Source organism: Peromyscus californicus, unplaced genomic scaffold (genome assembly GCF_007827085.1).
Source record: "Peromyscus californicus insignis strain IS unplaced genomic scaffold, ASM782708v3 Scaffold_6__1_contigs__length_162567912, whole genome shotgun sequence".
NCBI lineage: Eukaryota > Metazoa > Chordata > Mammalia > Rodentia > Cricetidae > Peromyscus > Peromyscus californicus.
The window spans coordinates 127,097,503-127,168,624 of record NW_026294584.1 but is presented as its reverse complement, the minus strand read 5'-3'; the positions used below and the strand labels follow the sequence as shown (position 1 = coordinate 127,168,624).

The window sequence follows — 71,122 nt, the reverse complement described above, 5'->3', positions numbered from 1 at the left end:
AGAGAGATGGGACACAGGGAAGACAGGGGCTCAAGTAGTCTGTGCTCAAGGCTGCTGACCGGAAGCACGCCTTGTTAACAGTTTTCGCAGGAGTGGAGCACTGGGGAAGTTTCTTGGCCCCCAATGAATTCATTTCTAGGCCTCCTGAGGCCTCTATCACATGGAACACTAGAGTCTTGTTTGAGATAGTTTCATACCCTGTATTCTATTGAAAGGCCAGATGACAGGGAAAGTGAGTGAGGACACCTTTTGCTTTCACAAGCAGCCCATACCACAACTCTTGGGGAATAGGTTTAGGCTTGGGATCTCAAGTTCCAGGTTAGAATCAGGGTCCCGTTGCTTTGGGGCTGTGTGAAATGCAGAGCCGTGTACTTTCATTGCTTGTTTGGGAGATGCTGACACCACATCCAAGCCACCAGGGCCAGCGGTTTGAGGCCCTGCCTCTAGACTTGACACTGGGCTTGAAATCAGCTTCCGTCTTTTAGCAAGGACTGTTGTGTTAGCCGAGCACCGGAGGAGAACCACTTCAAGGAGGAAGGGTTTATTCCGGGTCACGGATTCAGAGGTGTCAGTTCATCCATCATGCCTGGGAGGGTGTGGTGGAGCAGAGTGGCTCCCATCAGAGTGGGCAGGAAGCAGAGAGGGAGGAAGGGGCCGGGGACCAAGTACAACCTTCAAAGTACAACCCTAGGGATGTACTTCTTCCAACTAGGACCACCCCTAAAGTTTCCAGATCCTCCTAACATGGTATCACCAGCTAGAGACTAAGAAAGTATCTGATACATGAGCCCATGAGAGGCGTTTCATGTTCAAATCATAACAGCTATGTAAGCGTTCCTTTATTAAAAGAAGATCAAACTGGATATTTAACTGTCAAACCCATTATGTATTGTCACTTATTTGAAGGAAGGCAGAGCTCTTCAGAGGGAACATGTTGTAGGGGTGGATGCTATAGGAGAGAGGAGAGGGGCCATCATTTAGTCTTCTTAGATGGACCTAGGAGGAGCATCCGGGCAGCTGGGAGAGCCTTCAGAGTGAGGACCTAGCTGTCCCTCTCTGGCTGGGTTTCTGTTGAGCCCTAGCCTAGCCTCTCTAAAGTCACCTAATGATGAATGAGGTCAAGGGAGTCCTTGATGTGCCTAGGGCAGCCTGAGGCTTCCCCATACCAGAGCCAGTTGGCTGGAACAGCTCATGGTGTTGGATGAGGGGGCAGCCTGCTCACACAGTAGGCCCAGTTCTGCGGCTGGCCAGTGTTCCATGTATCCACATGCTAAAGCTTTCTCAGTGGTAATTAAGGTTCAATGAGGCATGAGGGCGGAGCCTGGTCCACTAGGATCAGTGTCCTCCTGAGAAGAGGTATACAATGTTCCTATTACTCTCTTTGTTACTGAACTTGGGGTCACACTCTGTACCCTAAGAAGCCAGATTCAATTATTCTCTATAATGCAGTTAAAATAGACATATTGAGAATAAAAAGCAGTGAAAAGAGATTTATTCAATGTGGCCACACTGGGAAGAGGGACAAACAGAGCCAGCGACTCTCTCAAGTCCATCTTTGGGGGTCCTGAAGTGAGACTGAAGTTTAGGTAGTGGGCTGGGGCTATGTACATCTAAGCAGTCCTGGTCAAAGTGTGGTCCCGCCCACTACTGACCCATCCTTGTCTGGGCTTCAATGTCCTCCTACAAGGTATTAGAACTGTGTGAAATCTCTTTCTGGGTGACAAGTTCCCCTTTGGCTGATGCAAGGACTCTGCCCTTTGCTTCTCCGAGCAGGAGACTCCCGGGGAAAGTACAGTTTCTTGGGGTCCATTGTTTCAATAGTCTGATAGTCAGGTGAGAGACACATGGATATCTTTAGAATATCTTCATTCCCAAACTGGGGTGGTACATGCTTTCAGTTCCAGAAGCTGGGAAGCAGAAGCAGATGGATCTCTGAGTTTGAGACCAGCCTGGTCTACATAGTAGGTTTCAAGCCAGCCTGGACTACATAGTGAGACCCATCTCCAGAAAAAAGTTAGTAATCATTTCTGCCGGGCTAGTTACACTTTCTCCCAGAAGTTTTGGTCCAGATGAGTCCAGGGCATGGTATACTGGTATGTGGAAGGCTGGGCAGTGGGGGCTTACTAGGTGACCTACAGTCTTCCCCTAGCAGGGCTCCTGTGGTCCTTCTCCAGTCTTCTGTACAAATCACAGGCACCTGTTAACCAGAACAGGTGTGAGGTGCTGGGTCTGCTGGGAAATTGTTTGAAGACAGAGCATGCAGTGTGAACAACACCTTTCTGTGTTACCTGGGATGAGGTAGCTGCCCAGAACCCCCTGGTCACAGTCTCGTCGAGCCCAGAGGTGAAAGGAGAGAAGGGAGGGGTGAAGAGGAGACATGGTTCAGCTCACTCCATGTAGGAGTTTCCCTTTGTATGTTATTTCATTTCTAGCCTCAAATTGGGGAGGGAGAGAGATATAGATAGATAGATAGATAGATAGATAGATAGATAGATAGATAGATGGATGATAGATAGATAGATAGATGGTAGCAGATAGATAGAAAGACAGATGATAGATGGATGATAGATAGATAGATGGTAGTAGGTAGATAGATAGAAAGACAGATGATAGATAGATGGATGATAGATAGATAGATCAATAGATCGACAGACAGACAGGGAGACAGTGGAAGAGAGACAGGCAGACAGAGAGAAAGAATGGTTCTACAGCCTCAGATTACTTGAGGAGGCTGAGGCAGAAAACCACTGCCTTACAGCTCTGCATCACCACGAGCATTGTTATCCTGTACCTGCATCTGTGGAATCTCCATCACTCTGAACTTTTCCTTTTGTGTTAGTCATATTACAATATTTTCTAGTGCAGACCTGTACTCCCTGTACCTCTCCAGCCTGGGGATATGTTACTTTTTGTTAATTTAATCGCATTCATGTACCACTTCCTCGCTTTCATTTCTTGGTAGCTGGGTAATGACACACATTTATTTTCTACAATATTTTACTGTTTTCATTTTTTCCCCTGGGGATCTTTTCTCCTCCTATCTCTTGCACACTGCCTGGAGGTTTGCGTTGCTTGTCTAAGCTCTTTATGTAGAGATGAGCTCTGACAGGTGTTCTTATTTGCTGATTTATGGATGCGTTTCTTCCTCCCTCCCTGCCTCCCCCAAGCCAGTGCAGTTTTAAAACTGAGAGCTATACTCGCATCACCCTGTGTACCTCTAACTTATGAAACTTGGTAAGTTCATGGTGTTGCTAGCGGCTGAGCACTTGGGATATTGGAAGTTTAATTTGCAATGAAATGAATTGGCTTCGGCTTCAGTCGGCTGTCTAGGCAGGAACGAGTTTTTGTGTACTTCCTGTCTCGAGCCCACTGCCAAGTGTGCAGTCTGGCATTCTTTCCTCCTGCGCTCTGACTTCCCCTTTTCCTTTCCATCCCTCTGACTGAATTAGCTGAAGAGGAACCCTAAGAATCACGCTTCAGGTCAATGGGGAGACTGGCAGTGCCATCAGTCACTGCAAAAGAAATGGCTCTTGCGACTGGATTCCCTTCATCTGTTGGGGCACACTAGGCTTGCCAAGGTATACTCTTGGTTTCCCTGAGGACCAGCTAAGACAAGCTGTTTACAGCTTCCATTTGGACTAAGGAACCAACAGAGTCCCACTAATAGCTTGCAAAACATTTGCTCACTGATTTCTACCTCTTGTCATTTTGTCGATTTCCCTTTCCTCTCACATGGAAATGCTGCCTGGGTACCTCTTTCCTTCTATACGGCTGTACTAGAACAGAAAGAGCCCCAGAGTTTGAATGCATGGACACTGGTACAAACTCTGCTGTTCTTTCCAGCTGTGTGAGCTCAGAGGCCCCGGCTTCTCTGGATCACAGAGGATTGAAGAGATGGTTTAATGGGGAAGCCCCTATTGCACCAGCATGAAGACCTGAGTTTGAGCGCAAGAACCATCTAAGAAGCTGAGTGCTGAGGGATGTCTTTCTGCACTCTGTGAATATATATTGTTCCCATTGGTTAATAAATAAGCTGTTTTGGCTTATGGCAAGGCAACTTAGAGGCAGGTGGAAATCTAAGAAGAGAGAGAGAGGAAAGAGAAAGGCGGAGTCTGGAGAGACACCAACGCCACTGAATGAGAAGCAAGATGCCAGTAGACCGGTAAAGCCACGAACCACATGGCAAAACATAGATTAATAGAAATAGGTTAATTTAAGATAAAAGAGCTAGGTAGCAAGAAGCCTGCCATAGGCTATACAGTTTGTAAATAATATAAGCCTCTGTGTGTTTACTTGGGGCCAAGCGGCTGTAGGACTCAGGTTGGACATAATGATGAGTACTTGTAATCCTAATATTGGGGAGGCAGAGACTGATGGAACCCTGAGGCTTGCTGGTACACAGACTGGCATAATTGTCAAGTAAGCCCCAGATTCCAGGGGGAGATTCTGTTTCAAAGAAACAAAGCAAACACCTGGGGTTGACTTCTGGGCTCCACGTGTACCTACCCACACGTGCACATGCACCTCAGCATCTATACCTCCCAAACATGTGCACATAAAGAGTTGGGATTCTATTTAGCAGTCATGGTGTGTGCAGCTGGAGGGACTCGCCATGCATCATCCCCAAGGAGCTACAGAGAAGCCTGTGTTCTCTCTACATCCATGTTTCATAGTAGGTGACTCTGGTGAGTGAGGCTAGGGAGGTCCATCTGAATGGTAGAGTTTTGCACACTGGCTGGGTGCTAGCCACCCCTGCAAGTGACATGGTTACATTTACACGAGAATTCCTAGAGCAACTTGCACAGTAGGGCCATTCCAGTCATTGGTTGCTGGACACCCTGTAGCTCTCATAGCTTCAGCCTGCATGCTAGCTAACGGCTTTGTGGGAGGGAGGCAAGGTGCCCTTGTGGGCTTTCCTGGCCATGGAGGGATGAGAGCAGCTCACAGGAGGGTGGGACAGGCAGTGGAAGCCAGCAGGACAGATGCTTTCCCATCCTCTCCGTGTCTTCTTTCTCCATCCTCAGGTCTCTAACAGTTTCCAAAGGACTCTTCCTTCTTGCTATCAACAGACCTTCTCGTTGGCAGGGAAGTGTTTCCTCTCCTTCTAGCGTCCTTTATTTTCTTAGGGTACCAAGGCAGGGCTTTAAATTGGATACTCCCAAGGGAGGACCTGCCTAGCCTGGGTTGGATCAGAGTGTGAGCTGGGGCAATGGAAGCCCGTGGTTGGCCAAACTGGGGTCACATGCTTATTCTTTAGCAGATGGGCTATGAGGGGGCTGGAGGAAGATTAGGAAGGGTTTTTGGTGAGTCCTTGAAACGCCCACAGTTCATCCCTTGTTGTTCATGTCAGTATCTTCAGGAAGTTGGAATTAGAGATTCCAGGAAGAATTGTAAGGTGCAATTTATTTCTTGGGAAGTAATTTTCTTTGTTTTTGAATAACCTCATCTATCTCAATGGGATGGGATATGACAGTGAGTTTTGGGCTCTTACTAAACTTGTTTTATTTTAATCACAGAAGTGGTGGAGATCATCCATAAATGTTCTTTCTCAGCCTCTAGCCTTTGGAAAGACTGATAGACCACTGGAAAGAATCATGGCCTTGTGGCATTAAAAAAACCTGGTGCTGCAGAATTCTACAATCTGGTATCTGCAAGAAAGCTTGTGAGTTCACTTATCCTGTTTCCCTGGCTTTGGAAAGGTCTCTCTCTCTCTTTTTCTTTCTTTTTTCTTTGGAGTCATTAGGATCTTTGACTTCTTTTGGAGACTGTGACATACTGTCATGGCCACCTAAAATCTGAACTGCCTTCATTGATTTTTGATGTATCATTCCCTACCTCAAGAGCCTGTGTGCCCATCCCATACTTATCAGATAGTTGTCATAGTGTGCATGGAACTGGGGATGGGGCAGAGATTCCAGGATCTGAAACAATCAGGATGAGTTGTCATTCTATGTTAATAATGTCAGCCACTCACTTCTCAGCCTCCCTTGCAGCTAAGTGTGGTCATATGACCCATGATCCTTCAATAAAGTGCAGCTATGCCTTGATTCAGAGGCTTGTGGTTGGAGGAGATGGGAGGGCAGCAGTAGTGTTTGTGGGAAGCTTCTCTGGGAAGTGATGCTGTGCAGAGCCCACTATCACCTTGTGTGTAGAAGATTCAGGATGCAGGAACATCCCCCATCACTTGAGATGAAATCCAGTGTATGTTAGGCAAGAACTCTACCAGGAACTACATCCCCAACCCAAACCTGTTCTTTCTTTTCACTCATCACTTGAACATTGCAAACTTCATCTCTGCCATTTCATCTCTACTAGGAGGTAGAAGAATTTGGAGATTCTACAGCTTGGTGCTTTTGGTCACAGCAAAAATATCATGTTGCAAGTTGGCTATGGTGGCCCAAACCTGTCATCTCAGTACTTGAGAGGATTAGACAGAAAAAAAGAAAAGAAATAAGCTAAAAAAATAGTGGTTTGATTTCCACTCTTCATGACATGTCCCAACTAAAATGCTGCCCTGAGCTGTTTGCAAGTTTAATAAGTAACTAACTAAAATCTTTTGTGAACTTGCTACACACACCTTCTGAAGTGCGTTGTTGAGAAGAGGCCATATTTTGCCCCTCAGACTTAGTGATTCACAGAGCCTCAGTTTTCCCATCCATGAGATGGAGAGAAACCACCTTTCTCAATGGGCTGAGGGAAGAACCAAATGTAGCGAGTGGATAATAATATTAATGACATATTCTAGTTTCATTTCTCATGCTGTGCTCAAATATCCTAACAAAAAGCAACTTGAGGGAGAAAGTTTCTTTTTTTCTCCTTCTTTTGCTTACAATTTCAGATTATTATTCATTATTGTGGGGATTGCATAATCAGAGTGTGATCATGACCATAATATTATTCTTTGTTGTAATATAATTATATAATACTGTAATTTAGGATGATGGCTGAATCTGGAGTTTGGACTTCTGGATTCAGATTTTTGTTGTGAAACCCATTAACAACATGACTTGAGCACTTTCCTCAGTTTTCTGATCTGCAAAATGGGGTAATAATCATGGTACTGCCATCTTTGACCTGTTGGGAAGTTCAAGAGGGAATGTATAAGATATGTTTTGATTGATTGATTGATTGATTGATTGGGGTTGTGTGTGTGTGTGTGTGTGTGTGTGTGTGTGTGTGTGTGTGTGTGTGTGTGTTTGTGTGTGCATGTATGTGGAGGTCAAAGGGCAACCTGTCAGAGTCAGATGCATGTGGGTCCTAGGGATCAAACTGAGATGGTCAGATAGCAGAGGATACTTTTACCTGTTGAGTCATTTTGTCAGTCCTATGAGATGTTTTTAGCAGTGAATGTCACACATATACATTAAAGTACCCTTATTGCCATCTTCCTCCATCATATTCTTTATAAGTCCTGCTTGTGTGTATCATTCAACATCATCTTTATGTCTACCCTTGGAACCATGAGAGACACCGAGAACAAAAGCCCAGTATTCTTTCTAATTCTTCCTTCCATTCTAGCTACCAAGTTAGAGGTAAGCAGGCTGGGCAGGCTTTTCAAGTCTACAACCCAGCTTCACTTTTAAATTTAACACAGGGAGAGTAGATGTCATTGTGTGTAGTTCACAGAAGAGAAAGCAGAAATGGGATAAGAGCCCAGCTGTCATTAGCTAACCAATATTGATCTGGACTACATACTGATTATCCTAAAGTCTCTTTACCTTTCTGCTTTCAGAAACCCTGCTTCCATCTATCCTCTTTATGGCGACCATCCAGTCACTCCCCCAGGGATCTGGATGGTAAGATTCAATTTTCATAGTTACCACTCTTAAATTTCTGTTTTTTATTGATGGTGTAATATTCATTTAGAATTGGCTTTCATTTATGTTTTTCAAACCATATGTGTCTGCTCAAGTAACAGGCTAGATGCCAGGGTGGAGAGCTTCTTAGAAGACAGTGTTTGCTGAACTGAAGAGGAGCCATGTTGGTTGGATGCCTGGGAAGTGAAGGATGGCTGGGGAGATCATTGGACTTGGTCCTTTATGTGTTGGTTCATCTATTATGTCTTAGAATCATCTAAAGATGTTGTCATATTCTTTGCAACTGGCCTCATGCCCAGATGTAGGATGATGTCCCTGGCTTTTGTCATGGAGACAATATTGACTTGGCATGCATTGTCTTTCCCTGAGGAAGTTTAAGCCCACCTCCATGTCCTAGTCCCTATGCATTCCCAAGAGAGACTCTTCCCTGTGCTGATTTGTGACTTGGAGTGTGTACTTTAACTCAGACCAAAGTTTTCTCCATCTTTCTCCTGCATTCTAGATGCCAAGTTGGAGACAAGCCGGCTGGGCATACTTCCTAAGTTTGCCTTGAAATGCCACCATTTCACACTCCAGCCTCCCTCCCTCTCTAGTTTGCTTTTGCTGGCTGTGTGGTTAGTGTTACTCAAATTGACAGAATCTAGAATCGTCTGTGAGACAGGCCTCTGGGCATACCTGTGAGAGACTGTGTTGATTGAGGTGGGAAAACCCACCCACCATGGGTGGCATCATTCCCTGGCTGGTATCCTGAACTGTGTAAGTGGGAAAAGGGAGCAAGCAGCAATGTGATTTGTTCATTCCCTGCTTCTTGACTACAGATACAATGTGCCCAGCCCCCTCAGGGTCCTTCCATTGTGATTTCCCCACCACGATGGACTGTAACCCAAACTGTGAGCCAGAATAAACCCTTTTTCTCTTAAGTTGCTTTTTTCAAGAGTATTTTGTCTTGGCAATAAGAAAGGGAACTGAGACAGTGCAGAAACGAAGCTTTAGTTCCTTCCTGGATCAAAATCCCACTCACACGTGGTAGTTTGTAAACATAGTTGACGTTCCCTTGCGAAGGTATAAAAGGAGAAGGAGAGTAGTTGGGTCCCTGCTTTGCACCTGTGATTAGGCAGTGGGAATCCCCCTGTGTGAGCCCTTGTCACCCTCTCCAGGGCCCTTAGGATGCAGCATGAGCTGTCATTTGAGATTCCCTGATTTCAGGCTGTCTCTTCTCTATTTCTTCCCTCCATCCTCCTCAGTGTCCTAGGGCAATTCCCATTAACAGCGGCAGTTCAGTTTCTCTTACTTTTATGCTCATGGCCTCTCTGAACTCTTTCCCCAAATCTCCTAAGACAGCAGTTCTTAATGGTTCTAACACTGTGACCCTTTAATACAGTTCCTCATGCTGTGGTGACCTCCAACCATAAAATTATTTCATTGCTACTTCGTAACTGTAATTTTGCTACTGTTATGAATCATAATGTAAATATCTGACATGCAGGATATCTGACATGCAATCCCCAAAGGGGTTGCAACCCACAGTTGAGAACCACTGTCCTAGGAAAATTTCCCCAAATAAAGATGATCCATTATCAAGAAGAGGAACTTTCCACCTGCCTCAAGATGGACATTGTCAACTGACATGCCCAAGTCTTCAGTTCTGGCCTTCCACAGTCTGCTGTGGTTTGACTTAGTATCCCTCAAGGGCCCATGTGTGGCAGTTGTGGTCACCAGCCTGTGATACTACTGGGGTGATGACTTCAGAGGTAGGGTTATTAGTAGTTGTTAGGTTATTGGGGGGCAGGTCATGAAGGGGATTGAGAGGGCCCTCACCCTTTCTTCTCCTTTTCTTCCCAGCTTCCATGAAGTAAACAGGCCCCTTTCCCCATGTGCTCCCACCATGTATACTGTGGCACCACACGCCCCAACAAGCATGGACCTCTGTGATCACGAACCAAAACTAACTGATCCCCTTTGGTTACACGGTGATTTCCCCTCACCTGAAACGCTCCCTCCTAGAGGGAAGAGGCAGACTCATGAGACTCAGCAACCAACTAAAGCTTATGGAGGAGCTCCAGAACTCACAAAAGCTGCAAGAGCCACAAGGCCCCTCTCCAAGGTTGTAAACACATAAATGGTTTCTGGGGAGAGGAGACTCTTTGGGGGAGCTGCCTACAAGTTGGGCTGGGAGTTCCAGGGATGAAGCTTTTGTGAGTCATCACCCGTGCGGGGTGGGATTTCCGGTGCCACTGTTAGCTCTTGAGTCACCCATGCCTTTGTAAGTAGCTGGTAACCCACGTTCTTCTAAGTAACCCCGCACCCCTTAACCCACTGGTTCACCGAGTTCTAGTTGGGTAGAACTGTATCTTTGATCTGCCTTTTGTGAAGTGACTAGACATTTCTTTATGTCTCTCCAGGAAAAGCCACAGAACGCCTTTGAAGCTGATTCTCTCAGGTGTTCTGTCACTCACTGTGCCACAAGATGGCTAACCCAGGAACAACCTCAGACAGAAAGCCTTAGAAGGAAAGAGGTTTGGGTTTGAACTTCATTTCTGTCCCTTGTTTGCCCGCTTGGTGTCTCCTCTGTGGCATTTGGACTCCAGTGTTCCTATCTAGTGAAGTTTCAGTTGACCAATATACGTGGAAGGATTCATGGCTGACCTCAGTTAAGATCCAGACAAAAGCTGCCTCAACAGGACACACCAGATTCATATAAGAATCTGGAAGAAAAAAATCAACCAACTCCCAATAGGTGTCTCAAGTGTAAAATAATAGATGGTATTATAAAAGTTGCTTGACAAAAACCCCTTAACTCCAGGCCTTCCTAATTTGAGGAAGGAATCTGTTAGTGTCTGTGTTCTAGCCAAGTTTTGCTTTTGTTCCATTTTAGAACAAAGTTTCTGACATAAATTGTCATCCAGAAAATGTTCCAGTTGATTTCATGAGCAGGCAAGGTGATTCGATGCAAGGCAGAGCATTGCCCTGTTTTTTTTTTTTTTTTTCTGCAGGCTTTCAGGTCCCCTCCCTTTCTCAGACATTCTCTCTTCCCACACAACAATAACAGTTTCTGTGCTTGCTCGAGTTGAAAACGTTTAATCACAAAGGTTGCCAGCGAGGCGGGTGGGAGGATTGTGAGCCCAGAGTATGTGGCTGGGTTGGCTGAGTGTCCCTGGATCATCAAGCTGAGTGGACCCAGAACTGGCTGAGGAGCAGGAGTCCCTGGCTGCCTCACAGCCTTGGCCAAGTTCTGACCCTGTGGACGCTCTTTGACCCCGGGCCACAGAGTCACCTGACCTGAATGTCAACTGCAGACCCCATGTGTTTCTTCTTCTGGAGCTATCCCAGCCCCTTTGCACCTCAGAACTCGATGTGCTGATGAGGTGGAGGAGGGATTAAGTCCTACAGATGGTGGCTAAGAACTTAGGTCATTTTTCTCAGTCCTGGGTGGTTGAGGTCCAGGATTCTTGAGCTTAATGAAGAAGAGCTGTGGGTCCACTCCTGGCCTTCACCTCTTTTGACATTTGTTCCATCCTGCCCCTTCCAGATTCTTCCCGAGTTACCTCTGCCCCAGCGTGCTGTACCACTTGGATCTTACAGATGCTTTAGACATCCCTGCCTGTATTTTTCCCCTGTCTGTCAACTGCTACTTTGCATCTCTATCAGCTGCCTCCTGACTCTCTGCCCTTTCCACATTTGGTATTACTCATTATCTGCAGTGATTTAGGATATCCGATAACCAACCTCGTTAAAATTCTGTCTGGAATGTGAGTCACCACCATTAGTGAGGACCTGGGCTCATGCACTCGGTGATGACAATATATCTGACTTTGGCAAAGCCCCTTTGGCTTTACCCTGTATTCTGAGTCATCCTCTGAAAGGTGAAATTCCCACATGAAGTGACATCTGACCACAGTGGGTAGAATGTGAAAAGATGGGTCACTGTGAGTGCCCTGTGCTGGGGTGAGTATGACAAGTGGGTGATCCCAGCCTTGAGGGACAACTGTGGCCTCCTTGTGAATAGCTCTAGGCCCAGTGATTCCTCCTTCCATCTCTGGGGGAAAAGGGACACCTCGATCCTGGATACTGCACTGGGAATGGATTCGGAGGATCAGCCTGAGGGCTTATAAAGAAGCAAATGTTGTGGGGCAAGATCACAGTTCAGTTCATGCATGAACCTGGAAGGGGCCAGTGAATGAGCCCCAGGACTGGGGACTCTAAAAGGGTAATCTTCCAATCATCTGAGGCTCACATATGTAAATAAAAGATCTAATAATCTAAAAGAGGCCACCACAATTTTACATAGTAGTTAAAAGCCAGAAATAAGGAAAAAATGCCATGGTTAAGGCCATCTCCTGCTCTGGCTCTCAGAGACCACACTGAGGGGCTCACAACAGCCTGTAACTCTGGCTCCAGGGGATCGGACACCCTCTTCTGGCCTCTGCAGGCACTGCATTCATGTGCACCACTCCCCATTCATGCACATAATAAAAAAAATACATCTTTAAAACAATCAAAAGTAAAAAGGAGTAAGTCAAAGTACACATCTGTTTGAACTAGAATGTCATACAAAATGTACAATATTCACAAAAATTTAATGAGATATGCAAATGGAAAGTTATTAACATCAGGCGGTATGAAGTATATGCAAATGATTTGCACAGATAAATGGCCAATAATTCTAATGTGAATAACTACAGGTTCTGATTCAGTGGTTAATACAAACAGCTTAGACTAGGTTGACACACTGGGGAGAGGTGAGGATTGTAGCAGATGTGGAGAGCATGCCTCATGTGGAGGGGGTGAGTATCCAGTGAGGACTGCAGCAGATGTGGAGAATGTGCCCCACGTAGAGGGGGCCCATCCAGTGACAGTTAGGATGCCCTGCTGCCTCATCAGAAAGTTTTAAGGGAAATGATAAATCATAATACTTATGTATAATGTCACAATTATAAAATCTTGGTAAAAATAAGTCATGTGTTAGCCAAATAAAGATGTTGATGACTCAGCTTTCGCTGCCTGCTAGCTTTAAAACAGACTAAAATGTTGACCCTGGCTGTCTCTAGGACTGTTCTTACAGGAAAAAAAATGTCATAGCTTTGTTAATTTTTAGTTTTATCATTTCCTTTCTTCCTTCCTTCTTCCCTCCATCCCTTCATCCCTCCCTCCCTCCCTTGCTCTCTCTCTTCCTCCCTCCCTTTCTTCCTGGACGTGGCTTGAATGTGCAGGTGTTTTTGAGCAGAGGCCAGAGGATGACGTCAGGTGTCCTGCTCTGTCATTTTCTACATTATTCCCTTTAGACAGTGTCTGTCACTGAACCTATACATGTATTGGGGCTGGAGAGATGAATCAGCGGTTAAGAGAGCTTTCTATGTATGCGTGAGGACCTGAGTCCAGATCCTCCGCTTCCACATATAAATCTGGCTGTGGCTGGGTGCACCTGTAAACCCAGTGCTATGGGGAGTGGAGACAGGAGGATTGCTGGGACTTGATGACCATCAGTCTACCTCCAGGAATACAGATAATGAAGTACCACTGGAGATAAAGATGGAGTTGGTGCTTAAACAGTAATTGTCATGTGAATAAAGAGACAAGGGGATGAGTGCAGCAGGCTTTGTTTGGGCTGCCAGCTCACAAAAATGACATGGAGACTTATTATTAACTATGACAGCTCGGCCTAAATCTTAGGCTTGTCTCACTAGCTCTTATAACTTAAATTAACCCATTTATATTAATCTATGTTTTGCTCCGTGACATTTTACCTCTCTTCCATCTTGCACCTCCTGTTTCCTCTCTGTGTCCTCTGGCATCTCTCTTGCATCTAGGTTCATCTGCAGTGTTGGTGCATACAGGCCTAAAATATCTGATAGACACTTCTGTGAAGCAGAAATTTCCCCCACATTGTCTTGGCAAAGTTTGGCAGTTGTCTTCTTTTGTGTCCTGCTTGTCCAATGGACAGCATACTGTCAGCAATGAGCCAAGGGCAGTTTCTTGCTCAAATGGCTAGCTTTTGCCACAAAGAAAGCAAACTCCATATGGAGGTTCTTCGATGTCCATCATTCTTTTTTGAAGTAAATTGGTGCTGCAAGGAGCAGATGTGTCTCACTATCGTGAAAATCCTTAGGTTATTAAAACATTAAAATGCCCTATTCTGTAGGCCTTTGAAGTGTTTGAAGACCACCTACTTAAATATGTATCTGACTGACTTTGAAAACATAGCTAACATGACTATAGGTTTGATTGTTATAGATGACTAACTACTAACCTGTGTTTATTAATATCCTGAATAGATTTTAAGGACTAGAATTTTACATTATATTTTTTTTTTGGAACTGAGGACAGAACCCAGGGCCTTGTGCTTGCTAGGCAAGCGCTCTACCACTGAGCTAAATCCCCAACCCCATAATATTTTTGAATGAGCTGCATAGGTACAATACCTTAAACAAGAAATAGAAACATATGATACAGTATAGCAAAATAACCTTAAATTCGTATCAATATTTATAATACCAATGTAAAATATTTGAGATTAGTAATTGCATTTTTAGTTTGAAAGTAGATACAACAATCTACCCTTTTATCTTATCATTTCTATACTTTTCTTTTCTGAAATAACAATTTGTAACCAACCCTCCTAAGTGATGACAAACATCCATAACTCACCAAACAATCAAAAACCACCCACCCCACCTCTTGGGAATGTGGGCATTGTGTTCTCTAGATGGCTTCCTGTTGTCTGTGGGTGATAGCATCTTTGGGGAACCCTGATAATGGTCAGTCCTGGGAAAACCAGCCATAATGTTTGTTGTTTGATCTCTTGTGCAATGGGAAAGCACAAGGCATATCTGCTATCCTGGCTGGAATAGTCTGCGAGGCTGGATCATCTCAGCTAGCAACTTTGAAATTGTTCTGGATGCAGAATTTTGAGGAAACTGCAGCAGAGGCACTCTGAGAGGCTACTGGTCTTTATTGATATCTGGTCTTTTTGTTCTGAAAACACACAAACTTTTAAAAGTAACATCCATATATGTATTAATACAAGTATGAGATGAGCAGTGTGCACAAGTCAGTTAAAGATGATTTTTTTTTGTTTTATGTTAGAGCAGATAAAATATATGTCACATGTCTTGTAGTTTTTCTAGGTTTATTTCTTCATGTCTGTAGCCAGGATTTTCATGGGGTCTCTCCCAGTCAAACCTGATCTCTATCAACCTTGAATTTATCTACAGCCTTTCATGTTCTATGGAAATAAAAGCATAACCTCTTCCCCAAAGCAATACATTTTCTGACTTCCATTTTAAAGTTAAATCATTCCTAAAGTATCTAGGCTAGTTTAATTCAGCAGTCCCTCTCACAATACCATGTCTCTCAGCAGCTGTCGATCTCTCATCAGCAATCAAAAAATTCAAAGTCAACAAGGCACCATACAGGATCTAGACTCCCTGTGTATTTTCTGTCTTTACATGGCTTATCCTTTTTATATTATTTTATTCTCTCTTTAAAGACTTTATTTTATTATTTATAAACTATTTTTTTCCGATGACTGTCTATACCCATTTCTTTCCTTTTTTTAAGCCTAGGCACATTTTTTTAAAATCACACTGTAGCCTGTTTAGAAGGGTTTTTTCCCCTGTCTGGTTCTGTCTTTACTGAGCACCTGCAGCATTCTCTGACTGTGTGGGACAACCTTAAACTGTCATGTGAGCTACCACAGGCTCAACTTAGTACATAGTGCTGGTGGCTGGCTCCAGCCTCCAGGCAGCAGCTGGTAGCTGTGCCTCTGTATTCCAAACATTGGCCCACCCAAGAGACTGCAGGACTAGAAAGCTACCTCCAGCTCCTTGTCCAGAACTTTTCTTAGCTTTCTCAGGCTCTATGTTTGGATATTTGAGCCCCTACATTGGACACCATATGTAGATGGATTTTTCTTTGGGCATCCAGCTCACAAAAAAATGACATGGAGACTTATTAATTATGAAAGCTCAGCCTAGAGCTTAGGCTTGTCCCACTAGCTCTTATAATTGAAATTAACTCATTTATATTAATCTATGTTTTGCCTCATGGCGTTTTACCTCTCTTCCATCTTGCACCTCCTGTTTTCTCTCTGTGTCCTCTAGTGTCTCTCATGCTCCTTGATTCATCTCTTTTCTTCTCCCTCTCTGCCCAGAAGTCCCACCTAACCTCTTCCTGCCTAGCTATTGGCCATTCAGCTCTTTATTAAACTAATCAGAATGCACCTTGGCAAAGACACATCTTCACAGTATACAAAAAGATTTTTCCACAACATTTCACCCTTTTTGTCTAAATAAAAAAGAAAGGTTTTAACTCTAACACAGTAAAACTATATACAATAAGAAGTCCCTTGTGGTATTCTGGAAAGCGGTGGGAGTCATCTGTGGATGCCACAGCAGCCTAGCTCTCTGTTCTTCACTAGCTGTGACACAGTGCTAAGTGGTGACAGATAATTAAAACTGTCACTCTGCTATGTCACATGTTCACTGTGTGCTAATACTCAGTTGAACACTTTGTATTCAGGTTGCCTCTCTGAGCCTCATTCCTCATAAAACCAGGATAATCATGGTGTTTGTTTTAGCGCGTCCTTGTGCAGACACCAAGCCTCTGGAGAACAGAGTTGAAACAGTCAAAGCCTACAAGAGAACTCCCTTTCAGTTCTGGCCAGCTGAACCTTTGTGGATAGAAGCTAGCTAATTTCTCTGCTCTGCAGGCCCGTGGGTGTGCAGCTAGAAATGCAGCTGATGACTTACTCAAAATGTGTCATTCTGTCTCCCTTTTCCAGCACTTATGTGAAACACCCAATTTTCCGTTTTTATCAGTTCCTTACAGAAAAGGAGCTGCTCTACTCAGTGACTGTTTTATAAACACCGATTAAATCTCATTCATAGCCTATCTTTGGAATGTTGATTAGGTGTATCTGGAGAATAGTCCAAGCCTACCTGCAGCAGCTGTGAGAGCCTGCCTCACACGCACGGTGTTAGCTTGTTTATGCGGCAGAACTGGGTGAGTGAGCGCTGTCACGCCAATGACCTTGTCACAACTCAAACCTACTCTCCTGCCAAAAACACACTCACACCCGTGCGTAAGTCATACACACTGTGTCTTTGCTTTCCTTTAGTTTGGATCTGGAATGTTCTCTGGAGGCTTGGCTTATTCAAGACTTGGTTCCCAACCTCTAGTGCTGTTGGCAGGTGGTAGAAACCAGGCGGAGTCTACTGAGAAAGTTGAGTCATTAGGAGTGTGCCCTTGGGAGGGGACCCTGGCCTGTCTGTCTCCTTCCTTCCCACCTCTCTCTCACTCTCTGTCTCTCTATTTCTCTGTCTCTGTCTTTATCTCTCTCTCTCTCTGTCAAGTGGTGGCCATTTTACTCATCTACACTCCCCTCCCCAAAGCAACAGGCCATCCGTGGGCTGAAACCTGAGCAAGTCATCTTTTTCCTCTTTCAAAATTGTCTATCTCAGCTTTTGTCACCAGGACTGGAAGTTGATTAACATGTGTCATATTTATATTTGTCTGTTAAATGATCTGTGTAATTTATCATTTTAGAATAGAGTTTTTTCAATGCCAAACTCTAGGCAATCTATTTTTTAATTTTCATTGTATACATTTATAAGGAACATTATGGCATTTTAATACCTGTATAAAGTATGTGCTGATCAAATCAAAGTAGTTATCATTCCTAGCTCTTAATCGTTTCTTCATGTTCAAAGGCTTTAAACTCTAGTTGGTCCATTTTTTTTGTGTGTGTGTGCAAATGACAGGACATCATTCCTTTGATGGATGAATAATATTTCATGGAGTAACTATACCACATTTTCTTTGTCCATCAACTGATGGATGTGTAGGCTGATCTCATATCTTGGATATTGCACATATTGCTGTAATATTCAGGAACAAGTGAGTGTCTTTTTGGGACTCTGATGTCATTTCCTGTGGATATATATCCAGAACTGGCATAACCGGATCATGTAGTAATCCCATTCCTACCTTTTCAAGGATCCTTTGGGCTGTTCTTCACAATGGTTACACTAATTGGCATCTCCACCATTTGTAACACTTCCCTGCCCTCACCTCACATTCTCACTTGCATCTTCTTTCTGCCTTTTTCTAAAATGCCAATCTGACCAAGGTGAGAGAATGTCCCAAGGTTTAATTGCAGTTCTCAGGCAAACATTTTTCATATAATTATTAATCATTTGTATTTGTGCTGGTTGATTTTTTTCTTTTAATTTATTTTTTCATTTTATATACCAAACAAAGTTCCTGCTCCCACCTCTCCTCAGAGAGGGTAAGGCCTCCCATAGGGAGTCAAGAAAGTCATGCATATCAAGTTGAGGCAAGACCAAATCCCTTCCCCCTGCATCAAGGCTGAGCAAGGTATTCCACCATAGGGAATGGGCTCCAAAAAGCCAGTTCATGCACCAGGAATAAATCCTAGCCCCACTGTCAGGGGCCTCACAAATGGACTAAGCCATACAACTGTCACCCACATTCAGAGGGCCTACTTCGGTCCCTTGAAGGCTTCCCAGCTGTCAGTCCAGAGACCATGAGTTCCTACTAGCTCAGTTAGCTGTCTCTGTGGGCTTCCCCATCATGATCTTGACTCCTACCCCTTGCTCATATAATCCCTCCTCCCTCTCTTCAACTCCAGGAGCTCAGCCCAGTGCTTGGTTGTGGACCTCTGCATCTGCTTCCATTAGTTACTGAATGAAGGTTCTATGATGACAATTAGGGTAGATTACCAATCTGATTACAGGAGAAGGCCAATTCAGGCACCCTCTCCACTATTACTAGGAGTCTTAGCTGAGGTCATCCTTGTGGATTCCTGGGAATTTTCCTAACACTAAATTTCTCTCTAATCCCATAATAGCTCCCTTTATCATGATATCTCTTTCATTGCTCTCCCTGTCGGTCCCTCTTCCAACTGGACCATCCTGTTCCCTCACGATTTTTATCAACTTGACATGGATCTAGACATATCTAAGAGGAGGGACTCTTAACTGAGAAAATGCTTCCATCAGATTGGCCTGCAAATAAGTGTGTAGGTCATTTTCTTGATTAATATTGAGGTGGGACGGCCCAGCCCACGGTAGACATTGTCACCTCTGGCCAGATGTTCCTGGATGGATAAGAAACATGGCTGAGCAAGCCAGTAAGCAGCATTACTCCGTGGTTGCTGCTTTATTTACTGCCTTGACTTCCGACCCTGAATACCCTTGGTGATGGAGTGTGACCCAAGAGCTGTAAGCTGAAATAAACTCTTTCTCCCCAAATTACTTTTGGTCATGGGTGCTTTATCACAGCAATAGAAACCCTAACTAAAGATGTATTTCTTCTTTTGGACAATCTAGTCAGACTATTTGTCCATTAAAAATGGGATTTTGGCCGGGCGGTGGTGGCGCACGCCTTTAATCCCAGCACTCGGGAGGCAGAGCCAGGCGGATCTCTGTGAGTTCGAGGCCAGCCTGGGCTACCAAGTGAGTTCCAGGAAAAGGCGCAAAGCTACACAGAGAAACCCTGTCTCGAAAAACCAAAAAAAAAAAAAAAAAAAAAAAAAATGGGATTTTGTCATTGAGTTTTTAATTTTTTTTACTTTCTTGTAGAGTGTAGATATCACTGTTCTCTCTGTTGATGACTTTCTTTGCTGTAGAGAAGCTTATTGGCTTTGTGAGATCTCAATTGTCTCTTTTTGCTTGTGTTGAATGTGCTTTTTAGAGTCTTATCCAGAACACCATCATCACTGCTGATGTCTCAGTGTGTCCCCTGTTTTTGTGTAGTCATTTCAGAGTGTCAGGTCATACATTCAGGGTTTGGGCTCACTTTGAGTTGATAGTTGTACAGAGTGAAAGAGGTATGAATTCACTCTTCTGCATGTGGAGATGTAGAATTTTATTTTAAGATGTGTTACATTTGTTTATGCTGTGGAACCTTTGTTTAATGATGCAAAGATGTGTTGCATTCATTTATGTTGCATTTGTTTAAACTCTGTGAAGCTGTTACTGTATCTGTCTAAAACACCTGATGGTCTAATAAAGAGGTGAACGGCCAATAGCGATGCAAGAGAAAGAATAGGCAGGGCTGGCAGGGAGAGATGCTGTGGGATGTTCTGTATGGCAAATTTGTTGCTGATTGGTCAATAAATAAAACACTGATTGGTCATTGGCTAGGCAGGAAGTATAGGCGGGACAAGGAGGAGAATAAAGCTGGGAAGTGGAAGACTGAGTGAGAGAGACACTGTCAGCCGCCACCATGACAATCCACATGTGAAGATGCCGGTAAGCCACAAGCCATGTGGCAAGGTATAGATTTATGGAAATGGATTAATTTAAGCTGTAAGAACAGTTAGCAAGAAGCCTGCCATGGCCATATGGTTTGTAACCAATATAAGTCTCTGTGTTTACTTGGTTGGGTCTGAGTGGCTGTGGGACTGGCGGGTGACAAAGATTTGTCCTGACTGTGGGCAAGGCCGGAAAACTCTAGCTACAGAGACAGAATAAATAGAAGGAGAAATCTGGGAGGAAAAGAAGAAAGAGCAAGAGAGAGAGAACAAGGAGAGGAGGACTTCAGGGGCCAGCCACCCAGCCACCCAGCCACCCTGCCACCCAGCCACCCTGCCACCCAGCCACCCTGCCACCCAGCCACCCAGCCACCCAGCTACCCAGTCACCCAGCCACCCAGCCACCCAGCCACACAGCTAGCCACGGACTAAAAGTGAAAGTAAGATATACAGAAGTAAGAAAAGGAAAAAGCCCAGAGGCAAACGGAAGAAGGGATAATTTAGAGTTAAGTAAAGCTGGCAAGAAGCAAGCCAAGCTAAGGCCCGGTGTTCATAATTAATAATAAGCCTCCATGTGTGGTTTATTTGGGAGCTGGATGGCGGGCCCCCCCAAAAGAGCAAAAACAAACAACAGCAGAGGTGTTCCTCCATTTGTGTTTGCCTGTGGTCTCCTCGTGATTTGGTGGACTAAGGTGTCAGATATCGGGTAAGAGTGTTACGCAGGTGACACCGTGATGGCGCTTCATCTACGACTGGTGATGTTGGCCTTGGTCACTTGGTGAAGGTCCTGTCTGTCTGCTTACCTACTGGCAACCTTCTATTTCCTCTTTTGTAAATAAGAAACAGTGGAGAAGGCAGTTCTTTAAAACTCTCAGGTAGCATTTTTCCCTCAAACTTTTCACTGCTGAGTTTAGTCATTTTTGGTGGTTCCCACAGCAGTTATCTGTGTGGTGATATTGGAGTGGTTCCCAGTTTTTCTCATTTCTTCCCCATTTGTTAATTGGAGTTCTTTTAAAAAGAGGCCTTATCATCTCTCTCTCAGTTGTTATTTATTCAATCTTTTTAATGCCTGCATGGATTTATGGTTATTTATTTTATTCTCTGGGTTATAATTCGTTATTATTATTACTTGTTTTATTGCCTGGGTTGTTTCATTTTTCACCACTGGGGTTCTGAAGATGTAATATGTTGCTTTCCTAGTTTAAAATACAACATAGTACAGATAACTAAAATTGTTACTTGTCTTTTATTAGGCTGGACTGGTATTTTCCTTTTATTACATTTATTTATTTATTTATTTATTTATTTATTTATTTATTTATTTATTTATTATCTTTGTGTGTGTGTGTGTGTGTGTGTGTGTGTGTGTGTGTGTGTGTGTGTGTGATACATGTGTCAGGAGCCAGAGGACAATGTGTGAGATTCAGTCCTCTCTCCCTCCCTCCTGCCCTCCCTCCTTCCCTTCCTCCCTTCTTCCTTCCCTCCTGCCCTCCCTCCCTTCTGTCATTCTTCACTCCTGTCCTCCCTCCCTCCCTGCTGTCCTCCCTCCTCCTTCCCTCCCTCCCTCCTGTCCTTCTTCCCTCCCTCCCTTGCTCCTGTCCTCCCTCCCTCCTGTCCTCGGTCCTGCCTTCCCTCCGTGGTGTCTTCTTCCCTTTCTTTAGTGGAGTGCAGTTGTTTTTGCATCTGAGGCTGATAAAACTGGAAGAGTGAATGAGAAATTCGCCTGGGTCCTGGAAACAGTCTGAAATAGTATTTTTACCAGAAAAGTAATGAGAACTTGATGATGCCGAGGAGATTTGTGAAGTCCATGAACCTGTGTATTGCCAAAACTTCAATTGGAGGAAAATTACCGACTCAGAGCATTGTGGAATCTCATTTTACAGTTAAGGACTGAAAAGATGGCTTCACTGAAAATATCAAATTTCAAGGTTCATTTATCACCAGTGTGGGAAAATTGTGCTCATGGCTTGTGTTTATGCCTACTGCATTGAAGGAGCAGCTGTGTCCCCAGAGCCCCAGAACCCACACGTGCTGATACTGGGAAGCACTGTCAAAACCTTAAGAATAATGAGCTCAACAAGGGGGGAAGACTGGGTGGCTTCTGATTCTGTCTGAGCAGTGCAGGGTTCAAGATCAACACTTTGGATAAAAAAACTAAGAAGAGATTTTAGGTGTCTTGTCTTTGCCCAGCACTGGAGTGAAGAACAGCACTGGCAGAGCCCTGTGCTCTAGAGGTCATGTGTGGGAACCCCAGCCTGGTGACCCCGGATACTCGGATGTCTTTATTTCCAGCAGAGCTGTGGACCTGGCTGGAGCTGACAGAGGCCACAGTCACTCTAATTTTGGAATATCCAGGAGTTTAAGCATGTGACTTCTGGGGCTGAAGAGATGGCCCAGCAGTTTAGAGCATGCATTGCTCTTGCAGATAACCAGCGTTCAGTTCCCAGCCCCCACAGGCAGCTCAGAACTGCCTGTAACTCCAGCTCTAGGGGATCCTACCTAATTCTGCTGGCTTCCTAGGACACTAAACTCATGTGCATGAACCCACACTCCTACATACACTCATACACAGTCATCTTTCTGTGCCTATTGGTTCCACATCTACATATTCAACAAACCATTGATTGTAATTATTCCAAAAATTTTGCTTCAGTGTTGAACATACATAGCCTATTTTCCTTGTCACTTTCCCCCATAAACAATATAGTAGGCGACCCTTCTCATGCACTTGCACTGAAATAGGTGTGATAAATAATATGCAGGTGATTTAAAACTCAACCTTTTATGTTGTGGGTCACCACCCCATATGGGGTAATAGAACTAAATGAGGGAGTTGTGAAAAATTTGGCAACAGGGAAAGGTTTCTGAATGTTTAATGACCCAACTTAGTTCTGAATCAAATGGGTAGTAAGTTTCAGTTGCTTCTGGTGATACTTGCTCTTGCTGCATCATGAGACTCTATTGCACCTTGGTCCTGATCACACAACATGTGCACTTTGTGCTTGGCATGCTGAGCATCATATAGCATCAACAAATAGCTCCTGATGGCTTGGCTCAGAATCAAGACCATCATACATTAAGAATTGCAGTGTTCATACTGGACATAAAAACATTTTTGTTCTTATGAAAACATGATAGTTTAATTATAGAAAATATTTTAAAAATTCATGTCTGAATCATTGACTTGATTTCATAAAACATCATCATTACATGAATTTTTGCTTAGGATTTGGCTAGAATTTCCAACAATTTCAATGGACCACTACCAATTTCTGTCATCTAGTACTAATGCATTTAGTTTTGGTTGTTGTGAATGAGAAATCTCTTCCACATGTGCATGTGTTTGAAGACTTGGGTCCCAGTTGGTGAGGCTTCCTAAAAGAGATTATTGACTGAGGGTGCTCTCCTCCCTGCTTTCCTCAAGACAATCCTGAGACTTTTGTTCACAGTCACAGGAAGAAGTGACTTCTGGGGGTTTGGATCTCATGACGTCAAGACCTGGGCACGAAGCCCTGCAAGGCATCTCCCATGGTGAGTGGGTTCACTTTCCTTCCTCCCTTCCCTTGCTTCCTTGTGTCTCCTAAACCTCACAGCTGTATTCAAGCATCTGCTGCTGGGGAGCCTAGCCCAAGAGAGTTGGTCTTCCGAGCAGAGCATTTGAAACATCAAATGCAATGACCATGAGATTGTGACACATGACCATCTATTCAATTACTCAGAGTTGCATAAGGCGAGAAATGACAGACCACCTTCATCCATAGGTGTACTGCATGAGTGAGAGACATGCATTAGTGTTTAGAGTTGGTGATGCTTATACCCCCTCCCCCAATAGTGCTGTGATGGGAGTGTGCTTCCAAGAGTTCATAAGGTAGAATCATCACTCCTTCAAGCAACAGTGTTATGAGGTGGGCCTAGTGAGAGAGAGGCATGTAGATCATGGAGGTTGAGGCCTAATGATCTGACCTGGTGAAGCTTCATCTTGATCCCTCCAGGAATGCCTTCTCTTTCCTTCCTGCTTCCATTATGCTATGAAGCAGCACCCACACCTCGACAGATGTGGCTGCCTGATCTTGTGTAACTATGACTCAACTAAACTTTGTGCCTTATGGATTATGCAGTCTGGGACATTGTGTCACAGCAGCAGCAAACTGAGTCAATATCCAGGCTGCAAAGCATGTTTGAATTCCTGTGGGGAACTCCTTCCTCATTTGCCCTCCATTTTTTGCTAGTTTTCCCAAAGGTATTCATGGAACTAGGTCTGATCTAATCTAGAAGATGACAATAAAATTCACTTTAAAAAAAGATTAGAAAAAACTTTATTACAGAAAATGTTGTAAATAACAAATAATACACTGAAATTAACCAGACCCAAAGACTATCCATCTCAATGAACTTCTCTGCATTTAAGAGTGACTATTTGGAATGGAAGCTGTAGAGTTTCACACTGGATTTTTTTTTTTTTTTTTGTTTTTCGAGACAGGGTTTCTCTGTGTAGCTTTGCGCCTTTCCTGGATCTCGCGCTGTAGACCAGGCTGGCCTCGAACTCACAGAGATCCGCCTGCCTCTGCCTCATGAGTGCTGGGATTAAAGGCGTGCGCCACCACCGCCCGGCTCACACTGGATTTTATACTTTCACTACCAACAAGTACTTCTCCACAACAGAAATGAAAAATCTATAACAGAGTTAGAACTAGAAAACAATTTGCTTTACAGACGACAGTGTGGAGGGTGAGTTATTTCCTCGGATCTCCTGAATATAAATAAGCATTTCCCATTTGTTTCTCCTTTCTGTCGCCACAAAACAAACCATCTGCAGCCTCATTGCTGAAGGTGATCTTGGGGATACTTCCAACTAAAAAAAAGATTTAGTTCTATTAGTTTTAGTTATGTGTTTCTCTTCTTTCATGTCCCCCCCCCCCCCCGTGTGTGTGTGTGTGTGTGTGTGTGTGTGTGTGTGCACATGTGTGCACATGTGTGCCAGTGCTTGTGGAGGCCAGAAGGGGGTGTCTGAGCCCCTGGAGCTGGAGTTAGAGGTGGTTGTGAGCCACCTGGTGTGGGTGTTGAGAACTAAACTCAGGTCCTCTGGAAGAGTGTCTCTTAGCTGTTCTCCATCTCTAAATCCCTCAGTGACCACTGTGACCAAAGAGAGCAAACCCAGGTCCACAAGAAATCCAATTTCTCTTGCAGGGAGAACAAGTGTTTTTCTTCTAAAATTGCCACAGCCTTGCATTTCCTTATCTGGTGGCATTTTGTTTGTCTGGTTTTTCCCAGTGACATTAAAGGAGGCAGGTGCTGTTGGTTTGATTTGGGCTTGATGATTCAGGGAATACCCTTTGTGATCTCTGCAATCTTTCCCAGATCATATGGTCTTTGATAATGAGATTCTTTTTTTTTTCTTCTTATTTAAGATTCATCTCTGAGCCAGCCAGGTAATTAAGGAGGTTGGGCAAGCTGTGTAAATTTTGGTTTCTCTATGGACTTTGATTTCAGCAGACTGTGCTACTGTGGACTTAGGGTGGGGCAACGGTAGATGACCTACAGCCCTTTGTGGCCAGGCATTGCTCTCCTCCCACCCCTCCTTCTTTTGCCCTTTCCTCCCTTTTCTTTCTTTATCTCTCCTCTTTTTCATTTCATTTTTTAAAATTTGAGACAGGTCCTTATGTATCTCAGGCTGGCCTCACACTTGCTGGGTAGCATGGGATGACTTGGAATTCCTGATCTTCCTGTCTCTACTGAGTGCTGGGGTTTGGGTTAAGGTACTCATCACATCACATATTCCTTGTTTCTGTAGTACTGGGGATCAAACCCAGGGCCTTGTGGATGATAGGCAAGCCATTACCAACCAAGCTACGTCCCCCAGCCTTCATTTTTCTGGTATTTCCTCTTCCTTTTCTCTGTTCTACTGTGGCATCTGAAACACACCAGCTCCAACTCATCACAATCAGCTTCTCCCCTTTTGATACCTGTCCCTGAGTGTGGATGTGCACAGTGCCTCCTGTGTTCCGGAGTGTGGATGTGCACAGTGCCTCCCGTGTTCCTGAGTGTGGATGTGCACACTGCCTCCTGTGCTCCGGAGTGTGGATGTGCACGGTGCCTCCTGTGTTCCGGAGTGTGGATGTGCACAGTGCCTCCCGTGTTCCTGAGTGTGGATGTGCACAGTGCCTCCTGTGTTCCGGAGTGTGGATGTGCACAGTGCCTCCTGTGCTCCGGAGTGTGGATGTGCACAGTGCCTCCTGTGCTCTGGAGTGTGGATGTGCACAGTGCCTCCTGTGTTCCTGAGTGTGGATGTGCACAGTGCCTCCTGTGTTCCTGAATGTGGATGTGCACAGTGCCTCCTGTGTTCCGGAGTGTGGGTGTGCACAGTGCCTCCCGTGTTCCTGAGTATGGATGTGCACACTGCCTCCTGTGTTCCGGAGTGTGGATGTGCATGGTGCCTCCTCTGCTCCGGAGTGTGGATGTGCACAGTGCCTCCTGTGTTCCGGAGTGTGGATGTGCACAGTGCCTCCTGTGTTCCGGAGTGTGGATGTGCACAGTGCCTCCTGTGTTCCGGAGTGTGGATGTGCACAGTGCCTCCTACAGAGCATCCCACTCAGCAGACACCGCATTGACCTGGGCCAGGAGTTTTCACTGAAAGTCTTTAAGCCCTTCCTTGAGAAGCTGTACTTTGGAATTAAAAAAAAATCAAATAATTCCTCCATTTATAATTAAGAAAAATATATTTCTTCCTTGGGAAGAGAGCAAATCTCTTATTTGTCCCAGTAAAATGAAGAAAACAAATTTTAGATGATGCCTTATTAATTTAAAGATATTAATAAGTTGCTATGTGTGTTTCTTATTGGCACTATGTAGGTCCTCAGTGGTACTCCTGGAAACTGCCTAAGACCCTGTGAGGAAAGGATGGCTTTGGATTGAGATGCCCTAATCAGTCAGTGACTTCCCAGCACCCCCTGGTGGACAGTGCTGCTCATATTCCATCATGGAATTCTTGGCCTTGATTGAATTGGAAACAACATTCCCAGTCAGATACCGCCTGTCTGAGTCGGGTGGTTCCCACCCTTGCCCTATTCCCAACCAAAACTTCTTAATTTTCTTCTGAGATTTCATGACGTTTTCTGTTTATTTCTCTCTATTGTGTGTACGTGTATCTTCATGGGATGTATATATACGTGCAACTGTGTACATATGTATAGAGGCCACAGGTCAACACTGGGAAGCCTTTCTCTATCACGCTCCACTGTATTTTTGAGGTGGGGTTTTTCACTCAATCTGGAGCTCACATTAACTGGTTAGGTGAGCTAGCCAGAAGGCCCAGAGATCCTCTTGTCTCGGCTTGCCCAGCGTTGGGATCACAGCACACACCACCACACCGGGCATTTACTTGGGGGCTAGAGGTCCAAACTCAGGTCCCCAAGATTGTGTGGCAAATACTTTACCCACTGAGTCCTTTCCCCGTCTTGCTAGTTCCCGTAGAGTCTCACTGAAGCTGTGATAGAACAAAGAATGTGGGATGGAAGGCTGAGCCTAGTGTTAGGAGTTTGGGTCCCAGGCCTTTCCAGGGACTGAGCACACACATTGTACTTCTCCCAGCCTCTGTCCCTGGTGTGTCTCCCGGCTGTTGAATGGGATGGTTGGTGACTCCCAAGGCTCCTTGCAGCAGGATCAGGTAGCATTGTAAAACTTAGCCTTTCGGGGTTGGAGTTGGCTTGACATCGAGCTTAGAACTTGAGACAAAGTTGTTTTGCCTTTGTGAACTTCAGCCTGTTAAACAGAGACAGTGCTCAGCTGACGGTCTCTGTCCCTGGGGAAGATTAGGCCGGACTGTGCATGTAAAGCCCAGGCTCAGTGTCTGGCATGTGAACCACCAAACTAAGACACTGGAAAGGCTGCTTTATGTATGTGTGTGTACGTACATATGTACATACGTACGCACGTATGTATGTATGTATGTATGTATTTTGTGAGGATGCTTCTAGAGAGCCTCCCCCATCCCTACCCCGTAGCAGGAATCATAGTTTGACAACGACTCTGCTACTTATTTTACATTTGGAAAGAAAGAATCCACAGTGACTCCTTCATCTCAGTTTTTAGTGGACAATGATTAATCCCAACTCAGTACCACTGGAGCCTCGGGCCACGTTCAGCCACATGGATGTCACCCCATCCTTTCTATGACTTGGCATGGGGACCAGAGTCAGTGGTGCAGAAAATGACATCTGCCTATGTGGTCCACATAGCTGGGGAGAAGGTAATGATGCCATCTGACTTCACAGCTGGAATTCTGTTGGCCTCCCCTGAGCAGGGCAGGCCCTCCCGATCTGCGCTCCGCCTTTCCACTCTTCTCCATGTACGGTTTCCTTCCTTCCTTCCTTCTTCTTTTCTCCCTTCTCTGGGCTGCTCCCATGCATAGAACTTGCTGTGTGCTTACTCAAGTTACTCACAGGGGTGAGCACAGTACACCTCCCTGACCACCTCATGGTAATGGCTCCCTCCAATGTCAGGGACAACGGTGCCACTGTGGGTGGGAGCAGGCAGACCTTAGGAGGAACTTCTCTAGGGCATCCTTCATTCTCAGTATTGATGCTGGGTTGCAGAAGGGCTGAGTCAGACCCATGGTGTCTTCCACCAAGTTCCATCAGGAGGACAGGTCCCCAGGTCTTTCACTTCCTGTGAGTGAAGACACTTTCTGCCCTTTGTCCTACACTGTGCATAGCAAACATCTTTGGGTGACAGTTTCAGATGGGCTAACCTCCAATTAGGAAGCATTCGGATTCCTGCTGCTCAGCGTTGCTCTCCAGAAACATGAGGCACTGCACGAACAGTTGCTTCCTGGCCTTCTTCATGTGGTCATGTGGACTCAGGGAACTGGTGCCCAAATGCTGATGGTTTGATTCCTGATGTTCCCGTGAGTAATGAAGTTCTCCATCTTGGATTGACAATCTCATGTATTTACACCCACGAACCTGGCTGGTGAATATGTGAGCTTGCACTGGGTGCAGTCACCCCTTCACAGTGCTGACAGGTTCTGTGACTGTGACTTAAGGGAGGCAGTTCCTCAGGCTTTTAAAGATGAATCAGCTGTATCCCCCAGCCTCAAATTGCTGTAAGATGCCTGGGAGCAGAAGAAAGAAGGCAGAGAGGAAGTGAGGAGATACAGGTGCCAGAGAGACGTGTGCTTTCCGGGCAGGTGAGGAAAAGGGAGGTTCCAAGTTTGGCTCGAAGATGCCTGAGGCTTTGATGGACGGGAGGCTGGGCAAAGGAGGCCTGGAGAGAGGGAACAAAGTGCAGGCATTTGTGCAAAAGCCAGGGGTGGATTAAGCGGTTAGTCCAGGAGCACAGAAGCCAGGGACGCATGGCTAGCTGGTCTGGATGGCGTGGTCTGCCCCTTCTTGAGCCACCCCTCATCCTTCCTACCCTGCTCATTGGCCTGGTTCCCTTGCTGTCACTGGGATGCTCAGTGTGAGATGCTCTTGGGAAGGCTGGAAGGAGGTGATGTCAGGGTATTGATGGGTCAAAGCTGGGCTGTCTGTTCTAAGACAGCAAGTCCCTGCTCCCTCCAGGGGCCTCTCCCCTGCTCTTCTGCATTGTAATGAATCCCCTTCCTCTCAGAGCCACCAGCTCTATTGCCACTGGACAGATAACCACACTGTGTTGTATCCCTCCACCCCTGCCCCCATGTATGACTCTCCCTATGTAAGCAGATGCTTTTTTAAAGATGATTAAATTTTATTTATTTATTTTTGTGTGTGCATGCCCACACACATACAGGTGCCCCTGTGCACACAAAGGCCAGAACAGGGAGTCGGATTCCTTAGACCTAAAGTCACAGCCAGTAGTTGTGAGTTGCCCAGTGTGGGTGCTGGGGTGCAGACTTCAGTCCTCTGACAAAGTAGTAAACATCCCCAAACACTTTGTGACCCTGACTGGATGTCAGCTTTCTTTGTGGCACCTGACTGGCCCAGACCTGATGTAGATGAGGAGGAGAGTGGTAAGCCAGACCTTCGGGGACTGTCTTCAAGCCTGAAGAATGTTTCCGGCTGTCACCTGTTAACCTCCACTCTGTCATTAAGACTGAGTGCCGCTGTCACCTCTCCTGGGATGATTCCTCTGACCCCAGTACCTTTTCTTCCATACTGTTTATTAGCTGTTGTAAAAATCTCCCCTTCTTTTCTCCCTTCTGATGCATGACTGTTTTTAAATGGCTCTTTCCTCTGGACATAGCATGATCATCCCATTGACCCCTTGAGGTAGAAGTCACCTTGACTCAGTAGCCATGGTAACAACAACAACAAAAGGGCGGTGCAGTGATAGCTAGGTCTCTGGCAAAGATAATGGGGCTGTCAAGATTCTCTATAGAAAGAAAGAAGGGGAGAGAGTCCCAGAACCCTCCTGCCTTGTACATGCCAGCTGCAAGTTTTCTTGGGAGATGCTGGTGTATATAGGATATGGAAGACTCCATGTTGCGGCTTCCATGAGGTCATCATCCATAAAAGAGTGAGATTTGCAGTAATGCTTTGGGGTCACCCACCTTGCTCTAAGTAATCTCTCATCTGTGCTCTACAAGCAAGTCTGCTAAACTCGTTGGTTTATCAGGTGGGACTTGGGTGGACTTAGTCCATCACTGATACCCCATTTGGAGTGAAGAGATGTTTGTTCAAGTCTTCCCAGAAAAAGTAAATGCAACAGTGTCTGGTCAACTTTTGTATCTCTTTACTGCAGAGAACATGTATGATAACTTAATATGCTGACACATGGGTGGATTATACAGATGGATACTTGATTCTATGCCCAGGAGACATGGAGCAGAAAAGCCCAGGAGGCTGAGAGCAACTATTGTCTCAGGAAGCACTGAACCATCACCTTGAGATGACACAGCAGAGACATTGACATCTCCATCCCACAAGATCACCTGTGTTGAGGTGTCCCATGTTCATGGACTCTGGCTACGACAGGAGGTTGGATAAGAGAGAACTACTCTACTTTGGGTAAGGGGAGGTTGAGGAAAACCTGCTGGTGACATGTAGGTGGGGGGAGTTAGAAGGATGGTGAGGAGGTGGGAATAAAGACTGAAGGACCAGTGAAGCAGAGTAGGGGCAGATAGAGAAAAGCCCCAGCATGGTGTACGGCCTGAGGAGTTTGTCAGAGAGGAGTGAGGAGACCCTGAGGTAGGAGTAAAGGCAGCAGGAAGCCAGTGAAAGTATCTCAGAACAATGTGTTGTTGTTATTGTTGCTATGACGACCATGGCCTTTGTGTGTTTTGTTTTACTTGCGGGAATATGACATTTGAGTGTCCCGTCGTGGGCATTGTCAGCTGGGATTGTGGGGGACAGGAGGACTAGTCAGCCTTAGAGCTCTGCTTCCTTTCTTTTCTTTCTGGCCAGGGAGAATGAGATAGTGGGCTATTAATAACCACTCTCTGGGGGCCTGAGGTTGGGGCTTGGCGGAGGCTTGTTTTTGCAGCCTAAAATAGCCCACCGTTTGCCTGTCTAGTGGGCATGCCGCCAGTCCAGTGGGTGTGTTGTCCAGAATGAACAAAGAAAAGCTATTTTTACCCCGGGGAGCCCAAGAATGCGTCACAGAGTCTCAGAACCTGCCCTACCCACCCCACACCCAGGCTAGTGGCTAGTCCCAGGGGACCTGGGTCTCCTGGAGGTGTCAGTGGGTGGAGAGGCCACATGTCCTCCTCCTTGTCTCCCAGCTGGAGACTTGGAGAGCATATAAACTGCTAAAGCTAGAAGCAGTAAGGAGTTAGTTTTATCCCCTACTCTAAGAAGGATAAAAGCTAGCCTGTAATAATGGTGGCTCCTGCTCTGAGATGTCGGGCTTTGTACTGACTGCCTTTCTGTTCACTGTCTCCTACCCTGAAATGTCTCTGTGAGGGACAATCCCACTTTCCATTTATGAAGGTGAAGCTCAGTGAGGTTAAGTGACTTGTCTGGGGTTACCCAACTAGGGAGTGGTTTGGCCACGTACTGCAGAGTCCATGCCCTTCTTGCCACTGAAGAGGCCTGCCCTGAAGGGGGATGGACACAAGGAGTCCTCATAGCAGTGGCCTTGGTTCTGGCCCTGACCTTGCCTCTTGAGGCTTCAGTGTGACTAAGTCATTATGGGGATGTCTGGGTTCCTGGCCACCTCCTGTTGGCAGCTGGGAAGGGACACGTAGAGCCCCCACAGTGTGAGGGTGTCTGTAGGTAGTACCAGTGTGTTCTAGGGTGGGGGGGTGTCACATAACTTACTATTTATGAAAAAGGGGAATGTAGGGCGTCAGGAACCTGCAGAGCAGAAGCATGGAGCCTGCCCTCCCCATGGTGGGATATACCAGGAAGACCATGGTCTTTGTGGCTAGCCTTTGTCCCCCCTCCCTATTCATCTAATCCCTGCTGTGCTTCAGTGACTGCTCTAGCCATAGCCCCTCCAGGCTGCCTCTCAACCTCTTTCCATCCAGCATATAGGGCCATCCTTCCCTCTGGCCTTTGTCACAATCAAGTGACAAGTGGCATCTCAGGACTAGAGATGTTTTATATGCCCATAAAGTCACTTTCTGACTGGGTTGAATCCTTCCTGAGGGTGGGTCCTAGTCTGTACTTCTCTATGCCACTCTGTGTCAATCTCCTTCTTGTAAGTATTCAGTGCCTTCCCGCCGTCCATAGGATTATCTCCCCATATATTTGTCTACCCATCTGTCTGTCCATCTTTTCATCCATATATCCATGCATCTACCCACTCACCCATCTATCTGTCCATCCACCTATCAGTCTACCTATCCATCCACCCTTCCATTTGTCCATCCACCTAATACATATATCCAGCCATCTGTCTTCCCATAAGTCTATTCATCCATCCTTCTATCCACCCACCTATCCAGTAGACACTGAGAGCAGTATGAGGGATATAGAGGACCATTAGACACTTTATTGGAGTTTAGAGTCAAGAAAGGAAGAGATACTTTATGGATTATTTTATGACTTGAAAATGGTAAATTCTGCGGAAGAGGGGTTAGAGAAGTTGGGAAGACCAAGGGGACACATATTCTAGTCATGGCTCTACCATTGTCCTACTGGAAGACCTGGGGGTCATTTCCCTCCTGTGACTCAGTCCTGACCTTTGAAGTGAGCATGGTTTAAGGTCTCACCTCAGGATGTAATAAGAGTTGAATGAGATACGTGTGACGTTTATGGCTCCTTCTCCTTCTCAACACAGTAAGGACCACATCTTCCTTGTTCTTCATGGTGTCTCCTGATCTCAAGGACTATTGTGGTAACAGGAAATGGAATGGCTGCCTCTCATCCTTCTTCAGATAGCCATGGCCTGGAGTCACCAAGGGGACCAAGAATGGAGAGATGGACTGCTGGACCAACGAATCCTGGCTCAAGCTGGAGGGTTGTTTGAAATCACTGGAGCCATGCTTAAAGTTGAGATCCCTGCTTTTGCTGAAAGATGAGGGTCAAGTTGCCAGAGGGTTCAACTGACTGCATTTCCACACCCTCATCTCAGTTTCCCAGAGGACACTGAACCTTATCATGGTCTGAACACACAGTCCACAGCTCCTGAATCTCATTCCTGTTCCTTGGGCAATTTGAAATTATACTTGGCAAGTAAAGGGGAGGGATGAATGCCTCATGATCCTGGGGCCTAAGGGACATAGAGGACTCAGCTCAGGCCATTGAAGAGACAGAGGGGACATCCAGTGGAAGGCTGCAGCATGACTCTGGAAGGTCACGGGTCCTGGCTAGCCCTCTTCTCAGGCTATCTTGCTCCTGGGGAGACCAGCTGGTCAGAATGAAATGCAGCAGGGAGTAGGATGATGGGGGCTATCTGCCCCTAGAGGTAGAAGTTTTTCCATGTGAACTCAAACCTGAGCCATTTTGAGCTGTGTGTTCTGTTTGAACATTGCACAAGCCTGCTAGCTCCCCTTCTCCTTGATCATTGTTAAAGTGGGGCACACGGTGTTAAAAACCAAAACAATGCAGGTTCTTGTTTTCCAGCAGCACAGTCTTATGTTTAATTAGAATAATGTTCTTTTGAAATTCGGTTTCCCCTGTGCCAAAATGGTGCATGGAGAAAGAAGAAAGGACATGGAGTGGGGGGTGTTCTTGAAAATTCCCCAGCAACTTGTGCTTGGGAAAGAACAGAATACAGTTGTGAAGTCATAGTCTGTGCCTGTCTGCATGGGCAGTCCCTGTTAACCAGAGCTGGGGGCCTCCTGCTTTAAACCCACTGAGAGTTTTCTGGGGACTGAAGCTGAATGGTGATGAGACCCAGTGATTAGGCAGCCTGGCTTGCTGTAAACAGGTGGAATGGAGTGGCCTTTGCAGAAACTGGCAGCTCCAGTGCCTGTTAGAAACTGTCTGCACACATGCCTGGAGTTCCAAATTAAGGTGTGCATTTAATTCCAGGCCAGCATTTTCAATAGGCTAAAGCAAGGAAGGGTGTGTGCACCAGCCTGGCAGGGATGGAAATCAGGGCCCCATGTGGGCATCTTGGGGATGACCTTGAGGAGTCTGCCCACTTAATTAATCATACCCACACTCCACCTCCTCCTGCTCCCCAGGCACCAGCATCTGTCTGTAAAATAAGCCATGTTCCTAACTTGTCTGCCCTAAGAAAAGGCACATATGCTCATGGTTTATTAAAGATCACAACACTAATTGGAAATAATAGGAAACAAGGTAGATATACATCAAGCGGGAAGAGTTAAATACATGATGGCACATTTCTAAGACAGAATACTATAGAGTCTTCAGAGTGAGTGGGAGCTGGACATGGTTGCTCAGCACTCGGAAGGTTGAGTAGGAAGATGATCATGAATTCCAGGTCAGTAAGGGCTACAGAGTAAGATCCCACCTCAGGACACCAACCAACTAACCAGCGAAACCAACCAGCCAACCAACCAGCCAACCAACCAACCAACCAACCAACCAACCAACCAACTACCAATCAATCACCCAGCCAATCAACCAACCAACCAACCAACCAACCAACCAACCAACCAACCAACTAAACAAACAAACAACTCACCAAATAACAAAACAGCTAATGAACCAGCTAGCCAATCAACTAACCAAACAATCAAATGACCAAATGAAACAAATGAAAAGAAAATGAGGCAGAGACATGAGGGAAGATTCTCACATCATATTAATCCAAGGAAGTCAATCAGAGGGTCCTGCTAGAGCTGAATCTGTCTCCCAGTTTAAGCAGTGAAGCCCTAACCCTCAAAGACTGGGTCTGTAGGAAGGAATCACAGTGCCCCCAATCCAGGAGCCTGGAAGGGGCTTGAAGGAATCTTCCTACCATCTTGCCAGAGAATGAGACAGAGCTCCCGGAGTGCTGGCATTATAGCAGTTTGAACATTGAGCTAATTCCATAAGTGATGTATCATAGACAGGCACAGCCACGAAAGTAGCTGGTCCTCAGGAGGAGGGGTGGTCATGTCATCCTAACCAGAGCAGGGATATCCCTCTTCTATCCCCAGGGGCATCAGTCAGCCATATGCTCACATCCACAGAAAACAGCCTTGTGGAGAGGAGTCCGTAGAAAGGGGATTCACTTGCTTTGCTCATGGACATCAAGAAACGCTTCTTAGAGAGGAGGGAACATTGAGAAGGTCCTGGGAAGATGAATTTGAGAGGGAGTGAACAAAGGAGGTAGATATTCCAGGTGGAGAGACTGTATACACAGGGCTTGGCTTGTGGCTGAGAACCTGCCTGGGGCATGCAGGAGTAGAGGGAGTAGAGTATGATCAAGAACTTGGGAGTTGAGGAAAGCATAAAGGGTAAGGCCAGGAAGGATGACAGGAAGCCATCGAGGATTTGCAATTTGTATTTGAATTATTCAGATTCTAGAGCAGAAAGATGAAGACTTTGGTCTTTATTACTTTCTTCTCCCTTATTTTCTTGTGTGTGTGTGTGCTTGAGTATGCATGCACAGTGCTTGTGTGTGTACATGTGTATGCATGAACACACACACACACACACATGCACACACTCGTCTGTAGGAATAAAAGACAGAGTCTTGATAGGCAGGTAGGCATTATAATTATCAGTGTTAGGCTGTGAAAAAAGTAGCTACCACACAAAAGATCTGCAGTTGGTTTATAGCCAATAGGCCATATTATTTGTAAATAATATAAGCCTCTGTGTGTTGATTTGGGTCTGAGTGACTGCAGGATTGGTGGGTGAGAGAGATTTGTCCTGACTGCGGGCCAGGCAGGATACAGGAAAACTTCTGACTACACCTTTACATCTGGGGCATCATGCTCAGTGCCAGGCAGCATGTATGTCATGGAAGACACTGCACTTCAGCTGTCTGCTGTCTGCCAGGTGATCAGGCAAGTCCCTCCCTTTTCTTATGTGCACAATAAGAAGGTAGGGTAGAGTTTTCTGAGGTCCCCAGAGGCCAGGTTGAGTTACTTTCATACAGACATGACCAAAATACTGATTTTGAGAGAGAAGATTTATTTTAGCCCATGGTTACCGAGATTAAAGTCCATGATCTTCACTCGTGGGGCCCTGTGGTGAGGCAAAACAGTATGGCTTCAGGAACATGTAGAGTATGTGTGTCCACCCCATGGCAGACAGGAAGCAGACAGAGGATATACAAGAAGGGAGCAGGGCAGGATGCAGTCCCCAAGGACACACCCAGCCCTTTGAGTCCCGCTTCCCAAAGTTTCTACCAACCTACAAAACAGTTTCACCTTCTGTGGGTGGGGCAAATGTTCAACCAAGCTTGGGGGGGCAGTTCATATTTTAACCCTCCCAGTCCACGGTAGCAATGGTTCCCCAGGCCAGACCGGAAGCTCTTACGCTTGAAACCCCCTGTGCAGATGCAAGGCTGGCTGGTGATGTCTGTGAAGGCTGATGACGCCTTGCACAGCAAATTGAATTTCTGTTTGGAAATTTCAGCAATCAAATAGACTGGCCTTTTAAAATTCCGAATTGGTTTTGGAGAAAAATGGATCTGATTAGTAGGAAGGGAGAGAGAAATGGAGGGACAGGGGGACGTGGGTGGAATGACTGCCAGGCAGCCTTCTGCCTTATGAGATTAGCCTTTCTGGCTTGCTGATGACAAGCACTCTGTCCTCTTTGCCAGCCATGCACCCCCACATGAGACCCTGCCCCACTTTTCTAGCCTAGAGAAGACAGTAACCAGAGCTGTAGAAACTGGATCCAGTGGGTTTAGCCTGGAGTGCTCAGGATGGGCTTCTGCAGGACCTGCTGGAAAGTGATCTGAGAAATGACCACAAGTGGCAGCAGAGCCACTATGGTTAGTTTCCTGACCACACAGGGCAGAGCTTGCACTGTTCCCAGGTGAGCCTTGGCCACACCTCCCTTCCCCTGCTCTCCGCACATGGCAACTCTGAGACCCCACTGAGCGTTGAAAGTGATAATCTCTAGAGATAGCAACTTATGGATGCTTAGGATGACTGGTGGCCTTTCCTCTTTCCCTTGCTCTATTGAAAGCACCAAGCTTGTCTTTGCAGAAGACAGCTCAGAAGCCCAGGGTGCTGAGAAGACACGGTCCCTGAACTATAATATCGAATGTGTTCTTTGTTGGTTCATCACAGATTTGTAGAGCAGCTGATATTTTCTGGGTCCTGTTCAGGGGGCGAACCATGCAGGAGGAAGTGAAGTGGACACACATAAAATCTGGTTCTCTCCCTTGTTTGTTCTTGTAGTTAAATCCAGATCACAGGGTGTTGAGAGGTATTAAAGAAAACAACAGTAAGATAGATAAACGTGTTCTGTGAATAAAAATGAGACGAGGAAAGGGGGTGAGAGCTGGGGTGGTGGATGTTCAGTTTTAAACATGATGGGGATTGAGGGCATGCTGTGATGTGAAATAAGCTAGAAACAGGGAAATACTGCACATGCTGTCATTACGTGGAAGCTAAACATATCGACTTTCTTTGGTGTGTGTGGGAGAGGGAGATTTATGGAGTCAAGCTACAACTGGGACAGCCAGCACTGAAATACCATTAAATAGGAAGGGGCAGGGGGAATTCTGTCTCTGTAGTTCACAATAATATGTATATTTTATAATGATCTAGAAGAGAGAAGTTCAAAGCCTTGAGACACAAAGAAATGATGGAAGGAACACCCCACGACACACCAGTCACTCTGACTGGAGTAGCACATACATGTACTAAAATGTGTATACCATAAATAACCCAGACATACGTGCATGTGTATGTTGTATATACATCATAAATATGTTCCAATGTTATCTATAAAGTAAAAAGAAACCACTGAGCTCAAATTTCGGGGGAAGGTAGGGACAGCCTTACTGGGTAGGTGATATCTGAAAAATGATTTGCCTGAGGTGAAGGAGTACATTCCAGGCAGAGGGGGTGACATGTACAAAGTCCCCGTGGCTGCAGTGTGCTTGCTGTGGCCCAGGAGCAGGGTGGAGTGAAGAGTGGGAGAGAGATGAGGGCCGAGTTGCAATAGGGGAAGATGCAGCTTGTCCTTGAAGCCCTTGACAAGAGCTTGACTTCCTTTCCCAGAGGTGGCAGCTAGGTTGGGAGTGGGGCAGAACACAGTCACTATGCAATTTTTAGTGTTAAAGTGCTTAGTGCAGGATTGTGTAGGGTGTGCTGCCTCTGGGAGACCAGTGAGGATGCACCATAGTGATCCAGAGGAGACAGGACACACAGGGAACATCTTAGTCACTGTTCTATTGCCGTGAAAAGACACCATGACTACAGCATCTATTATAAAAGAAAGTATTTTGCTTACAGTTTCAAAGGGTCAGTCCATTGTCATCATGACAGGGAGCAAGGTGGCATGCTCGGCATTGGAGCAGTAGCTGAGAGCTACATCCTGATCCTCATCTCTAAAGAGAGCAATGCCTTCTTCACAGGGTTGTTGTGAACTTTGAGATTGGAACCATCTCTGGGGGGCATTTCCCTCTATCTCTGTCACGTGGGGGACATGGGGAGGTCCCTGTCCCTCTTCCTCCTGTGTATTTAGGAGCTGGCAACCTGGGCCTGCAGGATGTGCCAGGTTCCCCGGCTCCAGAGAAAGGAAGGCGTTTTGGTGCAATGTGGCAGGAATACCCCACTTAGCTCCATTTATTTGTGTCAGAAGCATTTTCCTGCATGCCAGTCTTGGTTCTGCCCTGGGCACCGCAGTCTCCATGCGCCAGCCTGCAGATAAGCCAACAACAATGTTATCGTGAATTCCAGGCCCAAGCAGAAATCATTTTCTGGGCATTGTTGGCCCTTGTCAGGGTCTGGGTGGATCTAGGTTTAGATGGATGCTGAAAGGGCATGGGGCAGAGCCTAGCACCCAGTAGACACTCATGAATGCCCCTGGAAGAAGACAGGTGTGTGGAGATGGGTGGTGCGGGAGTGGCCAAGTTCCAACAGATCCCAGAGGCTCCAGCTGGGCTTTTTGCTGTGTGACTGTGGGAAAGGTACCTGACCTCTCTGAGCCTTTTGTATATCACATGAACTGAACAGGAATTTGTAAATGACAAAGTGCTGTATAAACAGAAGGTAGCAAGGGATGCTGGCAATGCAGAAGGACTACTGTACACCATTGGTGAGCATGTGCTGTGCTGCAGCTGTTGAAGAAGATGGCCTGTGTAAAATATTAACACGCTGTTAGCACACAACCCCCCATTGCACTTCTCGGTGCCTACCCTGTGGTAGGAAAGCAGGATCTTAGAGAGCTGTGGTATCCCAGGAGCCTGAAGGAGGAAGCAATGTAAATGTCCATCTGTGGGCAAATGGACAAATCACACGGTCCCTGTTCTCAGCAGAATGTTAGCCTTCAAACAAGGAAATTCATATACATGGATGAACTTCAAGCTACACGCTAAGTGAACTAAGCTAGTCATGGAAGTGCAAATGACAGATGATTCCATGCATGTGAGATCCTCAGAGTTCTTAAACACATAGAGACAGAAAGTGGGCCAGGATGCCCGGGGTGGGGTGGGGTGGGGAGAGTTAGGGCTCCTGGTTCATAATCTCAGTTTTTGTGTGTGTGTGTGTGTGTGTGTGTGTGTGTGTGTGTGTGTGTGTGTATGCATGCCGTGTGTATTCCCACGTGTGTGTGCATGCGCGTTTGTGTGTGAGCTCACTGATTGGTTAGGCTGGCTGCTCAGCAGGCTCTTTTTCTCGCTACTTCCCCAGTGCTGGAATTGAAGGCGTGCTCTGCCATGCCTAGCTTTTCCTTGAGTGTTGGGGACTTGAACTCAGCTCCTCAGACTTGCACAGCAGGCATTTTGCCCTCTGAGCCATCTCCCTAGCCCCCAGAGTATCAGTTTGATACTAGACTGTACCCATAAAAATGGTAAAATGATAAATTTTACATGTGTTTTTTAATGACCTTTTTTAAAAAAAATAAAAGAAAAACACATTTATGAAACCACAGCCACCCCACCATCCTCCTGCACACAGCTTATTGTTAACAAGAACCGAGCCTTTCCTCTGTCCACACAGGAGGCCAACAACTGAACCCTGAATAATGGAAATTCTAGGTAAATCCTCAGGTAGTCATGGGGGTCTTGATGGGGTCAGAAGAGGTGAGACAGAAAACGCTGTGTCTTTGTTTGAAAGTCCTGGAATTGCTCAAATTTCACCTGTCCCTGGCTGACACAGCATTGGGGGAGATGCTCCATGATTGCAAAATGACCCATTCTCAGCCCTGCTGTAAAGATGATTGGCTTGTTAGATTTGTGCCTTGAGGGAGGAAAGTGAGCATGGGCCCTGGGGCTGGAAGCAGGGGACCTCATTAAGCTCCTAGCTTTCTGTGAGTTTTCATCTGAGCTGATGAAAGTCCCACTCAGAGTGAGCTAACCTCAGGAAAAAGCTCTTGATTCCAGTGACTCATTTTGTTGGTTTTGAGACAAAATCTTTGCTTTGTAGGCCTGACTAGTATAGAGCTGACTGTGTAGACCAGGCTATTCTTGAACTTGTAGTGATCCTCCTCCCTCAGTTTCTGGAGTGGGTATAGGCACATGTTTACTGACTATATATTGAAGAGAACCTTTGAAGGAGTGAAAGATCAGTGAGTGTATTATACCAGTCCGGCTGTTTGCATCTAGTGGTTTTTAGTATAGACTGCTCAAGCTGCAATCACCTGGGGGCTGGTAAAACCATCTACACTCAGAGTTCTACCTCACACGTGGGCTTGATCAGGGCTCCCCACAAGGAGCCAGGATTTACATATTTGACACCTGTTCACCCACAGAGAAATAAGAGCCTGGGACCATCCCGCAAGGAAGTGGATTAAGTGGGAATTCCAGGCAGATGTGGCGGCCACCATCTGGCCAGTGCTTTATGACTTCCTGTAGAGGTTCTAGTTTCAGGGTGGAAGTGGGCAGTGCTGACAATGGTGGAGGGGACTAGCTAGGCAAACTCAGGCAGAAAGTGAAGCTGAACGTGAACACTCTGTCCTTCACGCACTGCTCCGAAACCAGTGTTCACAATGAGGCTCTGAGCATGGTCTATCTGACTCTGAAGACACGTGCTGCTGTGTTCTGCTACTGGTTTAAGCATTAGACAGCTACTATGCCATCACCCAAATGCCTGGGGGGAAGGAGACAATGGTCCCCTTCAGATTATTTCCCACCAGCATGTCTGAGATTCACTCTGCTGCCTCTATCCCAGGACAGCCTTTAAAATACACAAAGACACCTTTGGATGACCCCCTTCCCCACCCCCACCCCCACCTCCTGCACTTCTGGGCATCTCCCTTCACATCATATTCAAAGAGAGCCACATGAGATGGTTTCTAGGTTGCCATTGAGAGCTCAGCCTGATCCTAATACTCCCTGGCACCATGACATCCCCTGAGATTCATGGTCTGAGCAGAGGACACTACGAAGAAGAGCTGATTTCCGGGAACAAGGTGCTCAGATGCCAGCCTGTGGGAAGAGGCAACTCTTGAGGCTTCTTCTTCAGGTGCTTAGTGTGAGATGTCAGGGCGAACTCAGCAGAGCCTGGGTACTTGGGGGCTGTGATACTGGAAAAGTGGAAGGGCCTGGGTCATGTGGAGGAGCTTTAAGAAGCTATCTTAAACCCTATGGATATGGAAGGAATGCAGATTGCCTGGTACCATGGCTGGATCTTCCCCACCCTGTCCACCCTGAGATACTGGCAGGAGGCGGTAGGGCTTTAATCTCACACTGGTCTGAGTTCTCGAATAGGCAGTCCTCGCTCTTGCTCACAGCAAAGAAGCAACATGGTGATGAGTGTGAGTGATTCCAGTTCACTCAGACATGCCATTGCACACAATATCCTTTATTAATGCCTCAGCAAGATCAGAAGGTTCTAGAAGCTTTTCTCCCCTGTGCATGCTAGGCAAGAGCTCTACCACTGAGACACATCCCCATTTCTCTATGTATTTTAAGAGCCATTATGAATTCTTAAACTTGCCTAGGGTGGGGGTATAGCAAAGGACTGTCACTCTTGCTGTCCGGTACTTCCTGGTCCCTGAGAGGCAGCAGTTACCAGCAGTTTTGCAGCCTTGAGATTTCTGTCACTCCTAATATTCAGCTCTATTTAATATTCTGTTCCTTCCTGCTTGCTCCTGAAATCACTCCCTATGGCTGCTTTTTTTTTTTTTAATGCCAAAGGAGTTTAGGCAAGCATGGCTTGCTGAATGAAACACCCCAGATAAAATGGTGGGGTACTATAACTAAGCTACTGCTGTGCTGTCATTGATCTGTCTGTTAATCTGTCCTTCAGCAGGTTTAAACTCAAACATGCTCACACACATACACAGAGATATAAGCACACACATCCATGGTCATTCTGTAGCCATTAATGTCATTCCCTGGGCTTGGAATCATTGTTCAGTACACACAAGTACCCAAAGACTGTGTTCCTTCCTCAGGGAGCTGTTCTTACTCTTGTATCTGCAGAGATAAAACATCTATAACTTTCACAGTGAGGAAATTCAGCACTCCTATCCACTAAAAACCCATTTATGAGGATTGAGTTATTTGTTTTTGTTTTTCAAGACACAGTTTCTCTGCGTAGCCCTTGTTGTCCTGGAACTAGCTCTGTAGACCAGGCTGGCCTTGAACTCAGAGATCCTCCTACCTCTGCCTCCTAAGTTCTGGGATTAAAGGTGTGTGCCACCACTGCTGGACCAGTTGTCTGTTTTTTAAGTCAAGCTTGTGTGGCATTTTTGCTGCGGATCCCTGGCATCTTCTTGAGGGTGGCAGTCTGTAAGGAGGGGAAAGTCAGCTCACACAGTGCAGGAGCTGCTTCTTATGCATGGTGGCCACCCAAGGCAGGCTTTCCAGAGCAGCCACAACTCTGTCTTGGTTAGGGAGTATCATGATAAAGCCCCTTGAGTACTGGTGGGCTAGGCAAGTCAGGTCTGACCAGAGCAGCATGACCTTGGTCAGGGACACTCCCAGTCCCAGAGGAAGCTCTGCCAAGGCCACAGGGGAGAAAGGGACCAACTTTCAAGCCCTCTACATTTATCAGTGGGAGACCAACTTTGGTGGTCAATATCTCGACTCATCTGGAGGAGGGGCAGCCTTCCTGGGGTGAGGGATGAGGAATTTTCTGCCTCCCTGCCAAAGGCTTGTAAAGGGCTTTCCAAGTCTGCAGAGGGCACTGGAGAGATGGCTCACTCAGTAAGGCACTGCTACGTAAGCATGAAGACCAGAGTTCAATCCCCAGATGTGGAGGTATGGGCTTGGAACTCTAGTGATGGTGAGATGAGAGGCAGAGAGAGTGTCCCTGGCTAGCCAGCCTAGCCTGCATGGTGACGTTCCAGGCCGACAACAGACTGTCTCAAACAGAAGGTGCAGTGTCTGAGGCTATACACCAGAGGTGGTCCTTTGCCTTCACCACACATGTGCACACATACACACATGCACCCACCCACCCACAAACTTACACACATGTACATAATTCAGAGAGACCTGGGGCTCAGTTCAGAGGTAGGCTTTGCCTCAAAGTGCTTGAGGTCCTGGCTTCCAGCCCCAGCATACCTCCACAAACAATCCCACAGGGGCTTCCCAGGGGTGTAGGGTGGTAGCAGGATGACCCACACACCCTGGGTGGGGACCCGGCTTTGGCCGTGATGTGCTGTGTGCTGTCTTGCTCCAAGCTTTCAAGGACATAAGAGACCGCTGCCCAGACTTCAGGGATCCCCAGCTAGTCTGAGCACCTTTGTGGTCTCTCCCTTGAGGGGCGGTCTCCTGTGGTTGCTAACCAGTTCCCTGTGTTCCCTCAGGACTTAGAAGCCTGCTCCTGACTGGTGTATGGAGTAGCATGGTGGTCCGGCACTTAGGCTTCTGTCAGACAGAGGAGGATTTGAATCCTCTCTGAGAACAATGGCAGGATGTGAGTGCCCTGCGCAGAATGCAGCCGGGACCCGGGCCTCGAGCTTGGCAAGCGAAAGGCTCTTGTGGGACACTCAAGGACCTGGGACATAGGGTGGGGTCCTGCTCTGACAGACACATGGTGGCTTTGCCTCTGTTATGTGTAGAATGGTAACAATGGCCTGGGAGGGGCTGAGGGTAGTCCCTCAGATTGGAACCACAGTCCTCAGGAACACAGACACCCACTTGGCTGGAAGTCTTGACCATGGACAGGGAACCCAGTGAGGATGACAGTGAGTAGAGCCTGGGATGGGGCGGGCCACCTCTGCATCTATGCTACCTGCCTTCCATGAGCATCTCTGACCTGTTTATCTCTTCCTTCCTTTTTTCTTTGCTCGGCAAAGACCGCTGGTGGCAGCCAACAGCCTCTCTATTATGTGCTCTGGGGCAATGGGAAGGATGCCACAGCTACCTCAAGGAGACCTCCTCCCCCGTGTCCAGCCAAATAGAAGCCTGAACCTCAGGATTCTTCTCTCTCATTCTTAGATGCAGCTAATGCACAGCATTGCTGCCAAAATCTCACACACCCCTCTTGCTTGTCACAGTCCTGGTGACCCCAGTCTGTCATTAGCAGGACAGAAATACAATGGGAGCGAAGGGCTGCTTAGAACCTAAGAAAGGAAACAGGTTTCAGAGGAAATGGACTATGCTCACATAAAGGAAAGTTTTCTTCCTGAGTTGGAACGGGCAGTGTGGTGGTGGTCAGGGCGGCAGTAGATGGAGAATTGGGGGATATCGTTTTGGTTTAAATTGACTGTGGGGTCTTGGGCCAAGACACTTAATGTCTCAATTTTTCCATGTGTAAAAGGAAATTGGGTCAGGAGGTCTGAATGTGAGGACCATTAGGGTATGGGTACAGTGTCATTGAATTGCTTTCTAGGTATGCAATGAGGGGGTTGTCACTCTTATGGGAACCCTAGAGGGGTCTGTGAACCAAGCACATCTTCATGGACCCTGGGACTGAAGGTCTTCGCATACCCATTGTCATCTTTTTCCCTTCAGCCATGGCTCCTTAGCAGACTATGAATTTACAGATGCCACTTCCCTTTCCACTGGCTAGGCTAGCAAGTCAGATCTGGATTCAGATCCAAGCTCTGACTCTGGATTGCTGGGTGACTCTGCTCAGCTCACTCAGACTCTCTGGACTTCATTTTCCAAGGCTATATGGGCTGAAACAGTGAGCTGAGGGGCCCAGAGGCAGGGCTGTGATGGGAGAGCTGAAGGTAGAGAGGTCTGAGTGTCTCTTTATATGCTTAAGTGAAGTTCTAGCCACACACACACTCACGCACATAGGGGGTGCTTTGCACACCTAACACTCACATGTGCCCACTGGATGCCTGCTCTTTCTCCCAGTATGCCAGAGAAGAACTCACGAATTGAGAGGGATGAGGTGTGGAATGTGATGTGATGGGCAGATGTGCATTGAGATGCTGATGCTCTGGAGAGGACCACACTGGGATCCTGTTAAGACAGAGGAGGTTCTGAGCCAGAGAGAATGGCACTGGGAAAGATAAAAGATGAGAGGGCTTCTCTGTTAACTGTTCTCCTCCACAAGAACAATTCTTTTCACGCAAAAGAAAATTAGTTTGTGGTTGGCAAGCAGAGACCCCACCTCTCCATCTGTCTTTGCAAGGCAAATCTCGGCAGCAGATTGCTTGGGGACTTGGAGACAGGTGCAGAGGCCCTGGGGACATGGAGGCAGGCTTGAGCTATGAGCACTTCTTTCTGCTATGCCTGCGTGGGCTGGTGGCCTCAGGTTGAATCTCTGGGCCTCATTTTGCTGTTGTATGAATGGGGAAATGCAGCAGTCACATAGCATGGGGAGGCCACCCCTGTGGGAGCTTAGATAGCACCCTGTGTGACAGGGTGAGGTACTCAGCCAGACAGCTGCCCCCAAACTCACCCCAATGTCCTGGGGACAATGTGGCACAATGCAGGTGACCTCCATGGTCCTGTTGTGCTCATCCTGTGACACAGGAAATGTGCCCTTCTGGGGCGTCAGCCTAGAGTCCTTTCTTGTTTGGGTAGAATGGTGACATAAATTTAGCACTGAGGTACTGGGATTGCCTCAGAGGTCAGGGTGGCTCCAGGGTGATGGATGGGGCTCCACTCACCCACCTTCCATTCTTCCCATCCTCCTGCCCCTTTTATTTGGTCTCTAGGAGGCCACTGCAGCCACATGGCCTTTCTGTGTCTTCCCTTCAAGAGATGGAGTTTGGTGCCCTGGCTGACCCAAGGCTGCCTGACAGCCAGGGCAGTCTGGGAGACAGAAGTGGCCTTTTTCCCCCACACTTGACATTTTCATTGTTCTTTTCTAGTTTAAAGGAACACACATCGAGTTCAGCACAGGGACAGTGGTTTTTTTATATGCCATGCTCAGGGCTGGAGGCTGGCACACACAGCCCCATTATATGGGCACCAATATGACTTGCTTTATTTTGATGGGAGGGGGGATAAGTTACACAGATCTGTGTGACACCTGGGAGGGCACAGCATGGTGGAGAGCCCAGACCCATAGCTACACACATGACCTTTGATCCCTCTGACTCTGGGACTTAGATCTACTCAACCCTGACTTTGATCTTTACTGAGCTCTTGGGAACTACAGTGGATGGACACATATGGACCCTGGCTCACAAAGACCCCCATTCCAGCCTCCACCTTCCTGACCCCGAGTCCTTGAACACTGGCATGCGAGGGTTCAAGGCAGGTGGCAAGATTTAGCTTAGGAGCCAACCCGGACCCCCACCTCATTCCCTACAAAGCACTGGAGTGGGACAGAGTCACACTTTTTCAGCAGGGTGTGGCTGCTTTCATGCCAGCAGTGACATCCAGTAAGTGAGACTGGGGTTGTTCAGCCTACCGAGTCCAAATACCTCTCACCTACCTCTTTACAGAAGACAGTGGCTGACCCTGGTCACTAAGCGTTTTAGATCAGCAAACTCATTCAAAGCGAAACCATTTGAAGACCTTGGGACCCTGTCACTTTGTATCACAGCCACCCCTCTTCCCACTAAGAAGGACACTTTCTCTAGCTACAAACCTACTCCTGCATGTTTTCTACCTTTAATAAGAGCCTTAGAGGTACAGGTAGCTTGTCTCACTGCTAGAGAAGGGCATTCCTAACTTGGAGGATGGCAGGGAGGGAGTGTCAGTCTTCATGACATTCCCTTTCTCCCTGTCCCCAGCCACACGTTGCAACCTTCAGCAACCCTCAACCCTGCCTCCCATGTCAGCCTGGCTGCTCTCCTGGAGAGCAAAGCCTGCTTAGCATTCTGCTCACCACTCATATTAACCTAGAAGGAATGGCCACAGAATTTAATTTGTGTGGGAGTGAAAATCTAGAGGGTTCTCTGACGTTTCTCCTACGGTGGGTGTCAGACTTGTGTGTGTGCTAGGGAAGCGCTCTATCACTAAGCCACACCCTCAGCCCAGTCTAGGGTTTGGAAGAGGTGTTTTGTGTGTACCCACCCGCGTTTTTCAGCTTTCCCTGAAGTCACTGTCGATTCTGCCCCATCTCCTTGGCTGCTGCAAAGTTTGGCACGGCCCTCTTTGTGTCTTCCTGACAGGTATGGCTGACCTCAGTTTTGAGGCGGAGAGTCCCATGATGCCCCCTGATGAGCTCCTGGAGGGACTGCCCAGTTATGACTGGCTTCTTCAAGGGCGTGGTGAGTCACAGTAGTCACAGTTCCTACAGCTTTTTCCAGGGGCTCTTGCTGGTTGAGGGGTGGATAGGTCGGCTGACATAGCTCCCCTTTCTCCTGGGGTCTTGAGAAGTGGGAGGTGGGATTTGATAGAGTGGGCAGTGTTCTGTGGCCCTGAACATTCTGCTACCCAAACGACGCTGGCCTTAAAATTCCTATTCTGTTTGCTGGTGCTGCATTACATATATTATTTTTATGTGATTTTGGACTTTGGATGTACTAGAGATTAAATATAGGGTCTGGTGGATCTTAGCAAGGCAAGTCCTCTGCCACTGACCTATAATCCCAGCCCTCTTTGCTTTTCTTCCCTCTCCTCCTCCTCCTCTTCCTCCTCTTCTTCCTCCTCCTCCTCTTTCTCCTTCCTTTCTCTCTTTATACCACAGGCTGGCCTTGAACCTGCACCAGGCCAGCCTTTCTTTCAAGCACCAACACCTGTTCTTCTGAGCCGGGATGATGTCTTCCTTCCCTCTCCTCTAGGAAGGCAGGTCTTCTTTCCATCCTTGGAGGCCCCGGGAAGGTCCCCGGAGCCTGCATCTTGGTCCTCAGTCCTGGAGCACAGGTGAGGCTCAGTGCATTTCCACATGCCCCTGTTGCCCCATGGGAACTCTCTTTGGGAGTGCTCAGCTCTGATACCGCCTCAGCCACTGAAAAACACTCTGGGGACACCCTCTTCATCCCAGACCCACCAAACCAGATCTCAATGGGGATGTGGCCTGGGAATCTTCAGGGTGTCATGCTCTGAAGTGGTGGAAACCACAGACCACATCAGGGCTTTGCAAACTCTGGCCTCTGGGCCAAACCCAGCCCCCAGGCTGTATCTGTAAGTCCTGTGATACTGGAATCTGGCAACAATCATTTGTGTGCGTATTGTCCACGGCAGCCTTTGCCTGACTGCAGAGCTCAGTGCACACATGTGTGTCTGGCTCATGCTGCTCAATCGACTCTGGTTCTCTGTTGCTGAAGTCTTCCCTGCCCCCAAATATCTATCTTAGGGGGTCCCATGTACATCTTCTTTGTTTTGAGAAGTCTTTCACAGAGCTCTGGGTTCCAGCCAACTCTATGCAGAAGGGATGTGGTGAGGCCCCTTCCCAAATGCACCTTGTGGCTGAGCATGTGTCCTGCCTAGAGGAGTATCCTGAGCTCAGAAGCATGGAGCCAAGTGACCATGGAAAGTGTCAGCCCTAACTCATCGTCTTTCCTCCCTATAAGTTGGTTTTCTCAGGAGATTTTTTTTTTTTTTTTTTTTTTTTTGGTTTTTCAAGACAGGGTCTCTCTGTGCAGCTTTGCGCCTTTCCTGGAACTCACTTGGTAGCCCAGGCTGGCCTCGAACTCACAGAGATCCACCTGGCTCTGCCTCCCGAGTGCTGGGATTAAAGGCGTGCGCCACCACTGCCCGGCTGAGATTTTTTTTTTTTTTAAATTTACAATTTAGTCTTTTTCCTAAGAACCGTACTTGGGCTAATGTGGGTTCCAGGCATTCTAGAATGTCCTACCTACCCCAGGCATCCTGTCACGTGGGCCCCTTGGCTAGATGTCGTGTCCCCCCCCCCCCCCCCCACTGATGCCTCAGCACAGTCAGGCCTTGGATCCTTCCCTCTTGGGGCCTCGGTGTTCCCTTTCACACTAAGGGAGCGGTTGTGGGGAGTCCACAGGCCCCTCCCAGACCTCTGCTCCTTTGCCCTCTTCCCAGCAGAGTCCCTGTGGTGACCGAGGAGGTGGCCCGGGAGGCCCTGCTCAGCTTCGTGAACTCCCAGTGCTGTTACAGCAGCACAGCCGCCGGCAACCTCATCATCCAGGAGCTGAGACAGCAAACCCTCTGCAGGGTAGGGGGGCCTGGGGACGCTGGGCTGTGGGGGCATTGGTCCCGGAGGTGCACGCGAGCAATCTCTCCCACAGCCTCCCTGTTCTAATAATCAGAACATAAAACTCTTATCGTGGTTGACAACCTCCCGTGCACTAGGCATTGTGAAAAGCAGATGAGACCAGGTCATACCCCACCACTCCACAACTGTCCATCACAATGCGGCATTGTCCACAGTGTCTGGAGCCAGTACTGGGGATCAGAAGAGGCGGAGATACTTGACCATTTGGTTAGATGTGGTAGATCTAGGGTTCAAAGTCAGGTTTGTTGACCCGAAGCCTGGGCCTCCTTACACCCTTTCGTGAGTCACAGAATGAGGAAGGACCCTCTCTGTTCCCCTGACCCTGCCTAGCCTCTGTGTCTCCCAAGCTATGCCTGTGCCTTAGAACTGGGGAGCGCTCACCTCTGACACTCAGACCACAGAAGTGGTGCTTCTGTCTCCTGCACCGACAGGGCCCTGGGAGAGAATCTCAGGCCGCACTTGCTAGTGTCCAACTTTTCCTCCAACGAGACGTAACCAAGTGGAAGTCAGGCCATGAGGGTAGATAGGTCCTGGGTGTAGGTGAAAAAGAGGCTGGCTTGCAGCTGTGTGACCTAGGCAAAACAGCTGGCCTCATTAAGCCTCCATTTTCTTCCACATAAGAGAGAAAGAGACAGGGTGAGGGGATAGTTTAGTCAGAAGATGCTTATTATACATGCATGATGCCAAGTTCAGTCCCCAGAACCCACATTAAAACCTGGATACATATTTCTTTAGAGATGAATAGCAGTCATCTCTCTCTCTCTCTCTCTCTCTCTCTCTCTCTCTCTCTCTCTCTCTCTCATATATATATATATGATTATATATATATATATATAAATAATTTGGCATAATAAATGTATATATACACACCAAAAAAAAAAAAAAAAGCTGGATGTGGTGGTGTGTGCCTCTAACTCCAGCACTAGGGAGGCAGAAACAGGAAGACCCTTGGGGCTCAGTGGCTGGTCAGCCCACGTTAGCCAGTTCCAGGCCAGAGAGAGACCCTGCATTGAAAAAAGAAGGTAGACAGCGCCTGAGGGGCAATACCTAAGGTTGTACTCTGACCTCCACATGCATGCAAATGTGCTCATGACCTCCACATGCACACGCGCGCGCGCGTGCGCACACACACACACACACACACACACACACACACACACACACACACAGAGAGAGAGAGAGAGAGAGAGAGAGAGAGAGAGAGACCCAGGTGAGGCCCAAGGTCCCTTCTCACCCTAGGTTTGTGCATAAGGATTAAGGAGGACTTTGTCATGAGTCAGGGGGAGCTTAGAGCGGGAACCTGGGGCCTCCATGCGCCATGGGCTAGCATCTATAGGATTTTTCCTGTAGATGATTCCCCCGTGGAGCTTCATGGGATTGCACTGGGTGGGGTCCTGGCAGGGGTCACACTTTTTGTTCACAGCAGCCTGTGCTGGTGGAAGCTTCATCCTTTTGCAACATAATACTGTCACCAGGAAGGACACTGCTTGTGACACACTTGTGTTCCCTTCTGTAGTACCGGCTAGAGACCTTCAGTGAATCCAGAGTCAGCGAGTGGACATTTCAGCCGGTCACCAGTGAGTGAACTGTCTGGAGTCAGTTTGCTTGGAAGGGACCAGGCTGGGGCTGGGGAACCATATCAGGACCTGGCTCAGTCACTAATGCTGAATCTGATGTTTGTCTTTGTGGGGTCTCAGTTTCCCCACTTACTATAAAATGGTGAGATGACGTTCATCTCAGAGACCCCCAGTGCTGACTGTGGGAGGTGATCCTTCCCGGGAAGTAATTTGCAAGAGTCTGGGGAAAGCCTAGCATTTGACTTTGACTGCAAAGACAGCATTGTGCTTGGGCATCTACCAAATACCCCTAAACTTCTAGATGCTCAGATGCCCCACCTACTGTGCCCCCCTACCTCTGCCATGCTTCTTTTTCTTTCCTGGGAAGACTTTTCTTTGCTGTCCATCTCTAGTCCATTTTTCAAAACCCAGTCTGGTGTCACCTTCTCGATGAAGCCTTCCAGGATTTCTTTTCCTCTTCTTTCCCAAGCAGAATGCACAAGCCTTTTAAGTTTTCTAGGCCCTTTATGCATACTTTCAGTGTGAGAACACGCTGTTGGGAAGAGAAGGATGAAAACAGGGTAGTGTGTATGGTGGTGATAGTCCCTGGTCATTGATTCTTCAGAGTGTGCTCATCCTGTGCTGGGCATTTTATACACATTCTTCAATTTAATTGTCACTGCAATCCTACATGCTGGGGGACCACTATTTATCCCCATGCTAGAGATGAGATGATGAAATTCCAGAGAGGTTAAATCACTTTCCTAGAGTCACACAGCTGGGAAGTAGAAGAGTCAGGATTCAAACCCAGGTCCAAAGTGCTTAACCTTGGAGGCCAGGGGGCCCCTGTACACACTCTTCTGCAGCCCCAGCTCATGATGTGCGCCAAGGAGGGTATCACGCTGTTTGGTGGATACACAGAAGTTTATCCCTGATGCCTTTTACTGTCCTCACGATGACCTCTTCTGTGTCAGACCACTCAGTGGATGGACCCCAGAGAGGCGCCTCTCCCAGGCTTTGGGATATGAAGGTCCAGGTGCCTCCGATGTTTCAGGAAGACACCCGAAAGTTCCAAGTGCCTCACTCCTCTCTGGTCAAGGTAACAGCTGATTGGATCATCTGTATTGCTCTCTAAGTCGGTTTCTCCCTGTTCTCCATGCTTCCCCAGACTTTCTCCCAAGCCCAGCCTGGTAGGTCATGCCTGCGGTAAACATAAAACCCAGCTTCAGAACAGCATGCATCTTAGGGCGGCAACATTCACACAGCAAGAGGACCATGACCAGCTGGAAATAGCAAGCGACAGCTATTGGTGAAATTTCTAGGACAGCTGTGGGCACACAGGCTTCCTTGCTTGGTTTTCGCTCGAGAGTAAGATAAGTGGAGGACTCAACGAAATTGATGTGAGCTAAAATCTAAAATCTGAAACACAGTGGGCAAATTGCTTGCTGAGCAAGCACCGGGCCCGAGTTTTTATCCCCAGCGCACATGTAAACAGCTGGGTGTGGGGGCTTGCACCTGTAACCCCATCGCTGGAGAGGCAGAGATGGGAAGGCCTCTGGGGCTCACTGGCTATCTGGCCTAACAGATTGGTGAGCTGCAGGTTCAGAGAGAGATCTTGTCTCAAAAAGTAAGGTGGGGATTGACGGAAGAAGACACTTAACAGTGGCCTCTGGCCTCCATGTGAGCCGTGCAAACGCAAGCATACATCCCCCACACCCACACACTCCACTGAGCTTTTCCTCAGATGTCAATAGGGGAATAGGTTTGCTGTCTGTCTGTTGTATAGAAGTCAGTCTTGCCAGGTGGTGGTGGCTCATGCCTTTAATCCCAGCACTCGGGAGGCAGAGGCAGGTGGATCTCTGTGAGTTCGAGGCCAGCCTGGGCTACCAAGTGAGTTCCAGGAAAGGTGCAAAGTTACACAGGGAAACCCTGTCTCAAAAAAACCAAAAAAAAAAAAGAAAAAAAAAGAAATCCGTCTTAGCAGGATGTGTGGGAGACCTGGTAGTTGACTGACACCCTCACTCTGTTCTGACTGACAACTGTCTGTTTTCTCATTAACACTTGATTTAAGAATGTAATTAGACCCCCCCCCCCCCCCCCGTGGGTCCTTATAGTTACCAGTTGCGGAGGAGCTGAAGAGGCACGAAAGCATTTCCCTCTTTTCTGGACAATGCAAAAACGATTTGCGTTCAATGACCAGAGTCTAGCAGTTAGCTTCTTGCCTTTCACAAGAACATAGACAATTTTGTGTGTTCTCAAGGCCCACGTGAGTGAGCTGCTGCTGCAGCCTCCATCAGCCTCTGTAGTTTAGTCTGACAGGAAGCGAGAGTGTAAGCTAGCTGAGGGCTCACAGAACCCTCATCTTAGCGTGTGGGTAAGCCTGGGCTGGGCTTTGGCGACGTTCTAGCCTGAGGCCTTGGGTTGGCACTCGGGTCCCTTTGTCTCTCCAGCTACTTGGAAGGGCCGTTCCCCCTTATATGTCCCCATGACAGTCTAGGCTTGGGAGAATGAAGCCTTCTAGGAATTCTTTTCCTCCTCTCTCCCAAGCGGAATGCATGAGCCTTTTGGGTTTTCCGGGCCCCCGTGCATCCTTTCAGTGTGAGAGCACACTGTCTGGACCTGCTGAGGGACCTCCATCAAAGGAGAACGCTTCCCTTTCAGGAATGTCACAAATGCCACGGGCGTGGCCGCTACAAGTGCAGCGGCTGCCATGGGGCCGGCATGGTGAGTTGTGGGTGGGCCATATGAGTCATGATCCTGTGCGAGTGTTGGGGTGGGCATAGGGATGGCGGGGTTAGGTAAGGGCCTCGGGGCTCCCTGCACCCACAGTGTCATCTCTGGTGGGTCACCTCCCTTTCCAAGGCTCCAGTTTCCTATCTGTGGCTGGGACAGTCAGCATGGATGCCTCCAGTGACCCTTACTCATGCTTTGATGACTCAGTTTAGGAGTTTCTCACCTTCCTCCTCACAGGCATTGAGAATCTGCACAGGGCTGGACCCTATAAAAGAATGGGTCTTAGGACCATGCTAAAATGCCTTCCCAAGGAAAGATGAGAACAACGTCTGTCCCTTTTCCTAAGGTCCCAACCACAGACCCAGGCACAATTCCACCAAAGTTCATTCTGGAGAACCAATGAATATATTGGGGTTCAGGGGGTTACTTACAGGTACCCCCCAGGCATGTGAATGCTCCTCCCTCAGCATGCTGGACCTGAAATGTGTTACCCAGCAGGGGGAGGGCTTCATGTCTGCATAGATGGGAGTCCCCCTTCCCTACTCTTTCCAGACCTATATACTCTAGCGCCTCCCTGAGGCAGAGTTGCATATAACAGGTGATGGAGAGTGGCTGGATACTGAGGTGAGAGTTTTGTGACCCTCCCCACCCCTCCACGAGGGGGTGCAAACTGTCAACAATCCCAGCTTGGATGATCTTTTGCAAGAGGGTACAGCTGAATGACCCAAGACGGTTGGTGGATGCTTGACTGCGAGGCCAGTCACACCAAGACATCCTGGGTTTGCAAGGGACACAATCTGTTGGCTCTGGAGGCTAGACGTTCAAGCCAAGGCTCCCAATTTGAGTCTGCTCATCAGACACGCATTGATCACTTGCTGTCCAACCATGTCCCACCATAACTCTCCCTCCATCCAGGGGCCTGCTGGGCACTCACCTCTCACCTGCTCACTGTGGGTCCCAGTGGGCTGTACCTGGTATTTGTCTTTTCTCTCCTCTCCATGTCTCCTCCTGCCCTTTGCCTCCTGTGGCATTGTCTGCAGCCACCACCCATCTGGACCCTCTCAACCTCGTGATCTTTTTGTTCTGTCCTCCTCCCTGGCTCCCGTCCGCCCCTCCCTGTTCCCTATGCTTCCTTTGAATGTCAGGAGTCCAGCCCTGGGTACTTTCCTAAAAAGCACCTGCCCTCACTCTGGTCTTCAGCCACTGTGCTCCTGGCTCCTTCCAGACACTTGGTTGGAAGCAGATCTTGGGGCTTTGGGGTGGGGACAAATCAGAGAGGAGAAACAGGGATCTATGGACATGATCCTGTGCCCAGCAGGGTGCGAAGCCACCAATCCTCAAGCCACAAAGCCACAAGCCACAAAGCCAGGGGAAGAAGAGACCTGAGTCAGGGTCCCGGAGCTGGGTGGGAAGCTGGTCTCAGGGTGGTCTGGGCCCTGCTTCTGGGAGGGAGCTGCTGAGTCTGGGTGTGTCCACAGGTGAGGTGTTCATCCTGCAGTGGTACCAAGCGAAAGGCCAGGCAGCCGCGGAGATGCCACATGTGTTCTGGCTCTGGTAGGCGCAGGTAGGAGTGGGTTTGCAGTGGGTGGGGGAAGGCTCTCTAGTCTTTGGTTTCTTTCTGGTCACTGTGCAGCCGGAAAGGGCGTGGGCCCCCAGCTTTCTCTCACTGCTGTATTGCCAAAGTCTGTGCCTATCGGATGCTCTTGTGCTTTGTATGAGGGTGAGCTTGTCTCAAGGCCCAGTGTGTTAGGAAGCCATCTAAATTATGTGGGGCAGGTGTGAGGAGATGGGGCGCGGAGAAGAAACACCAGCTGGAAGGGTAATTTTAAACTCTGAGCACAGGCTCTGGGCAAAGCCTTCTTTATACCCCGGAGCAGGGCCTGCTTGGAGGAGCTGCTGAACAAGTTGGTTGACTGACTAAACAACCCAGAACATTTTATCTCTGCTCTTGGGGCTTTGCATACAGTGGGTGGTGGCATCTTGTAACTTATGTCTTCTCGCTATTTATAAACCTTTAAAGGGAAACAAAACTACAAGGACTGAGAATGTTCAAAAGTAGACTGGTTAATGGTCAAACCTTGCTGGCCAAGCTTTACCATACCTTCTTCCATGACCAGTGAAGAGTGTTTTTTTGGGTTAGAACATTAGTTTATTTCATTTTTCAAGTAAAATGACTCAATTCAAATTGGCTGTGGCAAAAAAGCATAGGCCCAACAACTGTATAGTCCAAGAATATGTTTCTGTCATGGCATCAGGTCTAGCTGGATCCAGGTGCTTAAATAATGTCACCAAGATGGAGTGGTGAGGGGACCAGGTTAAGCAGCCCGGTGGGAAAAGACACTCTTCTGAAGAATTCTAAGAGCATCCTAAGGTGGTTCGCATTGCATTGACTTGGGTCCATGTTTGTGTTGGCTTAATATTGCCAGAGAGATGGAATGAGGTAACCAGCTAGGCTGAGATCGCAAGCTGGCCATAGAGGGTGGGAACGAAAAGCCAAAGAACCAAGTGAGCTGGGCACGGGAAGCATGTGCTCCTAAGAGGACATTAGGGTCCAGCTGTCAGAGGATGGAGGGTGACGGTGGGCAGGTCTATGCCACCACAGTCAGGGAGTCATCTACTGAAGAGGGTTAGGGCAGGGGCCTCTGAGAACTACAATAATACTGAGCCTTGTTCACTGTGGTCACAGGTGCAGTACCTGCTCTGGGCGGGGGAACAAGACATGTGCCACCTGCAAGGGGGAGAGGAAGCTGGAGCACTTCGTCCAGCTGGTCATCATGTGGTAAGTGACACCCAGGGGCCAGGCCTGGAGGAGGTGGGTGGTGTTGCTGGTATGGAGAACCTCTCCGTCATGGGGGCTTCCACCTGGTCCAGGAGGGAACAGCTGTGGGGGTAGAGGATGCAGACGGGCTTTGGCTCTGAGTTTATTTTTATTCTCATTTTTCAAGTTAATGTTTTAAAGCTTCGTGTGAGTGTGAGCATGCTCCAATGTGGAGGTGCATGTGTACACGCGCAGGCACTTGAGTACCGTGGCCGTCACGTGGAGGTCAGGGGACAACTTGCAGGAGTTGGTTCTCTTTGCACCATACAGGATCTAGACATTGAGCTCAGGTCGCCAGGCTTGGCAGCAGGTGCCTTCACCCACGGAGCCATCTCGCCTGCTTTAGCTTCGAGTTTACATCGGTCATCGTCACCTGCTAGGGCAGCAGTCCCTGGGCCCCTGAACACTGATGTCTGGGATACAACTGTGTGTGTGTGCCTCTAGGTCAGCCACGGATGTGTTCCTATCACGAAGCCTTTGTCCTGTCCCTGGCCAGGATAAATGCTAGGCAAACCAAGGTACACGGGGACTAGCTCCTCCCAGGCCAGGGCACTGAGTTTAGGTCCCGCCCCCAACCCCATGCAGCGCAGGTGTCATGACTGTGATGATCCATGATTTGAAGCCGATGAGGTGCTCTGCTTTCCTTCCCTCACCTCCTCCCAGGAAGAACAGCCTGTTTGAGTTTGTGTCCCCACATCACCTCCACTGCCCCGGGGAGCTGCTCGCCAAAGCCAGAGGGGAAAACCTCTTCCGGGACGAGAATGCCACGGTAAGGAGGGTGCCTTCACACACAGGTGGCAAGGAAATTGGCATCCTGAAGACTAGCTGGAGCATCCGACCCTCTGTGGGGTTTAGGGCAGATGGGTATGGTGGGGACAGAGCTGCCCAGCCAGGCATGAGGCCCTGGGTGACTCTGAGTGGAGCCTGGTGTCAGGGCCACGAGGTCATCAGCCCCCTGCCCGGGTGGATCGGATGCTGAGTGGACGTGGGAAAGAGCATGGAGCTGCCGGGGCTATGAGCTCAAGGAGGAGCTGTAAGGGAGGCAGGGCTTGCCTCCACATGGAAGAAGGTTTCATACGGCATCCTGGGAATGGGGATATCTCAGGGACTGAGTCAATGCTCTCATGTATGGGCTGTATGAAGCTGCCAGCCTGCTGCTTGGGACTCTGTACCATTCATTTTGCTCCCGCTGGGCACATAGCGAGCAGTTTTGATGTCGGTGTGATACATGACCCACGTGTTTTAGTTCTGGCTTTATCTCAGCACTCAGCATGATGCTCAGCAAGTCACAGGAGGACCTCAGAAAGGGAATGTAGGCTCTCTGCACCCTTCCCTTTTGTCCTGGACTCCCTGAGCCAATAAAGTGGTGACTGATGTCTGAAGAGTTTCTCTCAGCTTGCTGTGTGGCCTCCAGGAGTCTTTCCCATCACTCTCTGGGCCTCGCCCAGCCCTGGCATCTTCCATAGCTCTCTGTGGGGGTGCTCTGGGAGAGAAAGTGAGGCGCTCTGTTTGTCTCTCCAGGTGTACCCCATTGTGGACTTCCCCCTGCGGGATATCTCTCTGGCCTCCCAGCGGGGCATTGAGGAACACAATACCTTTCTGGCTTCCCGTGCTCGCATCCTTCAGCAGGTAAGGCAGGGGGAGCTGAGGATGAGGGCTTGGCTTGGGAATGCTTCCCTGCCCACTCAACGGAGAGAAATGAGGCTTTGCCTTAAGGAGTGAGGGTGCAGGGGATCAAGGGCCTGGGAAATGCACAGCCCGGGAAGCTTCAGGGTTGAGGCAGTGTGGCTGGAGTTGAGGACCAGCATATGAGGCTGAAGGGGCATGAGGGACCATCGGTCACTGGGAGAGAGGACTGGGGATTTATTTACAGGAAATGAGTCCTAGTGTGATTTTTGATTCTAACTCCTTCATATTCAGAGAGCAGGAAGGAAATCCAGTCAGCACCTTGGTCTTAGGCCGGTGCACGGCTGCATTTGGGGAGTTCCTCTGGTGGCCACTAGGTGGCAATGGTGTCTGCCACGAGAATCACCATCCCTGCAGCATGGAGTAAAGTTCTTGGGGTCTGGAGAGATTGCTCAGTGAGTAAAGTGCTTGCTTGTTGTGCAAGAACGAGGACTCGAATTCAGATCCCAAGTACCCACATAAAAGCCTGGTTGTAGTGGCACTAGCCCCGGGGGGTCCAGGCAGCTCTTTGGAGCTTGCTGCCCAGATTATCAGTGAGAGCTTGTGTCTCAAGGAAAAAGAGAAAAGAAAAAAAAAAAAATCAGAGAGCAACAGAAAAAGATTCCCAGTATCGACCTCAGGAACACCCTGTGCTTCAGGTTAGTGGTGGGGAACCTGGGCCTTGCAGCCAGGGCTCAGATTCTGGGTCTCGTGCATCCACCTGTGGTCCTGGGCAGCTGCTTCGAATGCCTTCATGGCTGGTTTCTTCCCTGACTGCTGCTACGGGCTAAAGGTTTACAGGTGCTAACCAGTGCCGTAACCTGCTTCCTTTTTTGTCTTTCCCAATGAGTCCCACTCCCTTTTCTCTGCACATCTCTCCTGCTGCATTGAGAGAGAAGGCCAAGATGCATGCTTTAAAGGGAACTGGGACCATCTGGGATCTGGAAGGGGACTTCAGTGAGCTTCAGGCATTGCAAACTTCATTGCCTCCCAGGGCTAGGTGGTCACCCTGGTGACCCTCTGAAGGCTCACTCTCCACTCAGCTCTGTGTCTGCACACGGCAGGGAGTTTTCAGACTTTCTAGCATCCAGATATTTACTCGGAACCTTCCAGCTTTTCAATATCATAACAAAACTACAGAAAGCCAAGAATCTGGGCCAATAGTCTCTGTGGTGTCCCCAGGTCCAGTCCGAGCCCCTGGGCTGTTCTCATAAACAGAAGCCCAGAGAGTGGACATTTATTAGGGCCAGCAGTTCTTTTAGTAGCAATTCTGGAGGTTAGTATAGGCTTTTGGGGATCTGAGGTGTGGGACTTGGGGCCTTGTCAGTGGTCCAGACACTGCAGGACACACCCTTTTGGTACCTGTTTCTCCGATCTGGCACTCTCTGAAGGTTTGGACTAACCCCTCCCCTCCACCGAACCTCAGTGTCTGTGAAGTGGTGAGGTTGGGTCTTATCTCAGGTTGTGTTCTACAAAGCAAAACCCTTTTGCTGAGTGTCACTTACTATGAAGGGTTGTTTGAAGGACTGGGGAAGGGCTGAGAGGGAAACCAAGCCAGTTACATGGCATTCCCAATCTGATCTCAGAGTGCCTCTGAGCTCTAGTCAGGCTTCAGTGACTGTGGGTGGGGTGAGGAGGAAGTCAAGCTAGGTGACATGTCAACCTCAGTCTGATCCCAGGGTGGCTCTGAGCTTCAGTCATGCCCCAGTGACCACCTACCTGGAGGCCAGGAGGCTGGGCTGCTTCTTCTTGGCACTATCTGCCCTGGATATGGACAGTAGGCTCTGTGTCCCTCAGTGTTCTCTATAGAGAGTTGGGCTATGGGGGTTGGTGCTCAGACCTGGGGTAGGTGCAGCAGCAGGCTGTCAGGAAACGGGACTGGGTAGGGACAGATCACCTATTGGTCTCCTGGGGAGCTGGCTTTGGCATGGGTGGAGTTTTACAGCTGTTACCTGAGTAGTTAGTGGCAGTGCTGGATCCCGGCAGCCCACGGTCTGGGCTTGGCCACCTGTTCCCAATATGCAAAAGCAGCAAAAGATTTACTCAATGCAGCACACCCAGAAGAGGCGTACCTAAAGAAATGTAGTGACTCCCTCCCTCCCTCCAGGTCTGCCTTTGGGATTCTGACAGGTTTAGGTCCTGGTCAAGGTGTGGTCCCACTCGTCATCGACCCATCAGATTCCAGGCTGTCCCCTTTTCTGCAAGGTGCCCGACAACCTTGTGTAATATCCCTTCCCTGGGGAAAATTCCAGTTCCTGGGGATCCATTGTGTCAATAGTCTGATAGGGAGTGCTTTTCTAGAATATCTCCACTCCTGCCAGGATGATTTGGCTTACATGAAGGAGGAGTCCCAAGTGAGACCTTTACTCTGGGCTTGGTAGGAGGGCTCAGGAATACTGGGGCTTGAGGGGCAATATGACTTGAGCAGCTTGCACACACTGGTCACTGTCTGGGACCATTATACTCAGAGAGCGTTCAACGTGAGTCCTTTCATAACCTGCCGCCCTAAATGGCATGCATGCTATGTGAGTGGCTGGTGTAGCCTCTAAAGTCTTTCTCCCACCTCACAATCTCACCTCAAGCAACATAATCCACTGTGGAAAATCCTGGAGCTGGAAAGAGCCAGGCTGGGGATGTGCACATTAAAAAGAAATTTCTTAAGGGGACAGAATGACGGAGGTCACATCTGGGATCCTCTTTTCTAATTGGCCTTTGGTCCTGGAGCCAGAGTCAATGATCTACGATGGTGTTTTGTTCTTGTTACAGAAGGTGGGGAGTGGAATCTAGTCATGAGGAGGTGGCGGCCACCACAATGTGCACAGTTCTAGAAGCTGCAAGTGGATATCTAGAATTTTCTCCATTGCAGAGTACAGCCAAGAGGCAAACACACAAGCAGACAACAGCAAGAGGACCGCCATCTGAAGGGCTGAGGGCTTGGGTGGTTTGTGGGCTCAAATGCAGAGCTTCTGAGCTCATAGTGGGTGGAGGTGGGGCTGCTGCTGCTTCTTGTAGAAGGGTCTAGAAGTCAGAGCGCTCCTGCTCCTCTGCCCAGACCTCTGTGCAGCAGGCTTGGCGTTCACCTTCTTGTGCCTGTTAGTTCCCATTTAGGAACTTTGAATGGCAATTTTTTTGGGGGGGAGGGGGGGCTTCTGCCTTTTGATTTCCAAAATGATCATTTGAGTCATAGCTCCTGGCTTATGAATATGCATTAGTTTTCTGATTTCATTCGGCATCCCAACTCTGAGACAGTTTTGACCCCATTCTACAGATAAGAAAGTCAAGGTCTAGAGAAATGGAGCTCAATACCACACAGGAGGGCTCACAGAAGTTTCTAATCCTGATCCTGGGCAATGTCCTATGTTCCTAGCTCCTCCTCCAGGCCTCAGCTCTGCTCTACTCTTCCTCGGGAACTCACAGGCAGTTAGGAGAGAAATCTGAACAACCATCTGGCTTCGCTACTTCTTCTCCCAGGGCCGTAAGCTGGGGTATTTCTGGTGGGAAGAGCTTGCAGCAAGTGAGGGTTTGACTCTTAGCCATCACACCCTTTTTTTTTGGGTTGGGATCCTGTGCCCGAGAGTGCGATGTGGAAGCAGCATGAGCAAAAGGCACAGGGCAGACTACAGAAATGTCCCAGGGACATGCCACTTCAGCATCAGGAGGAGTTACAATTGTATACCAGCTAGGGGTTGCCCTTGGCAACAGTCAAATGGTACCAGGGACTAAAGGCAGCAGGGAACCCTCCTTCCCTCTGCAGGAGCCCCGCTTCCTTCTTCAGCAGAGCTGGGGGGTGGGAAGATTTTGAACTAACTACTCAGAGGAGGGGCTGGAGATGAGGGACTGAGGCAGACTCTGTGGGGGACAGAGTTCTACTCCCTCTTTGAGGGGAAGTTGTTTAGGAAGAGTTGGATGCCGGGAGGAGATCTGAGCTTGACATGGGGACTGCTAAGGCAAGGAGCCCAGACTTGCAGTGTTTGATGTTCGGAACCCGAAGTCTCATGAACCTCCTGTTTCCCCATCTGTGAAAAGGAGACCATTTGAGAAAGACTCCCCTGAGGCCGTGCTGACACACAGCTGTGGTGGTGGCTGAGGGACATCTGAGCAGATAAGCCTGATAGAATCCACCAAACGCTGGCATTTCTTTAACATTTTATCTTAAAACCAAAATCAAAATTAATAAGCCACTCCAGACACCTCTATGCTGGTTTTGATACACAAGTGTTGAAAACAGCTTTGTTCTCCACCCCTATCCAGTATCTCATGGAGACATTTATGTTTCTGGAAGTGTCATGTGGCTTCCTTGAAGTCCCCTGGGGATGTCCACACCTCACTTCTAACATCAGACAGTGGCTGAAGAGAAATTAGTTTTTCCTAGGACCATAGGAAGGAGCAGTGATGGGTAGTTAGTTCTTAACTTGACATACTCTAGGATCGCCTGGGAAGAGTCTTTCCCAATGAGGTTTTGTTTAGGTCAGGTTGTCCTGTGGGCATGGCTGTGGGGAATTGTCTTGATTATGTTCATTGAGATGGCAAGACCCATTCACTGTGGGCAGCGCCATTCTGTAGGTTTGAGTCCTGGACTGAGTGAGTGCAGAGATGGATGATGAACAGGAGAAGGCATGCACGCATTCCTTTTCTTTCTGCTCTGGACTTTGGATGTGACAAGCTATTTCAAGTTCTTGCATCAAGTCCCCTCAGAGATGGATAGCAACATGGAGTTATGAGCCCAAATAAACCCTTTCTCCCCTGAGTTGCTTTTGGTCTGGATATTTTATCACAGTAACAGAAATGGGACTAGCACAGGAGCATAGCAGGAGATGCATCTAGATGGTCAGATCTGGACGTCCTGTGCACCCAGCATTACCTGTCCACATTACCCTACAAGCCATGGGGAGCAGATGCTGCTTCATAAACAAATGAGTGACTTGAGTGCAACTCTGTGTTTGGCCATTTGTTTCCTCAGCGCCAGACCATCGAGCTGATCCCCATCACTGAAGTTCACTACTGGTACCAAGGCAAGACTTCTGTCTACTACATCTACGGCACCGACCACCAGGTGTACGTGGCTGACTACCCTGAGCGATACTGCTGTGGATGCACCATCCTCTGATAGGCACAGCTGTCCCCAGAGTCCATCAGTCACATTTGACAAGGGGACAGCAGTGCTCTTTGAATTTAGTTATGTTGGTGATGTTGGACAACCCCTTGAAAACTCCAGAAGTCTTTCTGAACAATTGGTCAATCATCTGTCAAGACTCATCTCCTGATGGAGCTCATCTGGTGGGACCCATGTTTAACTTATAAGAATTCTCCTAAGCAAGTTTCTGTAGAATAAGGGAGAGATATAATATGAATTTGGGGACTCTGCCTTTCTCCCCCAATTTAATACCCCTGTTGTGTATGGGGTCTCATATTGCTGATCCCTATTTTAGTCCGGATTCTGCTATGAGCCTTGAGCCATGCTCAGCATTATAGGAGTGTTGAAAGATACTCATGGGTCAACTTCCACCCAGTACCTTTGCTTCCTATCCTCTGGGCTGGAAACACTGACGTAGCCACTGCTGGAATGGTTTGATTGTACCGTGCAAAGTCTGAGGCCTCACTTGGAGGAAAGAAGGCTGAGCGCTTCAAGGATGGGCACTCTAGTCACCTGAAGGCTAGTTTTAAAAAACATCTGCTGGTTGATGGGAAACTGCCTTCTAGGCTACCTCCATACAGTCTGGGCTTCCTCACAACATGGAAGCTATATAGTGGCTGTCACTCATGGGTACTGTGATAGCTAATGTTGACTGCGAACTTGCCAAGATCTAGAATCATCCAGGAACCAAACCTTTGGGCATGTCTATGAGAGAGTTTCCAGATTAGATAAATTGAGGTGACAAAGTCCATTGTGACTGTGAACAGCACTATTTCATGGACTGGGGTCCTGGATTGAATTAAACAGGAGAAAATGAACTGAGCACCAGTGTTCATCTACTTCCTCCTCCTCCTCCTCCTCCTCCTCCTCCTCCGGACCACAGATACAATGTAACCAGCTGCCTCATGCTCCTACTGCTGTGCCTTCCTTATTGTGACAAACTGTACCCTTGAATTGTGAGTAAAAATACAATAAACCCCTCTTTCTTAAGTTGTTTCTGTCAGGCATTTTTGTTTCAGAGAACATGAAAAGTCAACAATACATGTGCTTAATTAAAAAAAATAAAGGTCTCGTCCCAAACTTCAGAAAACCAAAACAAAAACACATCTGTGATGGAAGGATGGGAGTCTAGTTGATGATCCCTGTTGTAGGGAGGGTTTCCAGAGTGTTTTTGAGTAGATGTGGTTTGGGATCAGAGGATGTGAACTGAGTCCTACTGGTGAAGCTGGACAGGTAGAGGGAGCTCCCTGTAGACCCACATGCTAGCTCAGCTTAGGAAAAGTGTTACTGGGTCAGGAAGGCTACCATGTTCCTGACTGTGGGGAACCAGAGGGCTGCCATTCTGTAATACCTGTCCTTGACTCAGAACAGGTGCTGCACAGAAACAGTGGCCTCTGGACGTGTTCCCATACGGGCCATCCAGGACTCCCTCTTGAAGTCCAAGTTCTGTCTTACTTGTACCATTTATCCCTACCCTATCCTTCTAGGACATGGCCCTGGGAGGCTGGATTGGGAGGGGTATGGGGGAGACAGATGCAGAGCATTTGTACCCTCTCTGCTACTATTTGAGCCCTGGATTTCCCCATACTTGTTTGGTTATGTCTATTTCCTGGGCTTGGTGAGCCATACCTTGGGAGATCCTGATGGATAGCCTGATAATGTCGATGAGAGCAGCAGGGTTCACAGTGGGCTGAGTAAAGTGCCTCCAGCTCTCTCAGGACTGGGGCTGCAGAGCCCAGTGAGAACTGGGCTGAGAAGTCAAGGCCATGTGAGCCTGGTGGCTGAGCTGAGATTGAACCCAGTGCTTTCCACATCTAAACCCTGGCTCCTGCTCTGGCTGCCTGCTGCCTAGTTCATGGGCTCTACAAGGATGGAAGGACACACTCTTAGATTGAAGTGCATCAGGGCATGGACAGCAGCTGCTTCCTAGGGACAGAGCCTTGTGGTGGCATGAGAAAGAGAAAAGTCTCCAAGGCAGATCTTTCTTCTGGAGCACCACCAGGCCCTAGTGTGGAGACTCTGGCTCCAAACTAACAAGCTAGCTCGCAACTTATGCTCCCGGGCCACTTGTCCCACCTTTGTGGCCCTCGGTGTAGGTGCTTCTGCCCCATCGTGAGAGGGTTCTATGATGGGAAGGAATGCTGTTGGCATTTGGTGGGTGGAGGGCAGGCAACCAAACTTGAGTTGCTAATCCTCTGGCAAAGCCAGCCATACATGTGTCATACAGCTTTACGTCATACACATCCCATTGATGTTGAAATTGAATATAAGTAAATGCAGGAATCTTGCCAGCTATTTCTTCACAGAATACTCCTTTTTGCATAGTGCTCAACTCTGTTCTCCTGAGTCCTTCCCTCCTGTGACTTGTTTGAAATACCAGATCTTTTACCTCATTTCAAATGTGTGCATATATATGGGCACAACCGATTTCATTCCTGCACCCTCTGTTATGTCTGAGCACTTATGTGCTGAAATGCACATATTTTTATGAAGGGATTTCTTCTAATTTCTCCTTTGTGTTCACCATTGCATGTAAGTGGGCTGTTGTGTTTCTTTTTTCCTTGCTCTGACCAGATACCCAACAAGCTTCAGCTTCAGAGAAGAGAGAGTTATTCTAGCTCTCAGTTTGAGAGGATACAGTCCACCACAATGGGGAAGACATTGTGGCTGGAGCAGCCAGAGGGTGAGGTAACTGGTTCCAACACCTAGCAGTCAAGAAATAGAGACACTGGGTTGAAAACAGAGGCAGCTCTAGCCTGAAAGGTCCATCCTCAATACTCACTTCCTCCAGAAAGAACCCACATCCCTAAAGGTCCTACAACCTCCCAAACCAGCATCCCCAGCTGGACACTAACCATTCAGGCACACCAGCCTGTGCAGGATGTTTCACACTCAAACCATAATGGCTATGGGGGAGTATTTGGGGATCAGAAGGAAACATCAGCTGTTTAAGGCTGATATCCAGTGGCTCAACTATGCTGTTGGCATGGGAACTCAATAAGAACATTTTAGCTGGAAGTGGCCTCAGAGGGACACTCAGCAATTGAGCAGGAGAGAGAGAGAGAGAGAGAGAGAGAGAGAGAGAGAGAGAGAGAGAGAACAGAGTCATACAAAGATCAGATAGACAGACTACACACACAGACAGAGACAGAGACAGACAGAGACTACACACACATACACAGAGGGAGAGAAAAGAGAGAGAAGAGAGAGAGAGAGAGAGAGAGAGAGAGAGAGAGAGAGAGAGAGAGAGAGAGAACGGAGACATACAAAGATCAGACAGACAGACTACACATACAGACAGAGACAAACAGAGACTACACACGCATATACAGAGGGGGGGGGAGAGAGAGAGAGAGAGAGAGAGAGAGAGAGAGAGAGAGAGAGAGAGAGAGAAAGAGAGAGAGAGAGAGAGAGAGGCAAACAGACAGACAGAGACTATAGACACACACATACAAAGGGGTAGGGGGAGAGATATGCTTAGCCTGCTTTCTAGGTCTGGGCCCCCAGTACATGGTGTGGTCAGTAGATGTTCCCTCCTTAGCCCCCTTTGGAAAACCCTCAGAAATGCTCCTAGAAGCCTCTCCTTGATGATGCTAAAAATCCTCTCAAGTTGACAATGAAGATCAGCATTCACAGACAGACACATACAGGTTGAATAAAATAGATCTTGTGGGTAGGGGACACCCTGTTTCTATGGACCTTGAACCTTCAGGTCCAGGAGCCCAGCTGAACAGCTAGGTCAGAGTCCCTCTGAGACCTCACCGTTCCATACTAACTCTGTGACTCAGGAAAATGGGCTGTGACTGAATCTACCACGAGACCCTCCTGCATGCTTTTTTTGTTGTTGTTCTGTTTTGAGAGAATTCAACCATTGGCACAGGCTCATTTTCTGCTTGTGGCAAATGTGGAGAGCTGTGAAGAGTCTGACTGGGGGGGTCTCTGGCTGGCTGGCAGCTTCTCTGCAGTCTATCTAGAGCAGAAAGCCCTGGTGCATCCAGATGTGGGTCTTCTACTATCATGTCCTCCAGCTGGGTGCTTTCCTTGTTTTTATTGTTCAATCCCTTCCTTCTGTCACTTGACAGAACTGAGTTCTCCAGCTAAAAGAAAGATTGATCTGGGGATGGGAAAGGCCATGCTAACCTTTGCAGCCAAACTTAATCTCTGTGCTTTTGTTTACTTTAGTTTCTATCTCATGATCAGAAAGACAAGAATTTGGAGTGGCCAAGACACAGGCTGGGAGGCAGCCTTTACTGTGGCCTTCTGGCTATGTGCCCCTCTGTGACCTTATACCACTCTACTTACCTGCTCTATCCTTGGTGGTCCCCCATAACTATTGGGACTGGTGGGGAGTTGAGGCCATTGTGTGTGTGGTACTGATGCACACTCAGGCTCCTAGATGTTCTTTTAGCCATGGAGAGAGACACATGAGGTCAGAACTAAAGGGAGAGATCATCAGACACATGGGTGGAGCAGAAGCTGGTGTCTAGGCACAGACTGAGGTTTCCAAAAGTGTATCCGATTACTGGGACCTCTTAGGGTGTGTGTCAACCAGTTTGTCATAATGCAGTTCTGCTGCCCCCTGGTGGATCTTATTTATAGATATTTGTGGTGACAGTGGTTGAAATTCTGTAGAGTTGGCTGGTGTCCCAGGGGATTCATTTATTTTTAGTTTGTAATTAGATCAGGAAATTAATTTAAGTTATTGAGCTTTTAGACATATATTTTTAAAAATTTATTTTTGACAGTTTCATATATGTATACAATGTATCTTTGACTATATATATTTACCTCTACTCCCCCTCCCATTCCTACAGATACCCCCAACACACTCCTCCCACTTTTGTGTCCTCTCTTCTTTGTGTGTGAGAGTGTGCATGTGTGTGTATGCACGTACAAGTGTGTGTGTGTGTGTGTGTGTGTGTGTGTGTGTGTGTGTGTGTGTGTGTGAAAGTGTGTGTAACTTGCTGAGTTCAGTTAGTGCTGCCTGCTAGAATGTTGGCTCATTTTGTTGGCCAGGTCTTGTGCAGGTAACAATAGCTGCTGTGAGTTTGAGAGTTCAATGGGCTTGTCATGTCCAGAAGACAGCATTTCATTCTGGGCTGACCTTGAACTTGTATTGTGGAATATTAGTTGAAGATGTGTTATATTTGTGTATGCTGTGGAATATTTCTTTAATGATGCAAAGATGTTTTGCATTCTTCTATGTTGCATTTGTTTAACTCTGTGAAGCTATGTTACTTTGCTTGCCTAAAATACCTGATTGGTTTAATAAAGAACTGAACAGCCAATAGCTAGACAAGAGAGAGAATAGACAGGGCTAGGAGGCAGAGAGAATAAATAGAAGGAGAGAAAGGGAAGAGGGATCAAGGAATGAGAAGAGGAGAAGGAGAGGACACAAGGGGCCAACCACCTAGCTACGCAGCCAGCCATGAGTAAGAGATAAAGAAAAGGCCAGGCAGTAGTGGCACATGCCTTTAATCCCAGCACTCAGGAGGCAGAGCCAGGTGAATCTCTGTGAGTTTAAGGCCAGCCTGGTCTACATAGTGAGTTCCAGGACAGGTCCTAAATCTACACAGAGAAACCCTGTCTCAAAAAAACAAAACAAAACAAAACAAAACAACAACAAAAAGAAGTAAAGAAAGGTATATAGAATAGAGAAATCTAAAGGCCCATAGGTAAAAGGTAGATGGGATAACTTAAGAAAAGCTAAGGCTTGCCCCGGCCAGCGAGGTCTCAACGGGGGTGACCCACCTGCGGGAAGGAATGAAAGGGACGGGGAGACACGAAGGAAGACAGCAAGACAGGGTTCTGATCAAGCTGCAAATTTTATTCTCCTCAGCAAGGCTTATATAGCATGGGAGGGGGAGGGGCCAGGAAGGAGGGAAGGGGTGCAGGACGTGCAGGACGTGCAGTTGAGGGGAGACATGCAGGTGAAGGAGGATGTACAAGTCATGAGGCTGCAGGATGTTGTGCTAGGTGGTAAGGTCACTGGTCAGGGCCCATTGTTCTGTTGCTATGTTACCTGACCTACCTGACTGAGGAATGTTCTTTATCTTTGAGGGCATCTGGTTTAGGGCCTGTGGCTTGTTCCCTGGCCTAGCTCGTACTTTTCCATGGTTCATGTTTGGTCCCTGACAAAGGCTGGGCATTCATAAGAAAGAATAAGACTCTGTGTGGTTTATTTGGGAGCAGGATGGTGGCCCCCACAAAGAACAAAGAGTAAAACAACCAACTACAAACCTGTTCTGCCTCTTCAGCATATCCTACCAGCTTGCAGTACCACAACTGGCTTTGCTGGGTATTAAAACAACAATCCTCAGCTTGTGTGACTGGAACAAAATACTGAAGGCAGCTAACTTTTGAAAGAGATAAGGTTTATTAATTTTTTTTTTGTTTGGAGATTGAAGGTTCATGACTAGGTAGGAGGTTAGTGGTGTATTTGTTTGGCGTATAGGGAGGGTAGTAGATTTAAGGCTTCAAAATGAGCAGAAGGAGGGAGAAAGCAAACTCCCACAATCAGCTTCAAGGACATATTTCTAATGATTTGAGAACCTCTCACTAGGGCCTGCCTCCTAAAGGTCCTACAACCCCCTTGTAGTGTCACCCTGTGGGACAAACTTTTGGGCTGCTTTTGTGGGACAATAGCACAACATTAAGCCTCAGTGCTGGCTCCCATGGCCAAGCCTCTCTAAGCCTTGGTTTTTCCTGTCTCTATCCTTTGTTCCTCCACAGCTTCGTACATGCCTACAACGAATGCCAACTGTTTTCACTCCCACTCCCTCCCTCTTCCACAGAAGCCTCTTCCTCTTTCTGCTTTCATCTCTGTTTTGTGTGTTTAGCTGGAGTTTTTTTTGCCTGAGCTTGAGTGGAACCTCGCCTATTGACTGGCAACCTACAAGTGGCTACACCACTGAGACAAATGAGTCCTCTTCCTCCAGCAATGGTCAACTCTTAATAGTCTTTTAGGGTCTCATGAGCTCCCTTCCTAGCCGTGATCACATGTCCAGTTGTACGCAGGTCATGTGTGGATGACCGCAGAAATAGTGAGTTCATGAGTGCGATGGCCGTGTTATGGCCAGAAGACAGCTTTTTGTAGCATGCCTCCCATTTTCCCACTCTTCCACTTTTCCTGCTCCATCTTCTGTGATATTCCCTGAGGTGGAGGAGATGATACAGATGTTGCTGTTTAA

At 47.6% G+C, this 71,122-nt stretch overlaps 1 protein-coding gene across 2 annotated transcripts; it reads left to right on the top strand.

Annotated features, from left to right (window-relative positions):
- Nucleotides 1-29,130: 29,130 nt before the first annotated feature.
- On the top strand, nucleotides 29,131-64,832 carry Ssuh2 (ssu-2 homolog). 2 transcript variants are annotated; one of them, XM_052721790.1, is made up of 12 exons: nucleotides 29,131-29,275; nucleotides 48,009-48,107; nucleotides 48,621-48,702; nucleotides 49,837-49,966; nucleotides 51,543-51,603; nucleotides 52,557-52,681; nucleotides 54,244-54,306; nucleotides 55,794-55,879; nucleotides 57,002-57,094; nucleotides 57,797-57,902; nucleotides 58,655-58,762; nucleotides 63,759-64,832. In XM_052721790.1, exons 2-12 carry the CDS (start codon nucleotides 48,011-48,013, stop codon nucleotides 63,903-63,905), a joined length of 1,098 nt encoding a protein of 365 aa, XP_052577750.1. In that variant the 5' UTR covers nucleotides 29,131-29,275; nucleotides 48,009-48,010; the 3' UTR covers nucleotides 63,906-64,832. The 2 variants fall into 2 exon arrangements, with proteins under 2 accessions (XP_052577750.1, XP_052577749.1); XM_052721789.1 differs by having other exon boundaries at nucleotides 49,834-49,966.
- The last annotated feature ends 6,290 nt before the right edge of the window (nucleotides 64,833-71,122 follow it).

Excerpts from the sequence above, each read along its gene's own strand:
- Ssuh2 (XM_052721789.1), top strand. The coding sequence starts at position 48,011 with ATGGCTGACCTCAGTTTTGAGGCGGAGAGTCCCATGATGCCCCCTGAT. Across the intron at positions 48,108-48,620 it reads CTGGCTTCTTCAAGGGCGTG|GAAGGCAGGTCTTCTTTCCA; the intron begins GTGAGTCACAGT and ends CCTCTCCTCTAG. Across the intron at positions 54,307-55,793 it reads GCTGCCATGGGGCCGGCATG|GTGAGGTGTTCATCCTGCAG; the intron begins GTGAGTTGTGGG and ends GTGTGTCCACAG.